The sequence below is a fragment of the Pelobates fuscus genome, chromosome 1 (genome assembly GCF_036172605.1).
Source record: "Pelobates fuscus isolate aPelFus1 chromosome 1, aPelFus1.pri, whole genome shotgun sequence".
Classification (NCBI taxonomy): Eukaryota; Metazoa; Chordata; class Amphibia; order Anura; family Pelobatidae; genus Pelobates; species Pelobates fuscus.
In genome coordinates, this window is record NC_086317.1 from 84,433,407 (window position 1) to 84,505,495 (window position 72,089).

Genomic DNA, 72,089 nt, shown 5'->3' on the forward strand with positions numbered 1-72,089 from the left:
AGAATTAACTTCCTGCTTGACCGCATGGCCTGTCCAGCACAATGGAGGAGGGGAATACTATATCCTGTATTCTTGCACATGCTCCGTACACTACTGATCGTATCTTGCCTCGTGCAACCAACTGATCGATACGTCAGCATATGCACGTACACATGCCACGTGGTAATCTCGGCCTACTAAATTTATTTTTACCGAGATTCCACCACATTCCCCCCTTTGATGCCTCTTGATATTTCACAATTACTTGAGGCATCACTTAACCTTGGTTTGCATACACCGCAAGTTACCTTGAACCAGACCAGACTTATCTTATGATGTGAATCTTCAACACTCATCTTCCTGCATTGGTTCTCCCTGATCTAGAGCCTTATATTTATAAATTGCCATTATCTGTGCAGCAGCCTTCCTCTCTGCTATATTTTCTATCAGGCTTTGCACAGACCTAACTACTAAGGGTATAAGACACGGCAGGAGTAGACACAACATTAAAATTAGTAGGACTCCCCCTACCACTGCCTTAAGCCCTCCAAACCACTCATACCAGCTACCAAACCAACTACTTGGATTATACCCTTTCCATACCTGAGTAGGCACATGCGCTAGTTTAACCATATGGCTAGTAAGCTCAGCTATTGCTTGCCCTTCGTCATCTATTTGAAGACAGCAATTGCTCAGGTTAAACTTCCCACATACACCTCCCTCTACTGCCAAAAGGTAATCCAAGGCTAATCTATTTTGGTATACTGCTGTCCTCATCCTGGTATTGTGCTTCGCTAGAAGATTGAGCGCTTGTGATGTCTCGTTAGTAATGATCTCAACCACTGCCTGTAATCTTATAATACGGTTGAGCATATAAATTGGGGTTCTATAACCAAAGGTACCATCCTCTGCCCACGTGGCTGGCCCATAGTAATCTATAATACGCTGGGGAGGCCATTCATTATCTTCCCAGGCGCCTATCTCTATGGGTCCCCTTTTCTTCCTATGATTCACATCATACACTTTAACACCTAAAGTCTCACCTGTTTCAATAGGTAACAAGAAGAAGGATGGTTTGAGCATGCCCAACACACATGCCCCTTCCCAGTCCTGTGGCAACTCCGAATAGGCTTTCTTACCACAGATCCAGTACAAATTTGCTGGGGCTCTCCAGTTAGATGTGATGGATAAATCAAACCACACATCCTTTAAATTGGCGTATCTAGCAAACGGGTTAGATGGTTCTGAGACATTTGAAGCCGACCACCAAGTTGTATTCTTTGTATCATCATCATAAGCTTTTTGCCCTAGACAAGTTAATTCTCCTACAGAAGTATTATACATCATTCCTTTCCTCGCTATGCAAACATAACCTATGATGGAGGTCTTTAATCTCCACTCAGATTTACCTCTAACACTCATATGATAATCGGCTTGTGTAGATATTAATTGGTCAACTGCCTCAGAACCGGACATTACCTCCTTTGCTTCCCAAGGCCATTGGTCTCCCATGTTAGTACCTCCACACACATAGCAGTTGGTAACATTAAGACTACCGGCAATACTTTCAGCTAAATCAATAAACAGGTTTTTAGCATTATGGGAGATCTTATTATCTATGCTCATCTCTTCATAAAAGGAATGGTATACTTGATGAGTCTGGGAGGATACCGTATCAGTCTCTATCCCTATAAACAATACTGTCCCAGGATCTAAACCCGTCCCATATATTTGAAACCCAAATAAATTACCATATTTATCTAAGAACTTGTCGGGGTTATTTATAAGTATATGGACTGGATTGCATTCCATAGACTTACAATATGGACTAGTAGGCAACTTAGTCACAATCATGTCCTTGTCTACTGTCTGTCCCCAAGTTGCCCACCCCACACAAGACCAATATGGGCAAAAGTTATAATCTCTATTTGGGCATCTAGGGCTCACATACTTATTTTTACTACTGGGACAAATATATTTATCGTTAGACCCATACGTCCTCTCCCATCTAAGATCCCCACATACATTCCACGGCTTTCTACCACTTGATATCGCCCTCCAGCGGCACGCATCAAATAGCAGAACACCCAAAGAATGTACGGATTCTAATACTGTCTTATTAATTAGGGTCCCCTGAGGATCTCCATTCCTGAGAGTCAACCAAATTGTACGAGGTTGATACTCTGGACTGAAGCACTTAGGTTCTCCTACTCCTAAATGGCACACACTATATTCTATATTTAGGTATCTACATCTTGATACATCTCCTTTACACTCGTATTGCGAATGCCAAATTAGGGTTTGGGAAATATGGTTACCTGTTCTTGTAGTCTTAATGCATACCTCACAGCTAGGAGTGTCGGTACCTCTACCTTCCTGAATATAAAAATACACATATAAAAACATTATTAAGAATACATCTTTCGTCGTCATCCTCAGTCTTCGTCCGTGCGAAGGCACCTCAGCTTCCAGGATGTAAGGGCTGCAGGGAATGGAGTTCTGCTCGTCTTCACAGGGGTCCCTTCGGGACTTTTCCTGGCTTATACACTCGTTGGTGAGCGGACAGGCTTTATTATGGCCTTCTCACTCACTTACCAAATCTCTGAAACAATAAAATTTGTAATCCACAAGGTTCCTCGTCACTCCGACTGAGTCGTGCGCTTTAACCGGATCTTGCAGGGATTCTCTGGATCTGCTGTAGCTTGCCAAGAATCGACTGCTGCTGGTTTAACCCTGGAGTGATGTATCCACGGATTCACTTCGGCTACTTTTATTGCTGTAGGGGTAGACAAAAGAACAACATAAGGACCTCTCCACTTGTGTCCTAACGGTACATTATTCCACTCTTTAATCCACACTTGGTCTCCTGGGTGGTAACTATGAACTGGGGGATAAATATTCACAGGTAATCTATCTTGTACCCATTTCTGTACCTCCTCCATAGTCTTACCCAACTCTACAACCTGCTGCCGGGTAATTCCTTCTCCCAACTGACTCAAATCCCCCCTTAAGTTACCAAGTACGGGAGGTGGTCGCCCATACATGATTTCAAAAGGAGAGAGGCCCATCCTTCTGGTAGGTGTACTGCGGATTCGCAATAGAGCTATGGGCAAGAGAACGTTCCACTTAAGTTGGGTTTCCTGACACATTTTAGCCAACTGATTCTTAATAGTTCTATTCATTCTCTCTACCTTACCAGAACTCTGGGGTCTATATGCCGTATGAAGCCTCCACTTTATACCAAGCATATGAGTCAGTTGTTGTAGGCACTGATGAACAAAAGCTGGACCATTGTCCGATCCTATAGAGCAGGGTAGTCCATATCGGGGTATTATTTCTCGTAGCAGGAATCTCACAACTTCCCCTGCTTTCTCCGTACGAGTAGGACATGCTTCTACCCAGCCTGAATAGGTACACACAACTACCAGCAGGTAGCGATGTCCACCAGATTTAGGCATTACTGTATAGTCAATTTGTAAATCGGACATGGGGAGTCCCCCCATAAACTGGACTCCTGGTGGCTTTACTGGTCCTTGCCTTGCATTATTTTTAGCACACGTTACACATCTTCGTACAATGACCTGAATAAAGTTGGACAATCTTGGTATGTATAAATGTTTTCTGAGAGATTCTTCTGTGCTGTCTCTCCCAGAATGTGTCCCGTTGTGATAGTTTTGGACAATTTCTACCGCTAGTGATGCTGGAATGACTATTCTTCCATCTTCTAACTGATACCATTTGTTCTCCAAATACTTTCCAGGTTCAGTCTTTAACCACTCCTCTTCTTGAGCTGTATAAACTGGAGTCCATTGAGACAGTGGAGTTGGTATAAGAGCAGCTATATGCCCCACATACTCCTGTCTTCCCGATTCAGCGGCACGCTTAGCTGCACTATCTGCCATCCGATTTCCTTTGGTTACATCACCATCTCCTCTCAGATGCGCTCGACAATGTATAATACCGACTTCTTTCGGCTCCCACACTGCTTCCAATAGTTGTAGGATTTCAGCTGCGTACTTGATTTCCTTGCCTTCTGAATTCAATAGTCCTCTTTCTTTATACAAGGCTCCGTGGGCATGAGTGGTTAAAAACGCATACTTGGAGTCCGTGTAGATGTTCACTCTTAAACCTTCAGCCAATTGTAACGCTCGTGTCAGTGCTATCAATTCTGCCTTTTGTGCTGATGTTCCTTTTGCCAGTGGCCAGTGGCTTCTATCACCTTGTCTATCGTTGTTACTGCATATCCTGCATAACGAATCCCTTCTTTCACATAACTACTGCCGTTGGTGTAATATTGAACATCGGGGTTCTGGATGGGAAAATCACGAAGATCTGGTCTACTTGAAAATACTTCATCCATTACTTCCAAACAATCATGTTGACTTTCAGTAGGTTGTGGCAAAAGGGTAGCTGGATTTAAGGTGTTTACAGTCTCTAAATGCACTCTTGGGTTTTCACACAACATTGCTTGATACTTGGTCATACGGCTGTTACTAAACCAATGATTTCCTTTGTAATCCAACAACGTCTGTACTGCATGTGGGACTCGTACATAAAGTTCTTGACCCAGAGTGAGTTTATCGGCTTCAGCTACTAGCAGGGCGGCTGCAGCTACGGCTCTTAGACAAGGTGGAAGTCCGCTGGCCACTGCATCCAGTTGCTTAGACATGTAGGCAACAGGTCTTTGCCATGATCCCAAGTACTGTGTCAATACTCCCACAGCCATTCTTCTTTGCTCATGTACATACAGGTAGAATGGTCGTGTGTGATCAGGTAGACCTAATGCTGGGGCACTCATCAAAGCCTTCTTCACATCTTCAAATGCAGTTTGCTGTTCTTGAGTCCATAAGAAGGGGTCGTGCTCTGTAGCTTTGATAGCTGCATACAGAGGTTTTGCCAGTATCGCGTAGCTGGGAATCCATATCCTACAGAAGCCTGCTGCCCCCAAGAATTCTCGCACTTGTCTTCTATTCTTGGGTATCGGTATTTGGCACACAGCTTCTTTTCTCTCTGGCCCCATAATTCTTTGACCTTCAGAGATATGGAATCCCAGATATTTGACAGTTGTCAAACACAACTGAGCCTTCTTTCTAGACACCTTGTATCCTGCCTTCCAGAGAATGTGTAGTAGATCGTGCGTTGCTTGCTGACATATTTCCTTTGTAACTGCTGCTATCAACAAGTCATCTACATATTGTAACAATACACACTCTCCTGGGATGGACTCGAAATCCAATAAATCTTGACTTAGAGCTGAACCAAATAGGGTAGGTGAATTTTTAAACCCTTGGGGCAGTCTTGTCCAGGTCATATGGCGTTTTGAGCCCGTTACAGCGTTTTCCCATTGGAAAGCGAAGATACATTGGCTTTCTGCGGCAATTCGGAGGCAAAAGAAGGCATCTTTGAGGTCTAAGACTGTAAAGTAAGTAGCCCCACCCGGAATTAAAGCAAGCAGGTTATATGGATTGGGTACAACTGGATGTATGCTAACAACCGCATCATTGACTGCTCTCAAGTCCTGCACAGGTCGATACTCATCTGTACCGGGCTTTTGAACAGGCAGCAATGGGGTGTTCCAGGGGGAAGTACAGAATTTTAGGATACCATACCGTATGAACTTATCCAGATAAGATTGGATGTTCTTCTTAGCCTTCTGCGGGATGTGATATTGTCTTAGGCTCACTGGATAAACCCCAAGTTTTAGTTAGATTTTAATAGGTGGAATATTGCGGGCCAGTCCTGGTGGGTTGTTCTCTGCCCAAACTCCTGGTATGTTGAATAAGGACTCATCACTCCTAGGGTTTTGGCTAGTCAACGCTGTATAAAGTCGCCACTCTTCTTCCTTTGGTACGGATAATGTCATAATACCTGAAGGTCCATTAAACTTTAAGGATGTTGTTCCATTTGGTAGGAACGTAATCTGCGCTTGTAACTTAGATAGCATATCACGTCCCAGCAATTGGACTGGACATTCAGGCATATAAAGGAATTGATGTTTTACTACGTGGCCTCCCAATGTACAGAGTCGACTTTTAAGAACCGGTTTTGCAGCACTTCTTCCAGTTGCTCCTATTACAGTAATAGTTCTTCCAGATGGAGGAGCAACTAGGTCAGTCACCACCGAATGTTCAGCACCAGTGTCGATCATGAACGCACTCCTTTTTCCCCCTATTGATACATCGACCATAGGCTCCGCTCGACCAAGGGGGATGGAGCCCGGTCGGTATCAATAGTCCTCCATGACCGTGTCAGCCAATCCTACAAAGTCCCTACCTTCTCTATCGCGGGACCTTTGCGCTGCTGGATAGTACCTAGCTTCCCTAACACTTCCTCTGTTCCCATTACTCCCTCTATTACCATTGCTCCCTCCGGGGCCTCCTCTACCTCTCGCTCTGCCTCTAAAGTTTCCGTAACCTGCCCTGGGTAGGTCTCTCTCGTACTGCTCTCTTTGCGGACACTCGTTTCTCCAATGCCCTTCTTCCTTGCAATACGCGCACTGATTCCTACTCAAAGGCTCCCTATTCCATCTACTATCGCCTCTATCTGGGCCCCGTCTATCTACGCCTGCGATCGCTACCGCTAGCATATCAGCCTTTTTACGCATCTTGCGCTCTTCGTCTTTCTTTGTCTCTGTTTCCCTGTTCATGTATACTTTATTTGCTACCTCCATTAGTTGGGTGATAGACATTCCTGCAAACCCTTCTAACTTTTGTAGCTTGCGCTTAATATCTCCGTAAGCTTGGCTGACAAAGGCGGAGTTTACTATTCGGGAATTATCAGCGTCTTCCGGATTAAAGGGGGTATACAAGCGGTATGCCTCCAATAATCGGTCATAAAAGACACTGGGCGCTTCATCACTTTTCTGAATCACCTCAACTGTCTTCGACATATTAATAGCTTTCTTTCCTCCGGCTTTCATGCCAGCAATTATAGCGTCTCTATAGGCTTTGAGTTGAACCATATCTGCGCCATTAACATTCCAATCGGGATCGGTATTAGGGTAATGTGTTGCGGCCCATGCTGCCGGATTGGCTTGATTTAAAGCACGGGCTCTATCCTCTAGCGCTTTAATGGCCGCTTGGTTAATCCTTGTCCTTTCCTCATTATTAAACAATGTCATTAATAACTGCTGGCAATCAGCCCATGTCGGATTATGTGTCTGAACTATCGAGGTGAACAGATCGGTCATAGCTTGTGGTTTCTCAGTGTACGAGGAATTGGGTCTTCCAATTCAAGAGATCGGTAGTCGTGAACGGGACATATACGAAGACTGGGTCAGCATGTGCCATTTGACCTGCGGCATCGAGATAGGCTGACCCAGGATTCAGACGAAGAGGCATCTGATAATGTCTAAGTTGTTGGGTGCCGGTCAGTTGTCGGGTTAGTATAGGGCTACGTGGAGGGGCGTCAGTTATGGGTTCCAGTCGGGGGGAAATAAGGCATGAGGATGTGGGAGCTTGATTTTGGGAAAAGCTAGTAAATAGAATACTCCCAGCCGAGCTAGAAGAAGCTTGACCGGAAGTTTGAAGTGGCGCCAAATCAGGATATTCAGATCTAACGGGGGTGGGTTCTGTTTCCGGAAGGGGAGGTTTAATACGAGGGGGGGTGGATTCTGTACTGGAGGAGGAAGCGGAAGTGGATGAGGGCAATTAGGGGAGGGGTATAGAACTTCCTGCACTCGCGTCACCTCTTCCTGTAGGGAAGTAAGGGGGCGGCAAAGGGATCTCGGACTCAGGGGGCGTGTCCAAAATGGGCCTAACCACAGTCCTAGTGGACAAACAAGTCCTGGCCACCATGAGGCGACATTGCTCCTAGTGGCATATCTGAATCCATTTTGGCGAGTCGTTTACGGCCTGTCTCCAACAATCAATATATGGAAACTGTCCGTAAAGTTCAGGCCTACCTGACACAGCCACGTGTACATGCTGTATCAGGGTTGGATCCAAACTACCACGTGGCGGCCATGCCGCAACCAAAATAGGCCACTCCCTAGTGCACAAAGTGACCAAACGTACAGGAGACATTTTAACCCCAAAATCACATGTTTTAAATCCCTTTTTAAAATGCTTTACCATACAACCTAAGGGATCCAAAATCGTTGACTCCGACGCGCCCATACTTATCAATGGAACGTCGTTGACAACGAATACTATGCACGCGTTCTATTCAACAGTCACACCCGTTTCCTTCGGCAACAGCACCACGTGGTACGGTTACCAAGTGAAACGTACACAATAACACAATAAACACTCAGGGAATTCCCGTACACACACAGCTGTTACACCAGTCACTAAATAATCAATATTATGCCCTTTGGCGAAACTATACAGTCACCCACGCTATAATTCTCTATATATGAATTACCCGTCTATAACACACCCCAGTAACATTGTCTTTTACAAACAGCGGTTACAGTACGGTTAGCATAGGTCAAAGCACAATTTAAGGTCACAATACAATTATTAGTGGTTATGGTGTTAAACATGCAATAGACGACAATGATTAGTACTTATATACAGTGTCAGTAAATATACAGGGTTATGGTACCGTGCACTATGATACAGCAACACACTATTAACACTCTCGCTAGACGGCTGAGCTCGCGCTATCTAACAAGATATACACTTTACTAACAATCTTTAACACATATACAATCCCAACTAAACTATTGGCCAGTACCTTGAATGGACTACCTAAAACTATGTACACCCGTTTTGGTTAGCCACACTGCCCAAGCACCACATATAGCGAACTAGAGGGCGGAATTTACAACAGAACCCTCTTAGTCTATTTACTCTATCAAAAATCTAGTGGGTTCCAAATTTACACGCCTTCCCACTTAGCCAAGATAGGTTGAGATCTAGCGAACCGAATTTACACAGGCGCCGCTTAGTCTCCCGGTCCCTCCGACCTAGCGAACGTAATATACACCCTAGAACGCTAGTCTAGACAAGACACCGGTGTCCGGCTAGGGCTATTTACACAGGACCCCGCCTGACTCCAAACCAAATCAAACGGTCTTACTAAAGAGCGTTCGATTGAGCGGTGCGCCTTCGCTCCTTCCCTCTGACAGAGGGGGCAGATTCCATACACAGATTTAAACCCCTTTTGGGCCTACCGCACAATCGGTATACCCCTAGTGGGTCTGCCGTCTAAAACAGCAGTTGTCTTACCTCCTCGTTCCTGAACCTGAGTTCACACTCATCGACGGGGACACCCCAGCACTTCTTACGTAGAGGCCGATGATCTCCTGGACAACAGACCAGTGGCGCCGAGACGAAGGGAGGTCCACGCAGAAGATCAGGGGTGCAGCCGTAGAGAACGTGGGCAAATATAGACCGTCTCACGCCTCTGCCTCTCAGCTACCGTTGAACGATGAGCTTCCCGGCCAATGCACCAAATGATACCGGAGAAACTGACGGAAGCCAAGCACAGAGAGATGGACACAGGTTTCTTCAGGAAGGAAGAGATTCTTTATTGGATCACCGATCGGGACTCAGAGGGACTAATGTCACCAAAATACAGCAAGTTCTGAGCCCCGGACAATAGTGCAGGCTCCTTATATAGGCACATAACTCCTCCCATATTAAGCTCCACCCGCACATTCTCTTGACCAATCAATACAAATAAGAATTAACTTCCTGCTTGACCGCATGGCCTGTCCAGCACAATGGAGGAGGGGAATACTATATCCTGTATTCTTGCACATGCTCCGTACACTACTGATCGTATCTTGCCTCGTGCAACCAACTGATCGATACGTCAGCATATGCACGTACACATGCCACGTGGTAATCTCGGCCTACTAAATTTATTTTTACCGAGATTCCACCACAGAACAGTCCCTATTCTGCTCTGTGTCAGTGTGTATCAGGGTCCCTGAGGACAGGTGTCAATCCATATCTGCCAAGTGACCCTATGTAGGGGGAACAGTCCCTATTCTGCTCTGTGTCAGTGTGTATCAGGTTCCCTGAGGACAGGTGTCAATCCATATCTGCCAAGTGACCCTTAGTAGGGGGAACAGTCCCTATTCTGCTCTGTGTCAGTGTGTATCAGGGTCCCTGAGGACAGGTGTCAATCCATATCTGCCAAGTGACCCTATGTAGGGGGAACAATCCCTATTCTGCTCTGTGTCGGTGTGTATCAGGGTCTCTGAGGACAGGTGTCAATCCATATGTCAAGGTGTTAATCCATATGTCAAGGTGTCAATGTGGTGGAACCAACCTCACCACTGAGAACTGGAGAAGCCTGGTTGCTAGCCTCCTGCCCAGTGATTATGGTCCCTGGGAGGTATTGCCCTTTAAGGGATTGCATCGGGGCTTATGGACTGCTACCATAATGTACTGACCCGTTAAGAACTACTTTTGGGCATGTGAATTGTATAATACTGTCCCTAGCCCTTTAAATACTTTGGGGAAAGATTGGTACTTTTGTATATGGCACTTCGGACACAGTCGAAGTTGTCGAAGCTGTCGAAGCTGTCGAAGCTGTCGAAGCTGTCTAAGTTGTCGAAGTTGTCGAAGTTGTCGAAGTTGTCGAAGTTGTCGAAGTCGTCGAAGTGGCCGGCATCGGACAAAGGACCACGTGGCGGCGGCCATTTTAACTTCGAACACCGCCGACCCTTAACATCAACTCCACTTCGACACTTCGAAGTCAAAGTACCGGCCACACTTCGAATGGGACTTAGCCGTTTTTATGCCAGTAATTGACTGACCGCACAGCCCAAATCCATGGAACTGTTTTGGGCAGGAAAATGTGCTTGCGGTCGGTCATAAAGGGACCTCCAGCTAACTATTGATCTACTGGAGGGATTTGGATGATTTTTGAGAGTGTTACTAATTGAAGTCTGCTGATTAAGAAAATGTATGTTTTATGTTTGTGACACGAATATTATAGAAGTTATAGATATTGAGTAAAAGTTATGTTTTAAACTGTATAATAAGTGGATTATCTCTCAGGCTAAGGGGAGGGGATGTGTGGGTTGTACCATAAAACTGATGGTTTTATGGTCACACCCCTGGGCCACACCCCTGGGTGTGGCCTGTATGTGTACCGTTGTAATAAAAGCCAGGCTGGATGTGCCAGTCCAGAGTTCCTGTTTAACCCTCAAAGTGAAGTGTCGTCTCATTATTGGGGGAGGATTTATTGCATGCTGTTCTAGTTGACTGCTAGGAGTGCAAACCTATTCGTATGGTTCCTATTCAACTGTCTACAGCATTCAGAGGCTTGAGAGGATTCATATGCTTCTCAGATTCAGTGATTGTGGTGTCTGCCAGAGTGCTTGCAGTCCTCAGGAAGCGCTAGGAGCATCCATTAACGGAGGTACCCAGTCGGGGTGCCAGGCGATCCGTTACAGTCAATATGTCATATGTCAGGTGTCAATCCATATCCATTGTGATTTAGGAATGTTAGGTGATTTATGCCCTTTATGGATTAAAACCAGACTCTGCATCAACTGTGTAATTTTCCATGGGAGTTTTGCCATGGATCCCCCTCCGGCATGTCACAGTCCAGGTGTTGGTCCCCTTGAAACAACTTTTCCATCACTATTGTGGAGAGAAAGAGTCCCTGTGGGTTTTAAAATTCGCCTGCCCATTGAAGTCTATGGCAGTTCGCCCGGTTCGCCGATTCGTGAACGTTTGCGGAAGTTCGCGTTCGCCGTTCGCGAACCGAAAATTTTATGTTCGCGACATCACTGGCAGGGAGGTGTGACTAAGGCTGTATAAATAAAGATATTTAACTCCTAAATAGCAGAGAATTGAGCAGTGGGACTACAGAGCATGATCTATACACCAAATCGTTCTTTAAAGCCAAAGTAAGGGCGGGGCCAGGCCGCCGAGCGAGATGGTCACATGTCGGACCAGCTCCTGAAATTTCTAACCGAAAAGACAAGCAATACGTTTATTTTGGCTTGAAATGCCGACAAAAATCGGTGAAACACATCGGGTGGAGAGTACCGGACTCAGGGTGAGGCTGGCCCGACCGGTTTCAGTCCCCTGGGGGATGAATCCTCACTGGCACCAACGAGGCCTACTCCGGCGGTGAGTGGGGCAGACGGCCGCTGCCCCGCTATCCTGCCCATCGGTGCTCAGACAGGAGCCAGACCCGTGGAGCCGTGGTGCCGCTCCCCCCCCATATGGACCGGGGGGGTGATCCCGGTCCCCACCCCCGCATGCCCTGACCACCCCAAGAGCAACAGCAGGGCCGCCTGGAGACAGCACCAAAGAGCAGAGTACAAGATAGCGGAGACCAAGGATGCTGGCGAAAACACAGGTGGCGAGGCTCAGAAGTGGCCCACGCCGCTCCCCCTGCACAGAAAGAACTTGCGGGCAGCACCGGTGCGGATGAACCTGAAGGCCGTATCTTGCTGGGCTGCTGAGAGGGCCCGATAAATGAATCCAAGATGGCGGAGACCGCGAGGCAAAGCGCTGACTCACAGCACCTACAACAGGCCGCAGATCCCCGCTGGTGAGACACACGAGGGAACCAGCAGCGAGCAAACACCACAGGCCCCAAACAGACAAACCAGCCTCAAACACCTAAACCAGCTCCGTGTACCCAGCAGTCGGAACGAGCTGCAGCTTAGGCGGACGACGAACGCACACACTGCAATAACAATCCGCTGTAAAACGAAAAACCAGGGGGTTGCACATCATTTCTGGCCTAACATCATACACAGTACCCAAGACAAGGCGACAAGCCGGCTAAGTGATCAAAACTCCTTTTATGAAAAATGGGCGCTTCAACGCGATCGCTTGCCTCTCATCCATGAGTAGTAGCTGTACAGACACAAGCAAACTTGTCGGAGATGGACTGCTTTCCGGGCCGGTAGCTTGGTTTTCTTGGTTTTCTTGTTTGGTCCCTCTTGAGTAGCTAGAGCCATAGCACAATCACTTTAAAATGCCTGTATTTTCTCTGAAAATGGATTAGCGATGCCCCTTAACAAGCCATACATGTTAGGGCTGATGAGTTCTTGGTTTTCATTAATACCCATTTCATTAATACCCACTTCATTCACATGCCATAGATTCACATAAGCGTGTAAATTCATAAGCGGTTCATACCTACTTAATTAAACATGAACAGCTCAGCTACATTGTCTTACCAACATGCACCAAACCTGCTATGCTTAAAATTTAAATGTGCTGAACATTCTGACATGTCTTGATATAAATGATGACAGAGTAAACTTGTGGAGCCACAACCATCTATCTATTGTGTACAATATTGTGGTTTTGATACTGGTTGTACCCTTTTTACTGCAATCAAAGTACTGTATATATTTATTTGCTGATTGTGAATAAAGAAAGATTAACAAAAAAAATATTGATAGTGAGGAGGGTGCAGTATGTGGTTGCCAGATAAAGCCCTGGCAATTGTCAAACTGTTCCTAAATCGGAGGTGGCTACCAGAGATTCTAGGCTACTGTGCTGTAATGGGTAGTTTGCTTAGCTGGAATTAAAAAGACGTTGAGCCTATTAGACATTTTTACATTCCAGTGGATAACTGTTTCTGTGGGAGTTGTATCATTCTATCTGCCAGCTCACCTTCTTCTATCTGCTCACAATACAGCTACATGTGGAGAAAACCTATGCATAGAGTTGACTATGATTTTATAAGTACAAGCTATGTGTAACACAGGGCTCCCCAATAGGCAGATCCCCAGATGTGGTTGAACTACACCTCCCATGATGCTTTGTCATTCTAACAGCATTCTAAAGGAATGCAAAGTATCATGGGAGTTGTAGATCAACCACATCTGGGGATCTACCTATTCGGCAGCCCTGGTGTAACGGAAGCTTCCCAACCTTCGAATGTCTGCCCAATAGCACTGCGCCACCATAACACATGGTGCCAACTGAACAGAGACAATATGACTTGTGGAGGAGATTGGAGGCCAGCCTCCGAGATGGAGACCATGGGCCATATACTGGCCATATACTATGGACCATATATGACTCTAACAGACTATGTGGACAAATACTAAGTGAGCATAGGGTCATGTTCTAAAATCTTTCTGTGTTTTATGTAGTAGTGGAGGAGTTATTTTGTTTGTAAGTTTCATTTAATCAGTGCAGCCTGCCAGATTGAATGAGTTAGTGCTGGTGAGACACTCTGGCACCAGGGGTGAGTTTAATTTAATTAAACTTTCTATTGTTATCAGTTGTTATGTTTTATCCTCCCCTTGTGTTTCTCTGTATAAACAGATGTCCAGTAACATAACATATACATTGTTCTTCCCTGCAGGCGTTTTCTGGTGTTTAGAGAGAGATTCAAAAAAGCTATTCACACCTGGAGGTTGCTGTACAGAGCCCTTGCAGACAAGGAGGAGGGACAAAACATATTTCTGTCCCAGGTTCCATGGAACTTAGGTATGCCTCTGCAAAAGAGTGTTAGGGACACTGCAGAGAGACAACAAGAAAAAAACAACTACCGTTTGGGTGTGTGAGAGAGTGGGTAGCCAATTTACATTTTTTACAATGGGTGCCCGATAGGGATGCCTTTGGTCATCTTTGACAGTTTTTGTCAATTTCTGTTAAAATCAGCACTTTTATAAAACATCACAAACATGTCTCTCAGTCTCTCAAGCATACAGCTGGGGAAGCTTTCTTCCTCTTCCCTTAGCTAGTCTAGAGTGCTTCTGACTTCCCCACTTCTCAACAAGCCGGGGAGGGCTTGCAAAGGCAGCAGACAACATGACTACTAAATCATTAAAAAAAATATTCACTGGAGTGTTCCTTTCAGTTAATTATTTTATAATCAGCCATTACATACATTTTTTGTTCCACTGTTTCCCTCCCAAGTTCCCGTTCTCTATTGTCTTTGCACATTTTAGAGCAAGAGATGAGCAATGAATTAACATAAATATTTATTTTATTTTAATATTATTATTATTATTATTATTATTTGTTTTTCTAAAACATTGTTGTGATTGGATTGGGATTGATAACAATTAAATTTTGTTTAATTTTAGTTTAAACCTTAGCAACAGCTTCCTTGTGAAAAAAATAGGTTCTTAAGTAACCCATGATTGCTAACCTTTACCATTGCAGCTGTTAGAAATTACCTTTCCTCTAATGTGCAGACAACCCAAATGAAGGCTGAGCATTATAGAAAATTAACCATCACAGCAAGCTATTGATGGATGCAATTGACTAATATGGTTAAAACAGCATCACAATGTACAGTAGGGAGAACCTCAGATCAATAATGCTCAGTGCTGACAGAGAATCCTGCAGATAAGTTTCTCAGAAGGCTGTTGGTATACAGCGCTCAGGTGGTGATGGCTCTTGTAGAGATGTACATGTATGTGTTATCATTGTAGTGTGTGTTCATGTCTTCACACTAAACATATGGTCTATCCACGAAAGGTTTCGTTGCACCTGCTCCAAGATCAATTTACAAAATATTGAGTGAAAATTACGATCTTGAAGACAGGCTAGTTGAAAAGTAATCCATATAATGAAGGCAATGAGCTTATGGACTGTCTATTGCTAATTCTAAATGGCAGACCAGGGTTCCCCAATACCCTTGCTCATGAATATGTGCTGTTAACCCCTTATGAAAAAAATATGAAAAAATATGGACCCCCCTCCCCGTAGCACTAAATATATCTAGGCTTGGGATGGGTGACTTCCCTAATATTTCCTAAATAATATCATGGATATGGATTGAAAAATAGTCAAACTGTTTTAGAATAGTTTGACTTCTAACCTGGGGTCCACTAAGCGCCGCCCTCTGTCCCCACTATTTTCTATGGAGAGTTGGAAGCTCTCTATCTGAGCTAAACCCAGCAGTGCAGGGCTTAGGTCATTGGCTGAGAGTAATTAGCTCTTGCTCTTAGCCAACGAGCTAGCCCGCACTGCAGGTCTTTGCACGGGGGAGCTAAGGCAAGCAGGAGATCCATAGGATGTAGTAGAGACAGGGGACAGTGTCGATGGACACCAGACAATAAGTTAAAAATCTACATGGTTTGAATACTTGCAATGGGAGCACCATGATACTGGAGCCATAACCACTAAAGTGTTTTGTAGGGGTTATAGTACTTTAACAATACTTCAATTTTGTACAAGCATCCTTCAGATTAAACAAGATTTCTACTTAGCCAGCACCTCTATGGAATGGAGGGTGATATCATTGCTCTCATGCTACAATGTAATCAATATGCACCAGACTACCAATTAACCGCTGAATGGCATTGCCATTATGACATGTCCTTATACTACCTTATAGGAGAACAAACAATGTGTATTATCTAAACATTCTGATGTAATCAACTGTATTTGAAAGCTTAGCTCATTTTAGCCAGAAGTGACCCTACAAAAAAGAATCCCAATTTCAGAATTGTAGTAAAAAACTAGAACATCTTCAAGAATAGTGCATTAGCAGCAAGTCTACAATAAGAGCATTAGAGACAAGCTGCTTTAACATCCCACCCCCACAAGCCTTGTCTCTGCAGTCCTATGTAAAACCTAGAAGCCTTCATATACCATTACACATTACGCAAGGATTGTTCTCACTGCTAAATATAAAGAGACTTGCAGTGTTGCATTGTTTTCTATTTGAAAATAATGGCAGTATTTGCATCTCTCATGATATGCTTTACATTACATAGGCCGCTGTATATCTGCTATATATTAGGAGAATACGGATGTACAAAGCATGTATACATAATTAAATTTTTAAGCTTTGCAGCTGTGTATATCTGTATTTCAAAATTGTGTCTACTACCGTTATCTTTCTACTTTACTACAACAATTTTGAACTCATTCACTAAACAGAAAATTGCAATAACCTAACAGCTGATTTGGAAAAACTGCTTGCCAACTCACTACAGAGTGCTGAAAAGAACACAAAACAACTTTTTAGAATTGTCTACACAACTTAAACTGAACACTGGACTGTTCTCACCGGCTTAGAGTGCATGAGAGCTCTCTGAGCCAGTAAGGGGAAAGAGAGAGTGGTCGGAGGGATATTAAAAATAAATAAAAATAAATAACATTAAGGTGTGGAGGAATGAAATGAAAGAAGCGAGGGAGGGGAGATATACGAGAGAAGCACAGTACATCTGTTTCTAGCATGCCGTGTGCACTGACAACAAATGTAGGTTTTGCACAGATTAAAACTAGACAGCCTCGAACAGAATTCTGGGCACTTTAAGTCACATGTGCCGGGAGTGTAACTAGTCCCCTGCACAAAACTGACTATATCTCTATATGTGCACCATTTCAAGCAGAAATGCTGCACATACAGTTTCCTACCACCATGACCACTTATAAAAGCAGTTATGTTAACTGAATACCAGCTATTGACATAGTGGAACATTGCAATTTGATTATCATACATGCCTACCTCTTCTAATAGAATCTAGTCCTATATATCCTTTTTATAATCTTACAGGAAGCATTTCTCTTGTTTTGGCTGGAAAAGGACATGTACCTGTATTGGGACATTAGCAGACTCTAATAAATGTAAAGTTTTGTTTACTTCCTTAACTCTCTTAAAAGAAATGAGCAAGACTGACTCATCCCATTTAAACATTATTCTCTAATTTATTTTGTGATTAACATACTACACAACAACAACAAAGGGATAGCCAGCATTTAGTACTAAGTGATGGCAAGATCTATCACTTTAAATTACCACAAGTCATATAAATTTATATTTTCGACATTTTAAATGAAATATTTGCCAGAACTGAGAATAATGATCCTGTAAAGAAATTAAAACGGATATTTCACTATATTTTCATTTGTTTTGGATGTGAAACCATCAGGCTGCCCTAACATACAGCATGACAAAGACTAACAATGACAACCTTCTGCCCCACAACCATCTTCATACTTTGAGCATGGGGCCGCGCTGATTGGCTGCCGGCCCGGTGACGTCACGCAGCTTCGGGTTTCTGCGGTAGCTGAAGTTGCAAGAAGGAGTCAGGGATGATGTCGCCATGGAGACGAGGACCGGTTGCTGCCAAGGGGTGGGGTAAGGTTCTGGTGACGTCACCCTGCGGCTCACTGTTGTTCTAAACGAGATGCTTGGAACACAGACAGCAGCAGAGTTCTATAGGTAAAGTCTTGGAACAGAAAGAAGCATCAACCAGGAAGTCATAGATAAACATAGCAAAGGCAAAGAAAGCTGGAGGATGCTGACTGGGGCCCCATACATACAATAAAAGAGGAAGGAGGAGGTCATGTGGCTCAGCACTGTCTAGCTCTGGGATATTATTTGTTTTCTCCTTGTTGTACATCATTTGCAGACAAAAGAGATTTTTGTCTAATCAGCAAAGTCACTGCTGCCCTATGAGAAAGATATTTGAGCTGAGGTTTGTGGGGAGAGGTTGACCTACACAGTTACCTATATTATTAGTGCTATTCTGTGAGTGTTTATATTTTGATGATGCAGGGTTTGTGATTTTTGTTGTTAGTGCATTCAGTAGATTTATGTTCGCAGGCTGAGTAACTTACTTTGCACTCCATCTATCTGCAGTAATCACTGTAGGTCAAGTCTCTGTCTGTAGATTGCATTCTCATTGTGTCTGGAAGATTGGATGTCTTTGTTATGACAATCTGAGTCTGGGGTCACTTTGCCTTTAAACTCCCTCTGGGCTTTTCATTTAGACAGTAATCCATATAAATGCATTTATACAGAATAGCCTTTTGTCACAATTGTGTATAATTACTTTGGCATGTAGTTAGTTGGTAATGCTTTGTACGTAGGTACTGGGTATTTATTATTCCTGATAATCAGCCATAACTGTTTATACATTGCTTTGTAATTAGTTTCTATTTTGGAGAATTTCCATCTTCCTGTAGGTCCCATCGTTTAAGGCTTATTCTGCCTACCCAGATATGCTATAGGAGACCCATGGTCTTTACTCTTCTTCTCTCAGTCTACAAGCTTTGCAGGGTGATTACCATGTTTAGCAACGACCGTCTTCTAGTACCAGGGTATGTCAACAATATGTGCTGGTGGCAGACCTCAGGAGGTACAAGCAGAGGTCAAGATGTGTCACCAGGAGCTCCGGGGGATGTGCAGGTGGCTTTGGATAAAGTCCTTCCTGACATGCATGTTGCCATTTCCAACCTGAAGCAGGCCTTGTGTGCACAAAGCATGTGCAGGACCATCACAGAAATACTTCAGATGGTTGAAGAGGCATGGACTATGCCAACGGTGGGCCGAGACGTTGCCCAGGGGTTGTGTGAAACCATAAGGCTAGAAGGTGCATTGGACCTACTTCTCAACTTGCTTCAAACAGCTGACATAGAGGTGAAGTACAAGGCTTGCCAACTCCTGGAACAGATCCTGGTGACAGATAACAGGTAACCCCTGATATCATGGTGCATGCCACGTGACTGTATATGTAAACTTGTATCTGCCAATCCCATGTTATTGAAACTTGAAATAAATAATTTTTTAATTAACATATTTTGAAACAGAATTTATAATGGAGAAGTTATTGTGTATGTGTTTTTCTATATTTTCTCGGGTCATGATTTATGTTGTGTTAACTAATAACAGGTTTATCTGATATGTAAATGAACAACAGCCATTTATTTACTTTTCTGTTTTATAAGTGTGCATAGTATAAGAATACACTCTAATTAATATCTAAATAATATCCAGTACTAACAAGGTTGAGAAACCATTGATTGATATATCAGGAGGATGGGAAAGATTAAAAAAAAATGCCAACTCAGCCTCAGTCACGTGGGAAAACTCCCCTTCCCCCTCTCCAGCATCATATAGTACCTGACACAATAAACACAATATAGAATTACACGTACAAGGTTATTCACTAAACTGTGATCTGTTGGGAATTCAAAGTGGATTTTACATTTTAGAACAAAACAGATGAACTGAAGAGATAGCTAGATATTTTTATACATTTTTATAATAAATACAAGTGGTCCATCAGATGTTGTAATTGATATTGTGCTTGTTGGTTGTTATTGTTGACAGTGGTTTCAAATTTTAAACGGGACAGTAAAGCCAGTTAGCAGTGTTGGTAAGTTTTTGTGGTTCTCAGACTACCGGTAGTTATCAATAACCACGAAGGTCCAGATTATTACTGATATGCACATTTGGAACAGGAAGGGGCTGGAGGGAGCAAGAGACACAGAATGTGTTGGGGGTAGAGACACACAAAGGGGCTGGGGGGAGCAAGAGACACATAAGGTGTTGGGGGAAGTGACAAACAAAGGGGTTGAGGGGGAGCAAGAGACACAGAAGGTGTTGGGGGAAGAGACACACAAAGGGGCTGGGGGAGCAAGAGACATAGAATATGTTGGGGGAAGAGACCCACAAAGGGGCTGGGGGGAGCAAGAGACACAAAAGGTGTTGGGGGAAGTGACAAACAAAGACGCAAGAGACACAGAAGTTGTTGGGGTTAAAAAGACACACAAAGGGTTTGGGGGAGAAGTACATACACAAAGGGACTTGAGTGCAAAAGAGAGTTGTGTGGTAAGTTGTTTGTGGGGAAGGGGGGATTGTGGTAAATTAGATTACATTTATAGTGACTATCACCCATGTCAGTGATAAGGAACAGAAGCTTGTTTGCTATATAAAGTGTCACCAGAGGAGCAGAAGGGATATCATCATTGGTCATCAAGAGGCACCTTGTGTGTTTTAAAGAAGTAATGCTGGTCTCCTTAGTAATGAGTTTAAGCAATGGTTAAAGTAAACCAATATTCAAATATAATGTGTTAGTAGAAAACTGTAGTAAAGTAAAATCCAGTTCATTAACATTGAATCAGAATTTAATCACTTAGCATGTATCCAGCACAGGTAACAGGAACAGGCTGGCTGAATATACTGCAATCAGACCAGGAATTGATACAAATTCACATTGAAGGACTCCATAGTGACGGGATGAGGCCATTACTTCTGGTACAATTCCTCAGAAATGCCCAGGGTGGGATAGTTTGAAGTAAACATAAATTATGTCATGCTTGGCTCACTATACAGAGGCAAGCTGATGTTATATATACTTTGTATTTGGCAATGTTATCAATAGGAGCTCATTACAAGTAGAATATAAAACACCAAAAAGAAAACACTTTAAAGAACTGATTAAGTATTACCATGCCTTTGTGTGTTCTAACACTGCATTGTGAACTAATAACAGACTAAAATTGTGTACAAATGTAACCTGGGGCCTGCACTCACTGCTAATTGTGGCACAACATCCTGTATTGATTTAGTCTTGTGTCTTGGGATGCAAAATTTAAAAGTACAGCTTGTTCTTAATCGTTTGCTGCTAAATAGATAATTTCCATTGTGAAAATACATAAAGAAAATTAAAGATTTGTATTTTAAGAATATATTTTGCTAGAACAGTTAATTTTAGAAATCTGAAAGGTAGTTCAGCACTTAGGAACAGCTTGGGACTTTGTGTGCCAAGTATTATTAAGGATGGGATGGGTGTAAATGTAGTACAATTCATTTATCATTCAAAGAATTAAAGGAACACTTTAATCACCATAAACACTGCAGTGTGCTGTTGTGGTTATGGTGCAAGGAGTAGTCTGGTGCATTGTAAGCAATCACACCATTTTAGAATGGTTACACTTCTTACCTGGGACCTGCCGAGCATCACTCTCTTCTTCAGTTACTTCCATTGGAGAGCCAGACAGAGCTTCTGTTATCTCTCCTACCCTAGTTGATTCGAGGGGACTTTGATACACGCTAAAGCCTAGAGTGCCTAGTTTCCAGTTTCTTAATTGTGTGGAAATTTGCATCGGATGGAAAACCAAGAGCATCTTCTACAGATCTGTTAAACAAAAGGTTTAGATGAAGTATGGGCAAGCTAGACAGTATAACCTATTCTTATTTCCCCTAGCCGGTAGCTACCGTAATTTTTTTTCTTTAAAATGTGGATACTAGTCATCTTAGTATGGCACAGCCCTTGAATTTTAAAAAGTTTACCTGTAAAAAGGAAACAAGGTATTTTTCTATGTGTCAAGTCAGATGCAGTCCCATATTTTGCCCAGAATACAGGACTCTGTACTAAAAAAAACTGAAAAACATAGTTATTATGAAAAAGATTTAAAAGGACCCACGGGAAAAACTTAAAATGCAATAAGTTTAATATTAAGGCTCAGAAACATTCTCCTTGGTGCTTGTTAAAACAGATTGGCAAATTGAAACTGGATGAACTCACAACAGCACATATCTTGTTTGTTTTTGTTCCGTTTTCTTTTTTTTTTTTTAAACTTATATGTTTTGAACTATGAAGTAAAATGAAAGTAATTATTAATGGTTATTGTTTTATCATATTTTATGCTAGGAATTTCATATTTTGAATAATATACTGTTTTTAAATTGAAAGTCCATTTTTATGTTCTGTTGATTTTTTACAATAGATTAACCTTGTTCATGAACAATATATAAGAATTAATTTTTTTAGCCGACAGAAGAACAATACAAGTCCTGAATGTCAGGTTGTGGACACTTGGTATGAGAGAGCCGACTGGCTACCTTCTCTCCATCTGCTCCCATCAGGTTAAATATGGTAATATATGTAGCCAGACTTCATTATAAGAAACAAGCATAACTGTGGTGGTTGAAAAGCAATATATGCTCTCATTGATGTCAATGGGAGAACTGCTACTTAGTTACCAAAAAAAGGAACACTTTAGGGTCAGGAACACAAACATGCATTCCTGATCCTATAGTGTTTTAAACACTATTTAGCCCCACTAGCCCCCCTAAATATAGCAAAATCTTGGCTTTATTCCAGTCTGTTGCTGCTGGCTTTGCCCCGATCTGCCTGTTTGGCCGAAGTCATCAGAAGTGTTCACTTGAGCCAATCACAATGCTTGCCCATAGGAAAGCATTGGATTGTCTGAGCTTGTCAAGAAGGCAGATCGGCGGTAGAGCCAGCACAAGCCAAACACAGCTCCGGCCAATCAGCATCTCCTCATAGAGATGCATTAAATGAATGCATCTCTATGAGGAAAGTTTAGTGTCTGCATGCAGAGGTTAGATACATTGAATGGCAGTGCTGCACACCGTGCAGCACTGCCCCAGGAAGCACCTCAAACAGTCATCTGAGGAGTGGCCAGTGGAGGTATCCCTAGGCTGTGATGTAAACACTGCCTTTTCTCTGAAAAGACACTGTTTACTGCAAAAGAGCTTAAGTTTATCTCTTGTGATAGAATTCCGCCCATAGAGTGAAAAGAGAAAACAATAAAAAAAATCTGCACTGGAACATTAATCTATGCAAAATAAACAAGGCAAACAGCATTACCAGTCTAATCTGTAACCTTCTAGGATAAGACTGAGTAATCCACATTATGTACGTATTGGTGAAAGGTCAGGGAAAGTCGTGGAGTACATTATTATTAATCATGAAAAACAGGTGGTCTGGTATCCTGAGATCGCAGTGATCCCTATTCCCCTCTCCTGTGATCGACTTTCATTGAGAATTATGATGAATGATGTAATTCTCTGTCTACAGCCACTTATGCAGAGCAGAGCTGTTAAGTGTAAGTACATGAAGCTACCCCAGTGAACACAGCAGGGTCCAGAATGCAATTAGCCACCTAACAAGGACTCGCTGATAGGGGACCCCCTCGACACAGTAGCTGAGATTTTGGTTTAATGTGCTAGCTGCAACAGGCATACAAGAGATGGAGAGAGATTCTTCATTATAGCTGAACCTAGAAAAGCAATAAAGTCAATGTGTTCTGGTAAAGAAAATGTTATTCAGATGAACCTTTAAAGACAGGTGACTTCTACAGGTTTGTATGTGTCTGTCTTATAGTAGATGTGAAATATGTGTAGTTCATTTATGTAAACTGCATTTCTCTTGGAACACCATGGACTATGACCAATCAGACAGCTAAACAATGGATAATGTGGGACTGTTATATTCTGTCTGGGAACGCTGTTGTTATGTGTACCCTCTAGTGTTTACATAGCACAAGGAAAATGGCTAAATATAGTCAAAACATCCAGAAAAAATTGTAAAATCAATGCATAGCAACATGACCGTGCAGTTATAGACACAGCAATGATATAGAGGTAGCAAACACAGCAACGTGATCTATATTTTGTGAAAATCTGAACATCTAGTAAGTATTCAAATGAACTCCAACAAGTGTCAATCAAGTACGGAACTGCAAATCGTAAGTAAGTCATGGTATATTGTTCCACTAAAGGGCTAATCAGGTTACAGATGTAATTCATTTGCTCTTATAAGAAAATACTTATTCTGAATTAACCATTCTATGTAATGAAACTACATGCTACATTTCCTCCTCTCATCTTGAATCACTTTAATTTAATTAATTTGCAGGGATCGTATCGCACGTATTGGTCTGGGGGTCATTTTGAATATTACTAAAGACAGAGATGATCCAAAACTTGCACGCAGCCTGTCTGGTATCCTGGAACATATGTTTAAACACACAGAGGAGACCTGTAAGCAACTCATCTGTGAAGGAGGCCTGGATTCCATTCTCTTTTGGTGCCGTTGGACAGACCCTGTGGTTCTGCGTCACTGTGCTGTGGCCCTTGCGAATTGCGCCATGTACAGTGGCCCTTCCAACCAGCGGCTGATGATTGAGAAGAGAGCAGCTGAGTGGCTTTTCCCCCTGGTCTTCTCCAAGGAGGATGATCAGATACGGTTTCACGCATGCCTTGCCATCACCGTGTTAGCCACCAACAAAGAAATCGAGAAAGAAGTGGAGAGATCAGGAACTCTGGCATTAGTTGAACCTTTCATCTCTTCTCTGGACCCTCAGGAATTTGCTCGATCTCTTTTAGACAACGGTGACCACACACAGGGCAGAAACACTGGTGATCTACAGCGTCTAGTGCCATTATTGGACAGCTCCCGCCTAGAGGCCCAGTGCATTGCTGTTTTCTATTTATGCGTAGAGGCTGCTATCAAATCCCAGCAGAAGAATACAAAGGTATTCACAAATACATCATTATCAACTATGTATTGCCATACAGGGAGTTTGGAATGTAAGTCATTCTTTTAATGTCCCAATCCCCTGTGCACAAACTTTTTTTTCATAACTGGTGGCTAGCATTCATTGACACAGTGAACTTAGCTAACGCTTGGCTGTTTGTGTAAATTAAGTCTCCGTTTAACTTCTGTGAGAACTCACTTATCTTACTTATCTGTTATGTTCTAAATAATGAAAATCCCAGTAAAGATTAAACTTTTAAAAAGAAAAATCTCACTGGTGCTACTATGTCCTCGATTTCATATCTTTGGATAAGCTTTTCAAATTATTTAATTATTTTGAGTACAATTTTAAAATGATTTAGTATATTTATTATATATATATATATGTGATATATATTTTGATATTTAACATTTTGAAAAAAGTATTTCAAAAGTATATCCAAAAATATGAAATCTTTTGAAAAGCTTGCCAAAATATTAAACCGAGGATAAAAGCCAGAATGGCGACGTAAACATGGCACTTTGACCTCAATCTGTTAGAATTTTTTTTTTTTTTTTTTTAATAATTTTTCTACAAAAAAAATTCCCTTAGACTTTAATGGTGACTTCTGTAGATAAATTATTTGAAATGTTTTACTAGCAGATTGTGATCGTTTGAAAAGTTTAGCCAAAAATATTAAATTGAGACATTTATCTGTAGGTTTTAACTTGTGAAAAAACAAAAAACAAAAGCCATGTTCTGTGGGAGGAGTGGCAGGAACTTTAAGCATGCACTAAGTCCCATACAATTCTAAAGCCTCTGCTCGGATATTCAATAGAGAGATGTAAAGCCTTAAGTAGCTAGATATTACATAGATTATACCAATCCCTAAAAGTGAAGGGGCTTAATTCGTCCAATAAGTGGCGCCTCCTCCTTAGGGAATTAAAGAAGAAAAAAAAAGCAGATGTGGCCTTTCTTTATGAAACACACTTTCTACCACTGTCTGCTCCCTCTCTCAAGGGGTGATCCTGGTGGTAAGCGCCTTCAGTGTGGTACCGTGTCCAGCGGTTGACAGGAGCTCACTACTGGGAATCCCCTGATCCCAGGGGTTGGGGCACACAGAATAAGTTAGTTCACAATTTCATTCAGCACATGCGTCTCATAGATGTCTGGAGGGCCCAACACTCTAGCAATCTAGATTACAAATACTGTTTCACCCCACAATCCACATACTTCAGGATAGATTAGTTCTTTATTAATGGAATACGTATGGCAAAAGTATCTAAACACTACACTTAAATCCTTTGGAGACTTATCTGGATAGAAAGTAAACCTAGCAATATCGGTAGCCATGGCACTGAATTTCTCACTGGGGACACTGCATTGGTGGGGTTGACCTACCAACTCAAAATAGAACCTAACAACTTTACGTACCTGGGCATCCATATCACAGCTGACCCAACCCAAATATTTTCTCAAAACTATATCCCAAGCATACGCAAATTAATTATGGACAAACCAATATCATGGATCGGTGAATTGATGATTGATTAACCCAACCCCAAGCTCTTTATTCCATTTATAGATAAAATCTCACATACAATTTTAGATAATTAGAAATGACAGCTGCAAACACTACCTGCATTCAGAACACTCGTACACTCCCTTAACCCCTAACACTCAGTCCTCATTCTCTTTACTTCTGCCCACTCTGCTTTCTCAAAGTACTTACTCGTCTGAGCAATGCTCTATCTTCTCCTCTTCTCCTTTTCTCTCATCTCCCTCAGCATCAAAATATCTCCTTACACCCACTTCCCTCAACAACACAATCACATTCACATTAATCCCTCTCTGCTTCACTCCCCCTTCTCTCATCTCAAGCCCTGCACTAATTTCTCTATTCTTTCTCTCCTGCTCCCACCCAATCTCATCCTAGACCCCGTCCATAAAACCCATTCACACCTCCTGTCACTATCTCTCCTCCTACTTCTAGCAACTTGTGACGTCTCTCCTAACCCAGGGCCCTTCACCTCAGCTGCTCACACTAAAACAACTAGAAACTAAACCTCATCCAAATACCCTGCAGTTTATCCTCCTCTACCAACATTTACTGTGCACTCTGGAATGCCTGTTCCATCTCTTTATCTCTTAATTCCCTCACACTACTAGCACTCACTGAAACCTGGCTTTCCCCCTCTGATACCACTACTCTGGACTCTTTATGTTTTGGTGGACTATAATTCTTCCACATTCCCAGACTCAACTGTAAAGGCGGCAGTGAAGGCATCCTTCTCTCCCCTCAATGTACATAGTTACATAGTTACATAGTTACATAGCTGAAAAGAGACTTGCGTCCATCAAAGTTCAGCCTTCCTCACATATGCTTTTGCTGTTGATCCAAAAGAAGGCAAAAAACCCAGTCTGAAGCGCTTCCAATTTTGCAACAAACTAGGAAAAAATTCCTTCTTGACCCCAAAATAGCAGTCAGATGTCTCCTTGGATCAAGCAGCTATTAGCCCACTAATTAGAAATTGTATCCCTGTATGTTATGTTTTTGCAAGTATTTATCCAATTGCAATTTAAACATCTGTATAGACTCTGACAAAACCACCTCTTCCGGCAATGAATTCCATATCCTTATTGCTCTTACTGTAAAAAAACCTTTTCTTTGCCTTAGATTAAATCTCCTTTCTTCAAGCCTAAATGTGTGACCTCGTGTCCTATGTATAGCCCCGTTTATGAATAGATTTCCAGATAATGGTTTGTACTGGCCCCGAATATATTTGTATAATGTTATCATATCCCCTCTAAGGCGCCGTTTTTCCAAACTGAAGAGATTTAAATTTTTTAACCTTTCTTCATAACTAAAATGCTCCATTCCTTTTATCAATTTTGTAGCTTGTCTCTGCACTTTTTCTAGTGCCATGATATCCTTCTTTAGAACAGGTGCCGAAAATTGCACAGCATATTCAAGGTGTGGTCTTACCAGCGATTTATAAAGAGGCAAAATTATATTTTCATCTCGAGAATTTATGCCCCTATTTATACATGACAAAACCTTACTGGCCTTAGCAACGGCAGTTTGACATTGCATATTGCTACCTAATTTGTTGTCTATAACAATTCCAAATCCTTCTCGTGTGTGGTTATCCCTAGTTCACTACCATTTAGGGTGTAAATTGCTTGTGCATTCTTAACCCCGAAGTGCATAACTTTGCATTTTTCTACGTTAAATTTCATCTGCCATTTTAGTGCCCAGTCCCCCAATCTATCCATATTCCTCTGCAGCAAGGCAATATCCTGCTCATTTTATTACTTTACAAAGTTTTGTGTCATCTGCAAACACTGATACATGGCTTTCAATGCCCATTTCAAGATCATTTATAAATATGTTAAATAGAAGCGGCCCCAAAACAGAACCCTGAGGGACACCACTTACCACTTTTGTCCAGCTTGAGAATTTACCATTTATGACAACTCGCTGTACTCTATCCTTAAGCCAATGTTCTACCCAAGAACAAGAATATTCATCTAGACCAATTTCTTTTAGTTTGAAGACTAACCTATTGTGAGGAACCGTATCAAATGCCTTGGCAAAATCCAAGTAGATCACATCCACTGCAACACCCTGATCTATATTTTTACTTACTTCTTCGTAGAATGCAATTAGGTTAGTTTGACATGACCTATGTTTCATAAAACCATGCTGATTATTGCTAATAACACAGTTCTTCCCAATGAATTCCTGAATATTATCCCTTAATAGCCGTTCAAATAATTTACCAGTCACAGAAGTTAAGCTCACAGGTCTATAATTTCCAGGCAAGGATTTTGAACCCTTTTTAAATATAGGAACAACATCTGCCTTCCTCCAATCCTCCGGTACAATACCTGAAACAAAAGAATCTTGCAAAATTAAATACCTTTCAACCTATCCTCCCTGCCCCTGCCCTTTCCTTTACTTCCTTTGAAGTTCACACTGTCCACATATTTAAGCCCACTCCTTTAAGAAATTCCATCATCTGTTGCCCCCCAGGTCATCCTATTCATTGAACACTTTTCTTCCTGGCTACCCCACTTTCTCTCCCCTAGCACTCCTTCCCTCATACTTGGGGACTTTAACATCCCAATCAACAACCTCAACTGCCCTGATGCCTCCCTTCTGCTCTTTGTAACCTCCTCCTTCGGCCTTACACAGGAAACACTCTTGACCTCATCGTTACCAATCTATGTGCCACCTCTAATCTCTCCATTGTTCCATTTCCTTTATCTGACCACCATCTGCTGAACTTTGACATCTGCATATCCCGTACCCAAATCTCACCACTATCAACTCTCCAATCTCAGAGAAACCTCCACAGCTTTGATCTCCAGCATTTCTCCACCAAACTCCAAACTCTCCTTTTACCCATCTCAAATTTTACTTGCCCTAACTCTGCAACTTCACTCTACAACTCTCCTCTCTCCTCTCAACTTGACATGGCACCTCCTACATTTAAACACAGCAAGCGTTCCCAATTACAACCTTGGCACACCAAGCTGACCCAATATCTCCAAAAATGTTCTAGAACTGCTGAACGCTGTTGGAGAAAGTCTCACTCTGCACCTGACTTTATCCACTATAAATTTATGCTGTGCTCCTATACTCTGGTCTTTCCTCTGCAAAAGTAAATTACTTCAACACCCTCATAAGCACACTGTCCTGACAACCCATATGCCCATTTCACACTTTTAATGCTCTCCTTTGTCCTGTTGCTCCCCCTCCTCCTACAACCCTGTCTGCCTCAAACCTTGCAACTCACTTCACTGAGAAGATTTAATAATCAGGGAAGAGATCTCTAATCTCTCTCCCTCTCCTTCCAATAACTCTTCCAATACATCACCCAACCCCACTCACCCAACTGTTCTATGCTCATTCTCACCTATTACAACAAAAGAGGTTTCCACTCTGCTCCGGTCCTCCCGCCCGACCACCTGTTCCCTCGAGTCTATTCCTTCATATCTCATCTGCACTCTGTCTCCCTCTCTTGCTCTTTCTCTCACTAAAGTTTTTCATCTCTCCCTTTCCTCCGGCACATTTCCTTCATCCTTCAAGCATGCAACCATAATGCCAATTCTGAAAAAGCCAAACCTCGACCCCAACTCCCTATCTAACTACTGCCCTATATCACTACTGCCGTTTGCCTCCAGTTCCTTGAGTGAGTTGTGTATGCAAGATTGACATACTTCCTCGAATCCAACTCTCTGCTTGACCTGCTTCAGTCTGGATTCCGCGCTCGTCACTTTGTTGAGACAGTTGTGACCAAAGTATCCAACGATTTAATCGCTACTAAATCTCTATCCTAATTCTCCTTGATCTTTCTGCTGCCTTTGACACTGTTGATCATCAACAGCTTTTTCTCATTCTCCATAATCTCGGTCTACTCTCTCCTGGTGCTCCTTCTACCTCTCCCAGCGCTTTTTCAGTGTTTCTTTCTCTGGCTCTACCTCTTATCCCCAACCCCTCTCTTTTGGTGTCCCCCAAGTTTCAGTCATTGGTCCCCTACTGTTCTCCATCTATACTGCCTCCCTTGGTAAACTCATCAGCTCCTTTGGCTTCCATTATCATTTATATGCAGATGGCACGCAAATCTACCTGTCCTCTCCTAATCTCTCTATGCCCATCTTGACTCGTGGCTCTGACTGCTTCTCTGCGATTTCCAATTGGATGGCTGCTCACTTCCTTAAACTCAACCTATCCAAAAACAGAACTTCTGGTCTTTCCTCCCTCAAGTGTTGCTACTCCAGTGTCTGTCTCCCTCCAAGTCAACAGCGCCACATCACCTCTACCTCGCAGGCTTGCTGCCTAGGTGTTCTCTTTTACTCCGACCTCTCCTTCATCCCTCATGTCCAGTCGATCGCCAAACCCTGCCGCCAGGGCCAGATTAAGAGCCCAGTGGGCCTGGTGCTGAGAATTATGATGGGGCCTAATTACAGAATCTTATCGACCAAAAACACTAAAACAGTCATACCTCTCAAGCGTCATGTATCTGATGGAGTTGGTGTTGGAGGGAAACTCAAAGGATGCAGCTTTAAGAAAACACATACTCTATGCTAATCTCGTTATCTAATTTATGCTTAAATCCATACCCCCTAACAGCCTTGTCCAGTGAAGCAGTAGGTCAATGGGCGGGATAAAAGGGTTGGCCACTGACACAAATCACGTGACCAGAACTGCCAAAAGTGGCGTGCATGCCCAAAACCCGGGGACACTGAGACACTTTGGACACTGGGAGAAATTGGGGCACTGACAAACTTGGGGACACTGAGACATTTGGGGACACTGGGAGACATGGGGGCACTTGTGGATACAGACATGGGGACACTGGGAGACATCGAGACACTGGGAGACATGAGGACACAGACATTTGGGGACACTGGGAGAAAAGGGGTCACAGACACTAGGGACACAGTGACATGGGAACACAGACACTGGGAGACATGGGGACATAGACATTTGGGTAAACTAAGACACTAGGGGACACTGGGAGACATGGGGACACTGAGACACTAGTGACACTGGCTGGGAGGCATGGGGACACAGACACTTGGGGACACTGGGAGACATGGGGCACTTGTGGATGTAGACATGGGGACACTGGGAGACATGGGGATACTAGGGACACCAGGGACACTGGCTGGGAGACATGTGGACACTGGGAGACATAGGGACACTGGGAGGCATGGGAACACTGAGAGACATGGGGACACAGACACTGGGAGACATGGGGACACTGGGAGACATGGAGACACTGTGTCCCTTGTCTCTCCGTGTGCCAATGCGTCTCACTATGTCTCACAGCGTCCCCATGTGTCTCAGCGTCCCCATTTTTCCCAGTGTCCCCAAGTGTCTCAGGGTCCCCACGTGTCCCGTCGTGTCTGAGTGTCCCCATGTGTCCCCTAGTGTCTCAGTGTCTCCATGTCTCCCTGCTGCCTTTCCCCCCCATCCTATACATACCTGAGCTGTAGTCTGTCTCTGCAGGCTGGGAGCTGCTGTCTGGACTCTCTGTGCTGTGTAGCTGCCCCCCACGGATCAGTGAGTAGAGAGAGGCAGGGAGATGCTGTAACTTCCTATCCCTGACTCTCTCCATACACAGTGGCCCCTACTTGCCGGTGCTGGTATTGCAGAGCAATCTCCGTTTATACTGAGAAAAATATTTGCATTTGTATTGCCGGTATTATTGCAATACCGTCACAGCCAGGCAGCCTCAAATACCGGCTGTGCCTTAAAATACCAGTCAGATGGTAAACCTAAGAGAAGTGTGTAAAAAAAATAAAAAGGATTTTTTTTTCTTTTAAATGGGCCTATTCCATGGTCCTGGGCCTAGAGCTGCAGCTCCATCAGCCCCTATGTTAATCCGGCCCTGCCTGCTGCTTCCATCTCAAAAACATATTTAAAGGAACACTATAGTCACCTAAATTACTTTAGCTAAATAAAGCAGTTTTAGTGTATAGATCATTCTCCTGCAATTTCACTGCTCAATTCACTGTCATTTAGGAGTTAAATCACTTTGTTTCTGTTTATGCAGCCCTAGCCACACCTCCCAGGCTATGATTGACAGAGCCTGCATGAAAAAAAACTGGTTTCACTTTCAAACAGATGTAATTTACCTTAAATAATTGTATCTCAATCTCTAAATTGAACTTTAGTCACATACAGGAGGCTCTTGCAGGGTCTAGCAAGCTATTAACATAGCAGGGGATAAGTAAATCTTAATTAAACAGAACTTACAATAAAGAAAGCCTAAATAGGGCTCTCTTTACAGGAAGTGTTTATGGAAGGCTGTGCAAGTCACATGCAGGGAGGTGTGACTAGGGTTCATAAACAAAGGGATTTAACTCCTAAATGGCAGAGGATTGAGCAGTGAGGCTTTAGGGGAATGTTCTATACACCAAAACTGCTTCATTAAGCTAAAGTTGTTCAGGTGACTATAGTGTCCCTTTAACACCAGATGCGGCTAAGCTGCTGGTCCATGCTGTTGTTGTTTCTCGTCTTGACTACGGCAATCCCCTTCTCAGTGGTCTTACGTATTCCCAGATTGCACTGCTACAATCTATTATGAACGCGGCGGCAAGGCTCATTTTCCTGTCTGCCCGCACCTCCCACGCCTCCCCCATATGTCAGTCCCTACATTGTCTTTCAGTTAGATATAGGGCTCGATTTAAGATTCTGGTGCTTGCCTAAAAGTCCATACACAATGCTGCTCCAACCTACCTATCCTCCCTAATACAAAAGTATGTCCCGTCGAGGCCCCTGCGCTCTGCCGAAGACCTACGCCTATCCTCTGTCCGTACTCCCACATCTGATGCTGGTCTCCAAGACTTCTCCAGGGCTGCATCTTTTCTATGGAACTCCCTTCCCTTCTCTGTTAGACTTTCACCCAGTCTCCACTCCTTCAAAAAATCTTTGAAAACACACTTCTTCAGGAAAGCATATCATTTAAGCTGTTAGCGGATTTTCATTCCCCCCCATCCCCCCCATGGCTCCTCTCCTGCAACTGTCAAAAATAACCTACTAAGTTCCCACTGAATACTTTTCAAGCAACCTATTTCATTACCCCTACTTATAGCCTTGTGTCACTATACCCCACTCTCTCTAGCATGTAAGCTCATTGAGCAGGGCCCTCAACCCCTCTGTTCCTGTACATCCAGTTGTCTGGTTAATTACATTAATTAATTACATGTCTGTTAGTCCACCCATTATACAAGCACTACAGAATTTTGCTGGCGCTATATAAATAATTAAATAATAATAATAATGAATTAATTTTTTAGCCAGGATTCTCTTTTAGTTCCAACTGCTCCTGATAAGAGTTACCCGCAGGCAGCCATAGATAAGTTCATTTGGCATCATAAAAGACACAGATTGGCCCAAACCCAACTATACTGTCCAAAAATGGCAGGTGGTCTAGGCCTTCCTCACCTATACTTTTACTACCTAGCGGCGCAGTTAGCAAAGGTAATCCACTGGCACTCCCCAGCAACTGTAGATGCTAGGTAAGACCTAGAATGCCTTCTCATGGGTGCATTGTGGGTTACTAACTTGCAGACTGCTCTTTTGAGAACATCATGCCCATCTATCCATAATTCCTTGAAAATAAGCAGTTGATGAGCGGTACTCTCTGTGATCCTTTCCTTCTCCAATGACCATATTTCTAAGCAACAGAGTGTTTCTTCCTTGGATGAGGCACAGACAGTACAGGGCTGTAGAGATTTTTACAATTGTATAGAGATCAAGAAATAGTCACCTTCTCAGAACTACAGCAGTCAGCTCACCTGCCGCATGGGGCTTACTTCCAATATATGCAAAAAAGAGACTTTGCAACATAACCAGAAGTGAAAACAGTGCCCAATTCCCCTGAAATTTTTAAAAAAAGCTTTGTTGAGAAGAAACCACCCAAACAGGAATAATCATTCTATTATACCAAAATATAAGCTCATCATCAAGGAATGATATGTGGAGTAATTGGAGACTTACCTGGAGGTGCTGTAGGGGAAAAACTGGGAAGATATATGGGAGGCGTGTGCCTGATCCTCCATATCTATAACCCTCAAGGAGCAATCTTTAAAACGCTGTTCCAATGGTATACTGCACGCATTAAATTATTTTGAATGGGCAGTTCTGCCACAGCTTTCTGGTTGGAGATTTGCTTGCTGGTATCCATCATATTCCATTGGCACTTTGACCTTAACCCCTGAGATTTCCTGACCCAGCCAATTGAGGGTATGACTAAAAGGGAACAGAGGCTCTTTAATATGATCAGTCTAGCCTTACCTGAAGCAGTGGCCCAAGAGTGGCAACAGTTCGAAACAGGTGCAGCTTGATGAAGACTGTTGCAGCGGTCAAAATATTGCTTTTTTACACTTTGGGCACCTGAATAAAGGGACACTATTTTTGAAATGAAGTGGTAGTATTTTTTTGTAAATAAAAAAAACAAAGATACCAGATAGGTTTCTCCTAGGTGGGGGTTAACCCCCTAGTGAATTGACTTCACCAAAAATCTACTAAAAATATAGAACTAGCAGGAGAAAGTAGAGGAATAGGGTAAATTATCCTTAAGGATAGAAAAAGAGGGAAAAAGAGGGAAACCCACTGCTTAAGGATAATTTACCCTATTCCTCTACTTTCTCTTGATTGTTCTTTTATTTTAGTATTTTTTTTCAACTTTCCTGAATGTATACCTGTTTGGGCAGAACTGGATTCCTTCCACCCTTGTGTGGTCGGTAGGTGCAATTCTTATTTCTTATGTTGTAGTTATAATGAAAAGCAAAGGCACATACCTAATGGACAAATTGATAGCACAGGTCCTAAACACTTTGTCCATAAACATGGGAGCCATGGGAGGTGCACAAGAGATACTAGAGAGAGGGAAAAGAGTAGTTTGGATGGCGATAAACCTGGCATCCCACCATCCGCAGCACTTTTCTATTTCTTTTACTTAGTTTTTATTTATTTATTTTGATGACAACCCAGAACCCGTTTGGCCATAAAGCTATGTATAAGTAGCAAGTCTTTACTGAAAGGTAAGCAGAAATGCATATGTTGATTTGCATATTGTTACATAGCATCGGAGTGTGTTAGAAATACCATTCTTCAAATTTTAGTATTATTATTTATTTTTTTTTTTTGAAGAGGGGATCTAATCTGCATTTTAATGTACATTTGATGCACATCTGTATTATGGAGACTTTATCCTTTGTACATTATAAAAATGTTTATCCTTTTTTAATTGTATCCTCCACATAGAATGATAGAAGTCTTGTTTAATTTAAAACAATTTCAACTCACTTCCCTATAATACAGTTATTGCAAAATAGGAATTGTTGCCATTTTTTTTTTTTTTTGTGTGTAGGTACTTACTGAAATTGGAGCAACGCATAGTCTGAAGAGGATAGTGTTTTACTCTGTAGATGGCACAGTTTCTTCTTTGGCTAAAAAGGCTCTTCGTATGATGGGAGAGGAGGTCCCATCCCGAATTGTGCGCTCTGTTCCCAATTGGAAACCCTTGGAAGTTCAACACTGGCTGAAGCAAATCGGTTTTATCAAATACTCCCAGAGCTTTTTGGTATGTTGTTTGCAAGTGTTTGTTTTTAAACTTTACTACTAAGTTATTTCATTTGAAAAATGATAATGAGAGGAACATTTATTTAAAACAATGGATGTGTAATTAGCACATAAACACAAGATAAAACTAAAAAAGTGCGTGTTTACTTCCATTTAGGGATACCTAAAAAAACAACATTTATTTGGTCAGCATTTAAAAAAAAATACTGAGTTGATAAAAGATTTAAAGATTATATGGTATCCTTTATCTTGCATTTTTCAGAAGGGACTGACATTTTATCATGAAAGCAGAAATACACCGATCAGCCACATCATTAAAACCACCTGCCTGTATAGGTTCCCACTGTGCTGCCAAAACAGCTCTGATGCGTTGAGGCATGAACTCCACAAGACCTCTGAATGTAATGAAAGTTGTCAGGTGGATCCTCAATGGATCAGATTTTCTGTTCCAGCACACCCCACAGATGCTCAATGAGATTGAGATCTGGGGATTTTGGAGGCACAGGTAACACCTTGAACTCTTTGTCATGTTCCTCAAACCATTCCTCAACAATTTTTACAGTGTGGCAGGGTGCCATATCCTGCTGAAAGAGGCCACTGCCATCATGGAACACCATTGCCATGAAAGGGTGTGTGTGGTCTGCAACAATCTTTCGGTAGGGGGTACGTGTCAAAATAACATCTGCATGAATGCCAGGAGCCAATATTTCCCAACAGAACATTCCGCATAACACTGCTTCAGTTGGCCAGCCTTCTTCCCAAAGTGCATCCTACAGCTTTCCCATCCCTAGGTAAATGTTATTCGTCAGACAAGGCAACCTTTTTCTATTGCTCCCGTTCCCATTGAAGGTGCTTTCAGCGGTAAACATGGGTCTTCATGGGCAATCTGACCGGTCTGCGGCTACGTAGTCCCATATGTGATGCACTGTGTGTTCTGACACCTTTCTATCATGGTCAGCATTAGGTGTATTAGCAATTTGAGCTACAGCAGCTCTTGTGTGGGATCAGACCAGACAGACTAGCCTTTGCTCCCATATGCATTAGTGAGTCTTGGGTGCCCATGCCCATGACCCTGACACCGGTTTAACGTTTGTTCTTCCTTGCACCACTTTTGGTAGGTATTAACTACTGCATACTGGGAACACCCCACAAGACTTGCCATTTTGTAGATACTCTGACCCGTCGTTTAGCCATCACTATTTGGCCCTTGTCAAAGTCAATCAGATCTTTTCACTTGCCCATTTTTTTCACTTGCCCATACAATTCAAGAACTGACTGTTCACTTGCTGTCTAATATATCACAACCCATGACAGGTGCCATTATAATGATATAATCAATGTTATTCACTTCACATCAATGTAGATTTATTTTGTCATGTAGGCCTCAATTTAATATTGTTGTATAACCATTTCAAACATTTTATTATTTTTGGAAAAAAAACTTTAAAATAATATAAAAATATAACATATTTTAATATTTTGATTGTTATATATATAAATATATTTAATATATAGTTTATCCACAAAATATAAAATTGAAGCCGTAATTAGCAGGCTGGACAAAAAGAGACACATAAAAATGTTTGAGCACCCTGTTTATGGGCTATTCTAAGCAGGGCCGTCTATAATATGAATAGGACCCTGGGCAAAGAATTTTGTTGGGCCCCCTCGGCCCTGCGACCCTCTCAATCCACCAACCCCCCAATTACGCCCAACCCCCAATCACTGACATATTGACACATACACACACAGACAGACATATTAAAACATTCACAGATACATACTGACACACACATACACTGACACACAAATATATACTGGCCGACATATTGACACACATTCAGACATACTGACACACACACAGACGCACATGCATACACACACAGACACATACACTGACAGATATACTGCAACACATACAGACACATACACTGACAGACGTATTGACACACACACACACAGACATGCTGACACACACAGGCATACTGACATACACACAGACACACTGACATACACACAGACACACTGACACACACATAGACATACTGACACACAGACACATACACTGACAGATGTACTGACAAACACACAGACACATACACTGACAGAAATACTGACACACATACACTGACAGAAGTATTGACACACACACAGACATGCTGACACACACAGGCATACTGATATACACACAGACACACTGAAACACAGACAGACGTACTGACACACAGACACACAGACAGACATACTGACACACACATAAATAGTGACACACACACTGACAGAAGTATTGACACACAAAGAAATACTGACACACACAGACATGCTGACACACACACACTGACAGAAGTATTGACACACACACAGACACACTGAAACACAGACAGACATACTGACACACACACACTGACACACACAGACAGAAATACTGACACACACAGACAGAAATACTGACACACACACACACAGACAGAAATACTGACACAGACATACACACACAAACATACTAACATACATTTAGCCACCCTCCAACCACCCTTACCTTTTCTGGAGGGTGGTTTCCCTGGAGTCCAGTGGCAGGCTGAGGTAGTTGGGAGTTCCACTCTGAAACTCCCCTCCTCCCTGCCTTTCTCCTCCTGTGCGGCTCTAATCTCCGGTGGGAGGAAGTGACGCGCGGCACTCACTTCCTCCCATCCGGCTGCCGAACAGGAAGGGGCCCGGTCGCGCTGTTTAAGCGTAACTGCGCCCGACTGGGCCCCTGCTGGCACATGCCCCCCGGGTGGCCCTTTGTGCATGGGCCACCCGGGGGCCCTCTTTAGCATGCGGGATGGTGCGGCTCTGTGCAGCCGCACTGCCGGGTCCAAGGGTGGCTGCGCAAATCGCGGGGCCCACGGAGCAGCTGCTCTGGGGCCCCCCAGGAGCAACTGGGCCCGGGGCAGCTGCCCCGTTTGCCCCGCGCTAAAGACGGCCCTGATTCTAAGGTACCTAATGGCTCTGAGAATGAAGCTTCCTAAAAATGCTGCCATATTGTAAATATGTCTATATGTTGGCATAACACTAACGTGCAGTAAGTTACAACCTCTTACACAGGTCATTGCAGCCTGCATGATTACTTTTAATGACTGCTGAATAGTGTGTGGTGAGGGACTTACATCCCCTTTGTTAGGATGCAAAGGTACAAAGTGGACCCCTGTTAGATAATTAGATTCCCTCCAGAGTGAAAACTAACTCGTTTCTGGCACGAATGGTGCCGGAGAAAAACTCACAGGATGCATTCAGTACAAATAGCCTGCGCTAAATCTTTACTTTCATGTCACAACCAAGTTTATCTGTCCATCATACGAGACCCACCGCTCTCAACTCCTCTATCTCATTTATCACTCACTTGTCCACTCCTCTACTTCCCTTCTTACTAGCAGGCAGAAGCTCCTGGTATGTAGCCTTGGGCAGAAAAAGTGGTGGATGTAGTGAGTTTGGCAGAAAGGATACAAGCCTTCTGATAGACAGGTTTACATTAACTATTATATAGTCAGTATCAATCAAACATCATTGTGGTTATAATTGCAGGAGCACCAGATTGATGGAGATCTCCTTCTAAGGCTGTCAGAGTTAGATTTGAGGGATGACTTGGGAATGATCTCCAGTATCACTCGCAAGAGGTAAGTGTCATGTCTCGTATAGGCATTCATTGTACATGAAATTATAATTTTCCAAACTGAAGCCACTCCATTGATATATTGATTTTAAAATTACCGATATTTCTCAACATGTACACACACACACATGATATACAATCGAGATGAGCTTATGAAGTGAATACATTTCATTAAATTGACCTAACACAGGAACACTGAAAGCTCTTTATTGAATAGGGCATTGACCCAACCAAACAGAAATCGCACATGACTCACCCTTGTTTTAGGGCAGTAACCTTGGGAACGGAACATAGATCATTAATTCTTTACATGCCCAAGAACTAGATGTGTGGCTTTTTCTCCAAATGTAATATTAATTCAGTGATTCGTACTTCAATTGCAATAAAATATATAATTCTAACAGTAGCCAGTAGCCTGAACATTTTTGCAATTGAGCAGAATGCACAACGCAAGCACCTACCCTGACTTATGACGTATACAAGCAATGTCAACTAAAGATTCCTTGTTACTCATTTAGACCAATTAAAGGGCAAATAAGCAATGTAACTACAATATAACATAGTGAAATCATACATGTATCAAACACACACAGATCTGCACAACGTTCAAAAATGATCTGTATTTAAAAACACACACACAGTGCAATGTCATTATGAAACCTAATGGGTTAGTAACACAACTGTCACCTGGCAGAATCATCAGTGCAGTTGGCTGTCCCTAACCTTCAATCTATCGATATCGGCCTATAGAGCTCGACAATATGAAAGTAACATGTGAATCAAGAATTTAGCCTGGTCTCAGCTTGATCATTTTCTGATGTTGGTTTCATTGCTGGCAGTAAAATGGTTTTTGAATTTTGGATTGTGATTTCTTTAAAAACTAACCCTTCAATGCAGTAAATGCTGAAATCGGTACATACTATTATATAGGATTTGAAGAGCTCTCTCATATTGAATACCTTATCTGTTCTTATTGTACCCACTCTATTGAAAACATGTTACCAGTTCCTTTGTTCTTTTCCCAGCATATATGTCTATTCTTCCACAACATCATTGGTACAGTTTCTAATGCTCCATAACATTGTAATCTGCTTTAATGAGCCTCCCAATTCACTTGTCAGGCAGTCCATTATTGTGTTGCTATAAAGATAACTGGATTTGTTGGTGGTCACACTGATCAATAAGGGCTACCTTAAGATACAATGATTTCAGTTATTCCAGAGGAACAAATGCCTCAGCTTGTGGTTGTTTTAGGCAAACCCAATCATAGTTACACAAACTTTGTTTTATATCACCACACAATAATAATAGCAGTAAAGGCAATTTATTATGCATCAGCTTCTCTGGATTTTTTAATCTGGAGGGGGGGGGGGAGGGGGAGGGAAGGGGAGGGAGAAAGCTGCTAGGGAACAAAGCTAGTCTGCACCCTCTCTCTACTGCCTTGGTTGTATGACTGGGAGAACATCAATACCTGGAACTGCATAATTTGATTTGATTCTATTTAGAACTGTGGAATTAAGAGATTACATCAGGTGGTGTCTTATGGTAGTCAGTAAGCAAGATATCAGGTGTTAAACCGCGCCAAGCAGAACTGAAAAAAATCACACGGGTATACTCAATCTTAACAATAACCCAATAATGTGTAATAAATGATGTATATACGTACTCTCTCTGGAGTGAAGTGATTTTGTATTTCGGTACCAAGAAAACCTCAAAATAAAACAGAACTCTCTGCTGAACAACTATTCTGGTTCCTGCACGTGCTCGGGTGGGGATTATACCACCAGAGCAAGTTTATTGCTCTCCAAAGTGTAAGTAGGATAATTTGCTTTTGTGCACCTTATATATTTTAACATATTGCACAATTAGACCCTCTCTGCTTTGTTTTATATGCCAGTCATACTGGACACATAAAATTGTGGATCTACATTTATCCCAAGACGGAGATTGTATCGTCAAAGCGCTACACAGCAGAGCTCTCAGTAGCTCATAAAAGTGTGAGTGAGACACCTATATGCTTAACTATCTGTAAAACCATTTAAGACATATTACACTATTTTTTGTTGTTTTTCTGTTTTATTTTGAGGTTTTCCTGGTACAGAAATACAAAATCACTTTATTCCAGAGAGAGTATGTATATACATAATTTATTACACATTATTGGGTTATTGTTAAGATTGAGTATACCCGTGTGATTTTTTTTCAGTTCTTTTTGGCGCGGTTTATCACCTGTTGTTTTGTCACATTTCTGTATCTTACGCAAGGTTTGGGAATCCTTATAAGTTTACTGCTGCCTGTTCACATTATAGCGAATGCCTACACCTGCTTTTTTTCTGTAAGCAAGATATGCATTGGGCTTAAAACATTGGAACAGGTGCTTTTGGAACATAGAATACCCACTCCCTCACTGGCTGAAATCTTATCCTACATCATTATATATTTTACTGTAATCCATTGTAATCACATATACTGCAAATGCAATGTGGGACAAAATGGGCCCATGAGGTTCTCCAAACCAGATATACAAACATGGAGTCGAGTACACCTGAGATTAGTCTCAGTGAACTTCCAGATAAGAAAGGTTTCATCCAGTCAAGAATAGTGCCTTCCAGTCCACAGACATGTGTCAGACAGTCAGTTAATATCCAACAGTCTGCCAGTCTATGTCAGCTCTTCATAGAAGTCAAATCATTTTGTCAATGGGAGAGATGGAGGTAGCTCATTATGCAACTTCAACTTCTCTCACCTATAAATTCCACTATATTTTCATACATATTCATACCAATGTAATTGATGGGCTATTTTGGGTATCTGCTAGTATACCTATAATAGAGGACAAAATATTGCTACAAAACTATTATAAAACTTGCAGTGGTTGATATGCACTCACATATTCCAGAAAGATAAAGCGTGTTATGGGTGCCTCCCCTCGATGGAAATGGGGGGTTTCTTTCCTTTTGATTTTCCCTCCTCAAGTGATAGCCAATAGGGGATCCAGGTCAGCCAAAGATTCCAAAGAAACAGCAACCATACGGAATACTCCAAAGGCAATTTATTCACTTACAAAGATTTTAAGAGGGTGTACAAAATTAAAATAAAATAATAAAAGCAATATAAATAAAAGAAGCTGGTCCTACGCGTTTCGTCCTTGTGCAAACAGGATTTCCTCAGGGACCTCTTTCAATGCTCATCCAGTAACAGATACATAAAATGAAAACAGCACCCTAACAAGCTAACAATAAAAACATCTTACATAGGGCTAGTCCCTTTCAGTCATTGGTGGAATAGTGTTTGTCCTCTCATCTTCCAGCTCTGATTCGTCCACCTTTTCCTTCTCTCAGGTGTGTCCACTTCGCCGTAAAAAGCAATACCGAGTCCGTTGAAAAGTTCTACCACTTCCGCGTACGTCATACGTTACGCGTGCATCACGTGGTGAAATTCTTCGTCATGTGATCATTTGCGTTCCACGCTCGAGAAAAAAGACATGGCCGTGCGTTCCACCATGTAATAATGGACTCGGATGTCAGTTAAAGCCTGATAGTTATACATAAAAAGCTGGAAAGAGAAGACTATTAGAAACCAAATTTTCATCTTAATAAAAAAATATATATATAATAGTAATGAAATGTCCTCTAACGTATTTAATCAATTAACTTACTAAAACACCATAACAATGAATGAAAAAAACTCCCCATCTGAGTTGATCATTCATAGTATTCATTTAAATTTTGCAAAAACCAATGCTAATATTTAATTTATCAATAAATTTATATAGTGACAATGATATCTCATAGAATATTGGCATAACCAGTGGAGCCAATATAGTGATTTTAGATAATTAATTATCTCTTAATTCATTAACAAATTTATATAGTGACAATAATATTTTATAAAATATTGGCATGACCAGTAGAGCCAATGTGGTGACTTTAAATAATAAATTCTCTTAATAGCAAAACCACAAAAAGTGTAAAGTGACATAGATTATTTATATATTCAAATTACATATCCATATTGCTTAGAATAATACAAAAAGATTATATTCAAATAATGTTCAAATTGAGTTAGAGTGATACAAAATATTATACGTCCTAACTCCAGGACCGATATTTAGTTTTTCATTATTAATTATCACCTTATCAACATTATTGATATGTTCTAAAAATCTAACTTTCAGACATCTCTTTGTGCGGCCCACATATTGACTCCCACATGGGAACTGAAGTAGATACACCACATGATTAGAGCGGCAACCAATCTCTGATTTTATAGAATACTGTTTCCCTGTCGTGAAACTGCTATATGATGTAACCCTGTAAGGCAAATCATTTTGTCAATGGGAGAGATGGAGGTAGCTCATTATGCAACTTCAACTTCTCTCACCTATAAATTCCACTATATTTTCATACATATTCATACCAATACAATAATAATAATAATGTAAACTTCAAAACATATAGACAACATGCTAGCAATGGATTGGTTAATTGTATAAAATAATTTGCCTCCGCAGGTGAGAATTAAAATTCAGTAGTCGTGATAGCCAGGTTTGTCTGTTGCCATTTGTTTTGTGCAATATGTGTCCTTTTTTTTTTCTTTCTCCAGATTTTTGCGGGAACTAGTCGAGTTGAAGACATTTGCCAATTATTCCACTTGTGACCGTAGTAATCTTGCTGACTGGTTAGGCAGTGTTGAACCAAGATTCAGACAGTACACTTACAATCTGGTTACTTGTGGCATTGACCGTAACTTCCTGCACCATGTAACCGAACAGCAGCTAGAGAAGGACTGTCATATTAAGATAGGGTTCCATCGAGTACGCATCTTATCAGCTGCAAGAGGTAAGACAGTTAACGGACCACTGCCTTTTCTTAAATATGTGCTCTTTTACCTACACTATAACAATAAGACATATGCATTTAGTTTCAGTATCAAGGACATTTACTTTGTTTGGGGTAAAGTGGTGTTTACAGGTTGAATATTGTTGAAATCTTGATTTTTGAAATGATGTGTCCATATAAGCTTATGTGCCTGCTAATAAAATCACCAACAGAATATTAAATTTTTATATTCATGTAGCAATTTGTTGGTAGAATGTTAGGCTGTTGACTAGATGAGAGCCCATTACGCCCTTGAATAAAAAACTAACAAAAAAAAGTTTTGGAACTGATACATTAATTGGCTAACATATTTACAATCTATTGGCTATATATAAATAGGTTTATGCTTCACGTAATAAATAAGTCTGATGAGGGGATCTTAGTGTCCCGAAAGTTTGAAACCCTTAAATAAAGGTATCACTTCTACACCCAAGCTGGTGGTTTTATTCAAAGGTACAATATGTCTTCATTTAGACCAGGGGTAGTCAACCCTTTTCAAACTACCGCCCACTAATGCATCTTTCTTGATGGGAAAATTTCCTTACAGCCCACCAGTTTTCGCACAAGTGCGGTATATATTTTAGAAAGGAGGGTGTTTTAAAAAAATGTACGTACATTTATCTTTTTATTTCTACTTTATGTAGGTTTATAATGTTTTAAACTTTATAAAGTTTAATGAGAAAACAAAGTAAATTGAAATTACCTTTACTAGTGATTAATGAGATCCATGAGGCTGATGCTGTGAGACTAAATATTTGATATCTGGTTCGATTTTCGTAAGGAACAATTTCGGTGATAATCAGACGACTTCTCTGTTTGCTCATAATATGATTTCTCATCTGTGCATCAGCTCCCCTCCTCTCCTTCCTCAATCTATTTTTTTTTACCTTCCTTAGCCCACTTACTATTATTGGCCAACAACAATTCTCTCCTTTTCTTTTTTATATTTTTTATTTTCCTTCTTTCTCCTATTCTACAAGCACTCTGCTCCTTCTTTCTCCTTTTTACAAGTACTCTGCTCCTTCCTTCTTCTATTCTACAAGTACTCTGCTCCTTCTTTCTCCTATTCTACAAATACTCTGCTCCGTCTGTCTCCTTTTTACAAGTACTCTGCTCATTCTTTCTCTTATTCTACAAGTACTCTGCTCCTTCTTTCTCCTTTTTTTTACAAGTACTCTGCTCCTTCCTTCTTCTATTCTACAAGTACTCTGCTCCGTCTTTCTCCTTTTTACAAGTACTCTGCTCCTTCTTTCTCCTTTTTACAAGTACTCTGCTCATTCTTTCTCCTTTTTACAAGTACTCTGCTCATTCTTTCTCCTATTCTACAAATACTCTGCTCATTCTTTCTCCTTTTTACAAGTACTCTGCTCATTCTTTCTCCTATTCTATAAGTACTCTGCTCCTTCTTTCTCCTTTTTTTTTTACAAGTACTCTCCTCCTTTATTTTATCCCCTTTTTTCAATTTTTTGTGTGCTTTTCTTTTACCTTCCTTATGGCAATGTACAAAAGTAAGGCTGAGCTAGTTAGCCCACTTATTATTATTAGACAACAACAATTCTCTCCTTGTCCTGCCTATAACTTTCCTTTCTCCTATTTGACAACTGCTCTGCTCAGCTTCTGCCTGTCCCTGCTATCAGCTCCCACCCCTCCCATTCCTCTTTCCACGTGTTACACGTTTGCACGCGCATGCACGTGTTCGCTTGTACGCATTTTTCCGCACGTTCGTACTTTCATGTGTGCACTCGCGCCCGCCCACTCTCTCAAAAGGAGGATTTAGCCGCTGAAATCCCTACCGCCCACCTGGAATCCTGAAACGCCCACTAGTGGGTGGTAGGGACCAGGTTGACGACCCATGATTTAGATAGTGGTGCCCTGATGGCTGAAAGCTATCACCTGACACTCTCATCATATCTGCCCACTGCTGCTCAGGATAATGCTTCTTCATAAACCTAAGCAGCACAGGGGGATGGGTTGCTGGTGACTCAAGTTTAGCATATTAAAAACATTTTACTTCTGAATGGAAGCATGGCAGCAGGGGACTTTAGACACCATAACTACTTTGATGAGATTAGGCAGTTAAAACTTATTCTTGGTGGAACTTGTTGATCCTGTGTTGCAAATCTGTGTGAGCTTTGAAACTCTGCAGAATTGTTCAACACCATTCAGCAAGTTCTCCCATGATGAGCACAATACACATCATGTAGCACCAATGTATTCCCTACCTCTGCATGTGAACTCAACTAAAACTATGTGAAATTGTGTAAAAATGGCCGTAAAATGGTGAATGCTAAAATCTCCAGTGAATAATGACAGAAAGGGCATTCTTTCCCTTTGTTCATTATTATATTTATAATACAAAAGCTGTGTCTGGTTTATAATTTTACCGTAGCATATAGGTCATGTTTGAAGTGCTATACAATACAGCAATAAATATATATCTCCATTCATTTCAGTAACTAGTCATCCTTCGTGAAGGTAGCATGGTAAATGCAGGTGATAAATCAGGGTACTTCAGAACTCCTATGAGCATAATAATGTAGATTGGAAATAATTTCTAGATACACAAGGTTGCCTACGCCCGTTTAGAAAATAGAGGGGTTGTCACTATATAATTGCCTTACCTGACAGTATAAACATGGTATATACCTGTCTTACAGAGATGTTGCACTCTCCTCTGCCATGCAGTGTAGGCAAATCCAGTGCTGATGGTCCAGATGTGTTTATCAGCTATCGCCGGAACACAGGATCACAGCTGGCCAGGTGTGTAACTGCGACTTTTTCTATGGCCAGATGTACAATACAACTAAAAATGGTTATTGCTTGTGTTCAATCAATGTACTTAGTATTAGCATGCATTACACAGAATGCACTCATTTCAGAAAATGAATCTGATTCTCTATGTTTTGGCAGCCTCCTTAAAGTCCACCTATACCTACATGGCTTCAGTGCATTCATTGACGTGGAGAAGTTAGAGGCAGGGAGATTTGAGGAAAAATTAATTCAAAGCGTGATCAGCGCTAGGAACTTCATCTTAGTCCTGTCTGCCGGATCGTTGGACAAATGCATGGGGGACAACGACTGCAAGGATTGGGTGCATAAGGTAACAATACAGAATCCCCATTAACCCTCCTTTACTTATGTTGGATAAAATTTACATCTTGGGAAATGTCACAAATATATAAATCATCTTAATAGTCTTAAAAGTATAACACTGAAAGTGATAAAAGCCAGTAGCCAAAATAACTAGTCCCATTGCACTCAGATTAAGGCTAGCTGTAACCCATGCTTCTTGTGTGAAAGCATATGTAGATAGACACCACATTCTCTCTAACACAAGTAGTAATTTCTTTCTGTCACCTGTTATTTATTGGTCACAATTAATGGGCTGAGAGCATCAGCTGACCCCTCTCAGCCGATTCCTGTCATTCTGTGCAATTAAAGTTGCACAGAATTGACATTAGCCAGCCCAGAATTCTCTCTGCTATCTTTACTGTGCCACTTTTTTTGTTTTGTATAAGCCTGTAATCCTGTTCTGGAGAACCACCCACTGTTTCCACCAAAGTGTAACCCAGCCTTACCTATACTCTATAACTCATATCACAGATTAAAATGGTCCTTTTCTGCCTTGTAGGAAATTGTCACAGCACTAAATTGCAGTAAAAACATTGTGCCCGTCACTGATCACTTTGAATGGCCAGATCCAATGAGCCTTCCAGAAGACATGAGATCGGTGTTGAAATTCAATGGCATCAAGTACGTTGTTTGTTTGAATGCTACATATATTTTGTATATCTTACAGATAGACATTGTTGGATGTGGGTGGAGTACCACTGAAAACCCATAATGCACGTTCTTTGATACCCTTACATCCACATTATTCTACCTTTATTTTCCTATACTCTATTTTGTATTTTTTTTTTTTTTTACTTCCACACAGGTGATAGATATATCTGTCTGTCTGTTTGTTTATCTATATCTAGAATGTATTACACTATTTAGTAGTAGATGTATTAACTCTGTCTGGTGGTCTGTAAATTAATGGGGCATTATTACTGGAATTAAAACTCAAGACAGTCACACTCTGAAGAACATTCCACCAGTACAAACATACAATTATTGCATGTTTTGAGACAGTTTGGCTACATGCATGATGCAGAAAATTATACTTATAACCAGTCGCTACAATACACAAGTTAGAGATTAAAGATCGAATATTCCTCTTGCGTAACAGGTGGTCTCATGAGTACCAAGATGCCACTATTGAGAAGATCATCCGCTTCTTGCAAGGCCGTTCATCTCGAGATTCATCTGTTGGCTCTGAGAACAGCTTGGATGGTACCCCACCTCTTGGGCAAACATAAAGAAGATTCCTTGATATAACCTTCTAACAGTAAACTGTGCAGGACCTGTACCTGTATCTCCTAATCTTTGGATAGAACACCTCAGCTCCTTTGCTGGCATCATTTTTTCTCTTTGCTATAGATTTTCTTCTCATCCTATAAAACATTCTCAGGAGATCAAAGAGGAGCTTCAATACTGGGACAACGGTGTCACTAACTGACAAACTCTCCGCACTTTCTCGTAAAGTACAGGTAGAATGTTCTACTATTTTAAAGCCTCTTGCTTATTATACACAAGCCATCTGCAAGCCCACAAACTGGTCAATATCAATCTACAGTATGCATTTCTTATTTCATCTCTTTCATCAAGCTTTTAAAGTAGCAGAACAGCTTCTTGGCAATTCTTTTATGGCAGGGATTATTTGAAAGATTAGCAGCAATATCATTGCAGCCCAGAGAAGACCTCAAGCATTTATACTTTGCTGTACTTCCTCCGGCAGTATCATGGTGCAGGACTAGTCCATTAGAGGTAACTACTAAGGTAGGACGGAATGCTTGGTAATTCAGAGAACAGTAGGTGATCCATAAAGCCTTTAACTTGGTTAATACACTTTTGCAATAAAACATGTGCTGCTGCTCACAGATTCAACACTCATTTAGCATGATGTCATTAGTCTGTGGCAGTGGAAGAGCTATTTACAAGGAGTAAAATGTAATTGACTTTGAGTAAAAATTTTATTGTCAGCAAAACAGTCTGGAAACCATAAGACGTTGTTATAATAGATCCTAGAGACTTTAATTTGCAGTTAAAAGCAAATGCGGCCTGACAGCCTTTTGTGTGGCTGGAAACAGCGACAATAAGCAAATATGGGTATTTCCCTATCATCACAATGTTTCCTAAAAGAATACAGTCAGTAAGCAAAGACGTGAACTGCTAATAGATGGATAATGTGTTGTCCAGGTAGAAGGCAGCAATTAAATTAGGAAGATTTTTTTTCTATCAGGTTATATCCTCTTGCTGTTTCTAGACTTTGGCTCCCTTAATCCTCAATCAGAATATAATCTCATGTTACAGATTTTACTAATTTGGATCGGAGGTACCTAATATGATACAAAATATCTAATTTGCTGCTGTTAAAACAGAAGTTGTAAATAGATCCCATACACTAGGGTTGGCTAACTGTTGTAGCTCTAGCCTCTAGACTTGTGCACTGTGGGCAAATAAGGTTCGGCTAAATAATATTTTTCTAGAAATGAAATTTTATTTAATTCGGGACCTCCAACACAGTTTGGGTCATCAGAATATCGTCCATGAAAAAAAGGGCGCAAAAAGGGGCCAATCAGTGTACTGCAAAATATACACATGTAGAATATTACATATTTTTATGTTCTTATATATCCTTATACGGCCAGAGGTTTAGTTAAAAGTTGAGGCATCATTATAGTCATAGCTACAGTATATAGAACGGACTGTTCTGTGAATTTCCGATTAATGTGCTTTCTCTCCATCGAAGATCTCTCTCTCCCTCTGTAACATCGTTACACTGTACCATCTGTCAAAGTGTTTTTTCAGGTATGTTGTTTGCACTGTGAGTAGGATAATTATATATTTTTTTTATAAATAACGTCACATTGCTTATTAATATTTTTTAGGGATATTGAAGAGTATTACTCTGAGCCACTTGGAGGGTTACTTCAAATATCATAACCCCTACAGCCTGCTGTAATGGTTGTGATGCCAAAATTATCCTGGCCTGGTTTAGCAACAGCATCGGAGCCTGAGTCCCCACCAGTCTCCAATGGTAGTCCAGTGCCACAGTGGTCGAAGTTAATGGGCTGAGAGTGTCAGCTGACCCCTCTCAGCCTATTCTTATCATTCTGTGCAATTAACGTTGCACAGAATTGACATTAGCCAGCCCAGAATTCAAGTTTCAGGCTGACTGATGATACCTCTATGAAGTGGTGTTACACCTCCGGCAGAGAGATGTTAATCCCCGTATGTGCCGTGTTTCAAAGTGAAACGCTGCACATACAGACTCATGTCCACTTCAAATCACTGGAGTGGTTATGGATCTTGGAGTAACTCTTTAAAGAAGAAAGTCTGTACATAAAACACATATTCCAATCACCCTTAATATAAATTTACTACAATACATAACATAAATATTGTCCATAGGTGCTGGACCATGGCTCCAGGCGGCACTCTGACAGAGGCAGCATTTTGAGGCCCCTGGCAGTAGTTAACAGCATTTAGGGAAGGTCCTTGCCTTCCCCAATCATCCCCTCAGCATGGGCGGGCTTGGAGGCTGACAAAAATTGTAACGAAAAAAAAATCAGGGTCATCGGGAGGGGATGCCTGCGCTGGGGATGGCCAGGGACACGTTTCTCACTGCAGTTTATGAGTACTGGCAATGCAAAGGCTGGCATGTTCTCTGGCAGTGCTCGCTTCTCTGTCTCTCTGTATACATGCCTGCAGCATTCCTGCCTGCCTCTCTTCTTCACTTATCTATAGCTATATATATCTATCTATATAAAAAGTGAGTACTTATATATATATATTTTTTTTCGTACACTGATAGGTGCATTTTCCCATCATTTAGTTCACAGATCAAGTTAGAAAAAGTGACCAATGCAGGCAAGAAGAGGGGGAGCGGTAAAAAAAACCCCAAACTATTTATTAAAGGGACACTCCAGGCACCCAGACCACTTCTGCCCATTTGAGTGGTCTGGGTGCCAACTTCCACTACTCTTAACCCTGCAAGTGCAATTACTTCAGTTTTTTATAAACTGCAATAATTACATTGCAGGGTTAACTCCACCTCTACTAGACAGCCACTAGAGGGAACTTCCTGATTTATAGCAAAGATTTTCTTTGCTAGAGCGTCGCTGCACGTCCTCACGCTGTGTGAGGACCTCCAGCGTCGCTCATTTCCCCATAGGAAAGCATTGAAAATCATGCGCATTAGGTCTCGGCCACCGGCCAACGGAGTCAGAAGGAGGAGCGGCGCGGAAGAGGAGACAGCGACGAGAGACATCGTCGCTGCCTCAGGTAAGTGACTGAAGGGGTTTTTACCCCTTCAGCAACTGGGGTTTGGGGGGTGGGAGGGAGAGGGAACCTGCAGTGCCAGGAAAACGGATTGTTTTCCTGGCACTGGAGTTTCCCTTTAACTATAAAAAACATAAATATAGATTTTTTGTATTGGTCCTCCTTTTCCTCCTCTACTGATCTCTTCTCACATGATCTGTGAATAAAATCCACATTTAGCGCCCTTTCCCATAGCCATTAATCGAACAGAACTCCAAATACCAAAAAACATGTTCGGCAGTCACACTAGTTGTTTGCTCGGCTATACGTAGGTATATCACTTCGGAGATATGGCATTTGGCCGAACAGCGAATCAGCCTAAATTCAGGCTAATTGCACAAGCTTAAAGTTTTCTATGATGCTGACAGCCAGAGGACTCAGTTTCAGAGGCAAGCCAGCACTAGCACATACAAACCACATTAGTTCCTGCATCGTCTGTGACCTTCCCAGCCTGAGGACAGCTGGTTCACAGTGTTAAAGACAATAATGTAATCAGGGAAAGATAACAGACTTGAGGCTTGGTATCTTATCCAATACAATCTACAATAACATGCTAGAGTCATTGTCACAGAAAATGCTTGAATGACTAAGACATTGCCAGTAAATGTGTGAATGCAATTGCTGATAGTAGTAAATATATAAAAACACACAAATGTACCATGCAAGCTTACAGCAGTGCCCAAAACACAGATTTATCCTTCTAGTACTTTTTTTTATCCTGCTGGTACTTTAACCTGTACATGCAATATTAGAATACTGCTGTTGAAAATGTAAATAGTGTGCATTACTACTGAGCTGTTAATATAGCATGACATGAATTAGAGTGCGGCTATGTTACAATGCCATTGTTAATGGAGAACATTGTTACAAATCAGATTACAGTTGTATCTACTAAACTACGTCTTAATATAATAATCCTTTCATTTTTTTTTTAAATGAAGTATATGTAAAAAAAAAAAAAAAAATAGGAACCTACCTTTCGTGTATGACAGGACCCTTAGCCATATACATACACCCTTTGGTGAAACAGTGTTTGAAAACCAACAGTTCTATATATAATTCACTGTCATATTAAATCTTATTCTAATTTATGAAACAGAGCAGATCCCCAGATGTACTGCCAGTTATGTGTTGGTAGATAAAGAATTTCACAGAATCCAAAGTTTATTGGTGATTCTGAAATGTTTGTGTGATATGGGAATCATAATGGAAATAAGCTTATCATCTAAAAGAAGTAAGCAAAGTAGGGAGTTATAAAAATGATATTTTGGTGGTGTTGGTCGAAGTCAGAAAGAGCTTCAGCAGTAAAAACAGCAACATATTGGGGGTAGTTAATGATAGCCTTATAGCAGGTAGAACACAAAAGCTAAGCAAGAAATCAGCCACACTATGACTCTTCCCAGTGGGAGGACACAGTATAACATTTCTTCATGTGAAGGAAGCTTGTATAAGAGGCAGGCTTTGGGTTTATGCGAATCAGCAAGGTTCTAGGTACAAGAAAGTGTGAGCTCTCTATAGGCAGTCAGCATCCAATTGGTCATTTTTGTATCACTGTTATGTTGCCATCTAGTGTTAAAATTGTGTAAGACGTTTTAGATACATAGAACTAGATTAATTTCCATGACATTAAAGAATCACTATAGTGTCATAAAAACAAAGCAGTTTTCCTGATAGTATAGTGCCTTAAGGGTGCCCCCGTCCTCAGGATCCCCCTCCCGTGGCGCTGAAGGGGTTAAAACCCCTTCAGCAGCTTACCTTTATCCTCCGCCAGCGCCAGCTCCCGAGTGGAGCAGAATGCGCATGCGCGGCAAGTGCCGCACGCACATTCAAACTGTCTATAGGAAAGCATTTCTCAATGCTTTCCTATGGACGTTCTGCATGCTGGATGCGAATTTCGCATCCAACGTCACAGATGCGCCTCTAGCGGCTGTCAGGAAGACAGCCACTAGAGGTTGGATTAACCCTGCTATGTAAACATAGGAGTTTCTCTGAAACTGCTTTGTTTACATGTGAAGGGTTAAAACCTGGGGGACCTGGCACCCAGACCACTTCATTGAGCTGAAGTGGTCTGGGTAACTATAGTGTCCCTTTAATAAGGTGTGTGAGAGTTATGATGATGGTATTATAGAAAGAATGAATGCACGTACTTTCAAAGTTTCATGAAGTTCCTGTTTGTTAGTGACACCAGTATATACATCATTGTATATAACATATCATAGCATTGCACATTATGTGCTCATCATCACTGTATCTTGGCTGCAGTATTGGGGAGAAAAACCATGCAAAAGAAACCAGTAAAATATTCTTGACAAATATAACATAGGTGTTTAGCAAGAGGCTTGCAGAGGATAATGATCCAAGGCTTATATATATATATTGTATACGTCTTGTACAACATCAACAGAGAGTGTGTAGGAACACACACTGTTCATCGTGTTCAACCTGTGAATGCCAGAAAAACATGCAATATGTTCTCCACCCCTCTGCCAGTCCATGATTTACTGGACTTAGAAAACATTGCTCAAAAATACATTATAGGGTATCCAGACACATAGTGGTTATAGTTATCGACGTAATAAATCTGCATGTGTGCAGCTTCCTGTAATGTAATAACTGAGCTGCCTTTTCCATGTACTTTCCTTGCTAAGCAAACCCTTCAGGTAACCAGAGTCTGCCTTCTGATGTTTCCATTAGTTGTTTTTTTTGTTTTTTGTTTTATAAATTGGTAGAACTCCCTTTCCTCATAAGGTTTTTTGTATTTTATTAGACTTAAACCAATGTTGGAATTTTGCATTTGATTTTTATTGTGCAAACCTGTGATTTGCAACGATACTTGTATTTATCAAAAAAAATAAAAAAAAAATAAATGGGTATAAACAATGGCTCACTCGTGTCTTATGTACATCTTTAGGATACTATGCAATATAATCAAAATAAAATAAAAATACAAATTTGATTGATTTGAAGATTGAAAAAACAGTCCACTGCAGTCCAAACAACAGATTATATAACAAATGGAATATTATATTATTCTACTGCCTGTGGCACTTGGTCTCTGTTGAAAGCATCATTGTGTGAATACTGTGCTTATACACTGATCACAGTCCTGCACGTTTCAAGGTGGGGCCTCCATGGATCAGATTTGTTGTTCCTGCACATCCCACAGATACGCAATCGGATTGAAATCTGGGAAATTTGAAGGCCATGGCAAAACCTTGAACTCTTTGTCATGCTCCTCAAACCATTCCTAAACAATGTTTGCAGTGTGTCAGGGTGCATTATACACTGCCATCAGGAAACACCATTGCCATGAAGGGGTTCACGTGGTCTGTAACAATCTCTAGGTAAGTGGTAGGTGTCAATATTCACATGAATGCCAGGACCCAAGGTTTCCCTGCAGAACATTGCCCAGAGCATAGAGACCACTCTGAGTGGTTTGCGGCGACACAGCCTCGTAAGCAGCAAACTGTGATGCAATGTATGTACTGACTCCTTTCAATCATGACCAGCATTACATTTTTTCAGCACTTTGAGCTAAAGTAGCTCTTCTGTGCAATCGGATCAGACGGGTTAGCCTTCGCTCACCACGTTCATCAATGAGCCTTGAGTGCCTATGATCCTGACGCTGATTCACCATTTGTCCTTCTCTGCACCACTTTTGGTAGGTACTAACCACTGCATACTGGGGACACACCACAATATAATGAAAGAAGATGCTCTGACCCAGTCGTCTAGCCAGCACTATTTGGTCTTTGTCAAAGTCACTCAGATCTTTTTGCTTGCCTATTTCTCCTGCTACCAAAAGATGCATTTTAAGAACTGATTGTTTGCTTGCTGCCTAATATACACCACCCCTTGACAGGGTTCATTGTAAGGATATAATCATTGTAATTCACATTACCTGTCAGTGATTTTAATGTTGTGGCTGATCAGTGTATGTGCTGAAGAACTTAACCCCTTAAGACCGCAGCCAAATGTACAAGTTGTGATCCAAAAAAACGTAAACAAAACCTGGCAAACCTGGCATATATGTCTGTCCAACCATAATTCACCTCTTTCATATTAAATGCACCCCCCATTATTATATATCATTTTATTCAGGGGAAACGGGGCTTTCGTTTAACATCAAATATTTAGGTATGGAACATAATTTAATATGAAAAAAATATTTAAAAAATGGGAGAAAATAAGAATTTTTCAAATTTTTTTAGTTCTACGTGACATTCTAACTGTGAATGTCATAATACTGTTTGCTTTTACTGCAATACAATACACATATTTGTATTCAGCGATGTCTCGCGTGTAAAACAGTACCCCCTATGTACAGGTTTTATGGTGTTTTGGGCAGTTACAGGGTCAAATATAGCGTGTTACATATTTCAGTTTTTTTACATTGAAATTCGCCAGATTGGTTACGTTGCCTTTGAGACCATATGGTAGCCCAGAAATAAGAATTACCCCCATGATGGCATACCATTTGCAAAAGTAGACAACCTAAGGTATTGCAAATTGAGTATGTCCAGTCTTTTTTAGTAGCCACTTGGTCACAAACACTGGCCAAAGTTAGTGTTAATATTTGAAAATGCAAAAAACTAATTTGAACGCAAATTTTGGCCAGTGTTTGTGACTAAGTGGCTACTAAAAAAACTGAACATACCCTATTTGCAATACCCTGGGTTGTCTACTATTGCAAATGGTATGCCATCATGGGGATAATTTTCATTCCTGGGCTACCATACGGTCTCAAAGGCAACCTGGCGAATTTTAATGTGAAAAAACTGAAACGCAAACCTTATATTTGACGCTGTAACTTTTGAAAACACCATAAAACCTGTACATGAGGGGTACTGTTATACTCAGGAGACTTCGCTGAACACAAATATTAGTGTTTCAAAACAGTAAAACGTATCACAACAATTATATCGTCAGTGTAAGTGCCATTTGTGTGTGAAAAATGCAAAAAATGTCACTGTCACTGACGATATCGTCGTTGTAATATATTTTACTGTTTTGAAACACTAATATTTGTGTTCAGCGAAGTCTTCCGAGTAAAACAGTACCCCCCATGTACAGGTTTCATGGTGTCTTGGAAAGTTACAGAGTTAAATATAGTGCTAGACAATGTAATTCCCTGAACATTTGGCCTGGGTTGGCAGGCAGGTCCTGCAAATTGTAATTAATAAAATGACCTAATTATGTAAAATTATTACATAAATATATGCGTAGAATTATTATATATATATGTGTGTATATATATATATGTGTGTATATATATGTATATAATTTTTTTTAATTATTTTTATTTATATATAGGTATATACATAGTGATATATACGTATATACTTATGTATATAGATATATATATTATTTCGTTCTACATGTATTTTGATATCAATATATATATATTAATTTTAAAATACAGTTAGAACGAAATTACGCATGTTTATATATTTTTTATCTATTTTTTTTAATTATTTTTTTATTTATTTTTTTAACGTATTTATATATTTATTTATTTTTTATTATATATAAATATATATATATAATGAAAATTATATATATATTTAATCAATATCATTGTACGTGTATTTTGATATTAATATATATATATAATTATGTATATATTAATATTAAAATACACGTAGACAGTGTATGCATATTTATGTGTATGTGTGTATATGTGTGTATATATATATACTTAGATCATATATATAATAAATATATATATGATCTAAGTATATATAATTTATTTTTACACTGTTTTAACATTTTTTTTTTTTTTTTCAGACAGCAGGGGGAGTACCTGTCATTACAGGCACTCCCCCTGCTGGCAATGCCTTGGACGGCTATGCCGTCCATGTGATCGCGGGGTCCTCGCAAGGACCTCGCGATCACATGGCCCTGGGCGGCTGAAGAGGACGCAGGGGGACTCCCTGGGCTCCCAGGTAAGTCCCCCATACCGCGATCGCCGGCGTGGGATCGCCGGCGACTGGGTAAGTACATAAGATCGCAGGACGTACTATGCCGTCCTGCGGCTTTTAGAGCCACCAAAATAAGGACGGCATAGTACGTCCTGCGGTCTTAAGGGGTTAAAAAAAAAAACACTCTGGGCTTCATAACAACTTACTTGGAATGTTATTAAGCTGCCAGGAGGTCCTTGGTGCCGGCTACCTTTAAGTGTTAAACTGTTCACGAATGGTTTAACTCCAAAGTCTTGACTCATTTAGTTCTTCCCCTGCACAGGGCTGGATTGGGAATTCAAAGCAATGTGTGTGTGTGTATATATATATATACACAGTTCAATCTTGCGTTGCACTCCTGTTTTAATATAATCACTGTTTTAATACCGGTTGCTAGACTGTGGTCACAAGTCCAAACAAACAAATCAAAAAGGTAGTCTGCACTCACAGACACAGATTTCTTTTAAAACTGAGCATTTATTTCTACATATAAAAAATAACACTTACATAAAGTGTTAGAAGTGCATAGATGGCCAACGTTTCAGTCCCAGTTTGGGACTTTCCTCAGTACAACAAAAGTCCCAAACTAGGACAGCAATCTCACATGTCCCATCTGGAATCTGTTGAAGCCACTCCCCCAACGTGGGAGTCACAGCCCCAAGTGCTCCTATCACAACTGGGACTACTACTGCCTTCACTTTCCACATCCTTTCTAGATCTTCTTTCAGTCCTTGGTATTTCTCCACCTTCTCATGTTCCTTCTTCCTGATGTTATATCACTTGGTATTGCCACATCCACCACAACTGCAGTCTTTCGTTTCTTGTCTATCACCATGATGTCGGGTTGATTGGCCAGCACTTGCTTGTCTGTCTGGATCTTGAAGTCCCACAGGATCTTAGCCCTGTCATTCTCAACTACCCTTTGTGCTATCTCCCATCTGGACCTAGGCAGGTCCATTACATATTCTGTACAGATGTTTCTGTACACAATCCCAGCAACTTGGTTGTGTCTCTCTGTGTATGCTGTTCCTGCTAACATCTTGCATCTGGCTACTAGGTCCTGGACTGTCTCAGAGGCCTCTTTGCACAGTCTGCACCTTGTGTCTTGCCTGGTGTGGTAGACTCCAGCTTCTATTGATCTGGTGCTGATTGCCTGTTCCAGTGCTGCTAGGATTAGTGCCTCAGTGCTAGCCATGGCCTAATATGAAAATCCAACTTGATATTAAGGGTCGACTAATCTCACATGCCCTATATTGCTGAGTACTTCATGGGGTTCTAATTGCTAATGGGACAGAAAATATCCCCAAATAAGGCTATCGGACCACCAAAAGGAATAAACCAAAACACTATATGCAAGAAAATATACCTACTAGCTTCTTAAGTGAAACTATACATATACATATATACACAGAGAGTAGATTGAAGCCAAACTAATTTGGGAACCAGTGCTAAGTAATTATCCTATTGAATATTAGGGATAGTAGCCTAACCTAAAAGTGTGGGCACCAGTCACCCCACTCAGGATATCAGGCCAGAAACAATGTCACATATCACATCATAGGAGAATGACGGTGTTTATTATATATACTAGACACCAGACCCCTATGTACAAAACTGATTAGCCTCAACAGATCATGAGTAAACCTATGCATCTATACTGTGAGTTAGTGGCACTCAAGGTAGAGTAAAAGCCCATATTGAATCATAATCCTACTGAGTGCCGGGGATAGTAACCTAACCCAAAAGGATGGGCACCAATCACCCACTCTGGATTATGTCAATAATCAAACATCAAACCAACTGATAATAGTTAAACCTCAGTGGTCAGCCATCATCTCACTGGGCCTAAGGGATGGTTGCTTAACCCAAAGGGTGAGCACCAATCGCCCCACTCCAGTATTAGTCAGGCTACGGGGGACAGTCAACATTCTCCATAATAATACCATACTATAGAAAGGCAGACAGAGTATACGTCTCATTCAACCCATCTGGGAGAACGGTTTGTAAAGTTCTAATCCAATATAGTTCCCATTGGAAAAGCATTCTTTTGCGATCACCACCTCTCCTGGGGGGGGAGGAACATGATCAATGGCCATCAATTTCAGGGATGGTAATGTATGTTCCAAAAAATGTTTCGCTACCAGAAGATCTGTTTTGTTATCCCTATATGCAGTTCTTATACTGGATATATGATTCCTGATCTGTTCCCTCCATGGTAGGTCAGTCTTCTCAATATAGGTCAATCCAAAGGGATATAACAGTTTATAAACCACAAAAATCACTCGTGTATGTTAGTAGATGTTGTATATGATAGCTTTGCCCAGTGTGTGGATGTGTGAATGTGTGAATATTTTCCCTGGAATCATGTGTCTGCAAGTAACACCAGGGGAGGACTGGCAGCCTTAGGCCTGGGGGGCAAAACCAGTCAAGTGGCCCATTGCGCCACCAAATCAGTTCACCATCCATGCCCACCTTTTTCTGGTTTTATAACGGATATTGATGTTATGCTAATCAGTAGCTCTTTGCCATACCCGCTCCTTCACGGCTCTGACTTTCAATGTTGTCAGAGCACAGGCTGAGAATCTCTGAGCCTGTGCTCTGACTCACTAACTGAGCACCGGAACCACGAGGGAGAGGATATGATCTGACTGCACCTACTGCTGGTGCGCACCAGTGGACCACCAGCGAATCGTTTAAATTAAATATGCTGGTGTACCCAACTTGTGAGCTGTGTTGTCTGCCGGGCGCCTCTGTTGTCAGGGCACCCTGCGTGACCGCACAGCTTGCCCACCCCAACGGCTGGCCCTGCTGACACACACTGATGTTACTACTTAGACATCCCTCAATATTAATACAGACATCAGAGTAAACACCAATAAACTGTGGAAACAGAGCTGATCCCCCCAAATTTATAAAGGTTTGCTTAGAGGATTTATTGTAAGATTAAATCATGCCTCCTCCTCTCTCTCTCCCATGTGCTGCTCTGTAGGCTGGGAGGAAGTGAAGAGTAATCACAGTCTCCCAGCACAACGCCACCTGTGGCTGCATGGGGAACAGCTGTTTAATGTAATGCTTGCAGGACGGCCAGCTGCCGCAGAACCTCTTTGTTTCCGTCTCTGCAAAGGGCTCCAGGCACTGCTTGTTGTGAGTGTGAGCCACTGTAAATTAGGGGCAGAGGGCAGAGGGCACTTGCACTGCGGTCAAGACGGGTCTGGGCAGAAGGAGAGTGCAGTGCAATCAGTGAATTCCCCTCCTGTGGGTCACCAGTAGACTGGTGCACCTGCCCAGGATCAGAGCCGGTGCAAGGATTTTTGCCGCCCTAGACAAAATATAAATTTGCCGCCCCCCCCATGTGACATCACAATGCCCCACCCATATGATCTGCCATATGAACTAACGCCAGTGCTGCACAGTGTGTGTTTACATTAAAAAGCCTGCAGGGACCAGCTATAGACACCACAACCACTTCATTAAGCTATAGTGTCCCTTTAATGTGAGGTAAATTATAGATTAGTGTCACTAATAATATACTAGATTGCCTACTTACAATTAGATGAGGATGATGATGGGCTGCAGTTTGGCTCCACTGGTCTGGTGTAGAACAGGACCTCTGGAGGCTGTTTGCAACTGTGGTCACAAAATTCAACGTTCTGGGAGAATTGGAAGCAGCTCCATTTTTTGGGGGCCTCTTACACAGCTCAAGGTCTGGGCCCCAGGGCCTGACGGTGAGTATGCCCATAAGGCCCACTCATAAGTCCACTTATATGTTCCACCCACCCATGAACTCGCTCACAGGGAGTGGAGTGTGTAGGGGATGTGTTATGTGTTATCTAATATGTGTGCTTATGGTATGTAGTTTATAGGGATACCAGTTTGTGCAGGTGATGCAGTGTGTTTGTGTGTAGTGGAAGCAGTGTGTATTTGTGTATAAGGGATGTATTATGTGTTTCTGGCTGTGTGTGAGGGATGCATTGTGTGAATCTGTGTTTGTATGCATAAGGGATGCAAGGTGTGTGTCTGTATGTGTGTGCATTGAGTGTAAGAGATTTTCTGTGTGTATGTAAGAAAACAGTGTGTGTGTTTGCATGTGTGTGTAAGGGTTTGCATTGTATGTTTCTGTGTATGTGTGCAAATGATGCATTGTCTTTGTGTGTAAGGGTTGCATTGTGTGTGTGTGTGTAATGGATGCATTGCGTGTTTCTCTGTGTGTAAGGGAAGCATGTTCTGTTTCTGTGTATGTATAGGGATGCATTGTGTGTTTCTGTGTATGTATAGGGATGCATTGTGTGTTTCTGTGTATGTATAGGGATGCATTGTGTGTGTGTGTGTGTGTGTGTGTGTGCGCGTAGTGTTAAAGAGCTCCCTGTCTTGCCCCCTGTCCTATAGAGCTGTCCCTTCTGTCCCTTAGAGGTCTCTCCTCTCCCCCACCCTCCCCTAGCGGTCTCTTCTCACACTCACCCACCCTCCCTGTGCTCTTCTCATCCCCCCTCCACCCTCCCTGTGTTCTTCTCACTCCTCCCTCTGTGTGTTCTCACCCCCCCCCCTGTGTTCTTCTTACCCCCTCCTCCCTGTGTTCTTCTTACTCCCCCCCCTTGTTCTTCTTACCCCCTTCTTCTTATTACTCCCCCCTTCTTCTTATTACTCCCCCCTTCTTCTTACCCCCCTTCTTCTTCTTAACCCTCCTACTTCTTCTTACCCCCTCTTCTTCTTCTTACCCCCTCCTTCTTCTTCTTACCCCCCTCTTCTTCTTACCCCCTTCTTCTAATTACTCCCCACTCTTGTTCTTACTCCCCCTTCTTCTTCTTACCCCCCTCTTTTTCTTATCTCCCCTCCTTCTTACTTCCCCCTTCTTCTTACTCCCCCCTCTTATTATCCCCCCTCCCCTCTTCTTACTCCCTCTCTTCCATCTTCTTACTCCCTCTCTTCCCTCTTCTTACTCCCCCCTCCCCTCTTACTCCCCCCTCTTCTTACTCCCCCCTTCTTCTTACTCTCCCTCCCTCCCCCTTTCTTACTCTCCCCCCCTCTTCTTACTCTCCCCCCTCCCCTCTTCTTACTCTCCCCCTCCCCTCTTTTTACTCTCCCCCCCTCCCCTCTTCTTACTCTCCCCCCCTCCCCTCTTCTTACTCTCCCCCCTCCCCTCTTCTTACTCCCCCCCCCTACTCTCTCCCTCCCCTACTTCTTACCCCCTCCCCTGTAGGTGGCCGAGCTGCACTCCAGTCCGCGGTCCCGGCCGGAGTGAAAGGAAGGTGCTCAGTGTGCACCTTCCTGTCAGTCCGGCCGGGTACAGGAAACAGAAACTCCTGTTCCGCGCGGAACAGGAGTTTCTGTTTCCTGTACCCGGCCGGACTGACAGGAAGTGCACACTCAGTGTGCACCTTCCCATCACTCCGGCCTGGACCGCGGACCGGAGTGCAGCTCGGCCACCTACAGGGGAGGGGAGGGAAAAGCAGCTGCAGCCGCCTGAGCGCTCTTTACAGAGCGCTCGACGGCTGCAGCATTTAAAGGGCCGGCCCGCCGCGGCTGGTCCTAAAAGAATTTCGGGCGGCCTGGGGGGCAATTGCCTCCCTGCCCCCCGGCCCAGCCCGCCCCTGAGTAACACATCCCAGGCAACGACAACAGCCCAAGTTCTGTGGTGTTTGTTCCTTAGAATAAGAATGTACCGTGTCCGTGTTTACTAATAGATCCCTCAAGTTTCTATTCCTCTTGTAGCATAACATAGGGGACTCATTAAAATTCCAAAGGTAGCATTACATCATTTCTCAGGACCTGAAATTGATGGCCATTGATCAAATTCCTCCCCCCAGGAGAGGTGGTGATTGCAAAAGAATGCAGACACAGACAGTCTCACTGACAAGCACACTGATAAACATATGCTCACTACAGACAATCTCACTGACACACGCTCAGTACAGCCAAGCTCCCTGACACACACACACACACTACAGACAAGTCCTCTGACACACACACTCACATACTCACTACAAACAAGCTCAGTGACACACACACTCACAAGCTCACTGACACAAAAGACCCAGGACATTAGCATTGAGGAAGGGCTTGTTGCCCGAAACGTTTGTTTATATTGTGTCCTCTAATAAACTGCAGTAGCACCTGGGTGTGCACTACCTACTTGATGCGCAGAACTCCATTTTTTGTCTGACACAAAAGATCATTGAAACACACATGCTCTCTACACACAAGATCACTGACACACACACGCTCACTGACACACACACTCACTACAGACACAGTATATAAATCCTACCTGGCACTGGAGGCTGTGGGAGATGAAGTTTTCTCTGGGAGGCCATTTTCAGGTCTGTTCCTACAGCAAGGTCCGCTGCTTGAGTGCAGGAGGCGGAGCTTACGCACAGAGGTGGGTCTTCAAAATAGGGCAGAGCTTACATGCTGGGGTGGAGCTTACATGCTGGGCCGGGGCATACGTGCATTTCCCGCATTTTAAAAGGGTGGAAAAAGCGCCGCGTCCCCGACAAACGGTGACCTATCTCGGGGGCCATGCTACTGCAGCTGTTGGAAGTTCTTCCGGAAGTGTGTAGCTCTACGTACTGTGACCTTTATGGGCAAAGCAACACAGTCCTCTAGGGTAACAGGCATAGAACAACAGTCTCTGGTGCAAAAATGGTGTGGTTTATTTATAGCGTGCACAAAATCCATACAGCAATCAGTTTGTTCATAAACTGCAGCACAACAGAAAGGAAAATCTACAAAATAAATCCTAGCTCAAATTTGAGCACTAACTAAACATAAAGAAATGTCCCTTACTCACCAGGGTAATAAACTACACAAATCAAAAATAAGCATTGGTTTCACCAACCTTTAGCACATTGTTTAGATGCTGCTCTGCACAGACCTGCTCTCTCTCTGCAGGTCAGATTGTATCTGACTCTTTCTGCTCTGAGACCTGCTAATTAAAGCCTCAGCAGTTGCTAATTGGGCAGGTGAATGAGTATAGACTATGGAGGATTCTGGGTCCTAGATACCTTCCTTCTATTACCCTCCCATAGACTTTGTCACATATCCCCCCCGCCAGCTTAGACCCATCGGTCGTAGCGACCTTTGACAATGAACAATGGACTCTGGATAAACCATCTGCATTCCCCTGGTCTTTACCAGCTCTATGCTCCATAGAGAAGTTATATGGCTGAAGACTAAGGAACCACCTAGTTACTCTGGCATTTGTTTCCTTGTTATGTCTCATCCACGTCAATGGCGCATGATCTGTGACAAGTTTGAACCTTCTCCCCAACAGATAAAACTTAAGTGTTTCCAGTGCCCATTTTATGGCTAAGCATTCTTTCTCAACCACTGAGTATCTCTGTTCATGGGGATTCAGCTTCTTGCTCAGGTACATAATGGGATGTTCTTCTCCCCTGTGTACCTGAGAAAGAACCGCTCCTAGGCCCACATCAGACGCATCTGTCTGTACCACAAATTCTTTTGTAAAGTCAGGGGCAACCAAAATTGGGTCAGCACACAAAACCTCCTTCAGGGTACTAAATGCCTTCTCTACCTCGGGAGTCCACTTAATCATAACTGGGCCTTTTGCCTTAGTTAGTTCTGTCAACAGGTTTGCGATCATAGCAAAGTTAGGTATGAATCTACGGTAGTAGCCCACTAAGCCCAGAAATGCCCGAACTTGTTTCTTTGTCACAGGACGTGGCCAATCCACAATAGCATCTACCTTACTTTTATGTGGTTTCAGGAGACCCCTCCCAATAGTGTAGCCCAAATACTTAGCCTCCTCCAAACCTATCGTACATTTGGATGGATTGGCAGTTAGACCTGCATCTCGTATAGACTTTAATACTGCCTGAACTCGGGGAAGGTGTGTTTCCCAATCTGTACTGTGTATAACCACATCGTCAAGGTAGGCAGCCGCGTATTCACTATGGGGCCTAAGGATTCTATCCATCATTCTTTGGAAGGTGGCAGGTGCACCATGCAACCCAAAAGGTAAGACTCTATAGTGAAATAAACCATCTGGTGTGGAAAAAGCTGTTTTTTCTTTGGCCCGCTCCGTTAAGGGAACTTGCCAGTAACCTTTAGTCAGATCTAATGTAGTCAGATATCTGGACCGTCCTAATCTCTCTATTAGGTCATCAACCCTAGGCATGGGATAAGCGTCAAATTTAGATATCTCATTTAATTTTCTGAAATCATTACAGAATCTGATTTCTCCATTTGACTTGGGTACCAACACTATAGGATTACTCCATTCACTTTGTGATTCCTCGATAACCCCTAGCTCAAGCATCTTTCGGACCTCTGCTTTGATTGCTTCTTTTCTGGCCTCTGGGATTCGGTAGGGTTTTAAGTTAACCCTTTTTCCAGGTTCCGTAATTATGTCATGTTTAATAACATGAGTCTTTCCGGTTACTGGAGCAAACACATCCCGATTTCTGAGAACAAACTCTCGGACCTCATTTCTCTGATGAGGTGCTAGAGTGTCAGCAATGTTAACCTCTGGTACTTTGTCTACTTTGGTCAGAGGAACTTTATCTGTCATGGCCATCAAGGCCTCTCTGTCTGTCCAGGGTTTAAGTAAATTTATGTGGTATATTTGTTTGGGCTTTCTTCTACCAGGTTGTCTCACCTTATAATTAACCTCATTGACTCGTTCAATGATCTCGTATGGGCCATTCCAGTTTGCCAGGAATTTACTTTCTACTGTGGGGATTAGTACCATAACCCTGTCTCCAGGTTGAAAGACCCTAAGTCTAGCATTCCTGTTATAACTAGCTTTCTGGGCTTCCTGAGCTCTCTCCATATTTTCCCTGACAATTGGCATTATGGCCTCAATGCGATCCTGCATTTGTGCCACATGTTCAATAACACTCCTATGAGGCATGTGTTCGTGTTCCCATGTTTCCTTTGCAACATCAAGGAGACCTCTAGGATGTCTGCCATATAATAATTCAAAAGGTGAGAACCCTGTGGAAGCTTGGGGGACTTCTCTGATAGCAAACATTAGATATGGGAGCAAATGATCCCAATTCTTACCATCTTTATCAATTACCTTACGGAGCATTGCTTTTAATGTCTTATTAAATCTTTCCACTAACCCATCAGTTTGTGGGTGATACACTGAAGTTTTCAATTGTCTAATCTTCAATAAGTTACATAGCTCTTTCATCACTCGTGACATGAAAGGAGTACCTTGGTCTGTAAGTACTTCTCTAGGTAGTCCAACCCGGCTGAACATAAACATTAACTCTCTGGAAATGGTTTTAGCTGAGGTATTTCTTAAAGGTATAGCTTAGGGATACCGGGTAGCTTAATCTAGTACTACCAATATATATTGGTGCCCCCTAGCGGATTTAAGTAAAGGACCAACCAGGTCCATAGCAATTCTTTCAAATGGGACTTCTATAATGGGAAGAGGAATGAGGGGATTACGGAAAGTTTGGAATGGAACCTTTCTTTGGCATTCTGGGCATGACTTGCAAAATCGCTCTATAGCAGAGTAAATTCCTGGCCAGTAAAATCTTCTTAGTACTCTCTCCCTGGTTTTTTCAATCCCAAGATGCCCCCACAATACATGGCTGTGAGCTAGTTTTAAGACTAGGTTTCTGTGGGATTGAGGTACCAGTAATTGCTCAACCTCTTCAACCCCCCTCCTCTCTACTCGGTAAAGTAAATTATTTTTTTCTGCAAAATAGGGAAGGGACAATTGGGTTTCCGGGTTAACAGGAGTACCTTCCACTACCTGAACATTGTTACGGGCAGCTACCAATGTTTGATCCTCCCATTGGGCAGCCCTAAAATTTCCTGAGCTAATACCTAGATGATGGAACTCCACCTCTTCCCTTAGATTGTCTACTTGGGAGGAATCACTTTCATTGTGTTCCCCTTCCTCACCCAAACATACAACAGTGGGTTCATTTTCACTATATTGCTCCAAATCAATCGTAGAAAAAGGGAAACCATTCTCTAACCCCACTGTTTCTGCCTCTACCTCTGTACGTTTATCCTGTTTTATTACAGTATCTTCCCAAATTTTCAGAAAGAGGGGAAAATCACGCCCCAATACAGCATCATAAGGCAATGATGGTACCACCCCAACTCTATGTTTTATCACCCCTACCGCGGTAGCAAATTCCACCTTGGCCATGGGATACGTGTGGGTGTCACCATGTATGCATATTATATCCAACACGTGAATTTTATCAACTTGCTCACTCTGAAGTAAAGATCTCTTTACCAATGAAACCTCACTCCCAGAATCTAAGAGTGCTTGCACACTCCTCCCCTCCATATTTACAGATTTGACATGATTAATACCACCAGTACTTGTTAAAGCAGACATTTGTGTGTATACCAACATTGCACCATGTTTCTCCCCCCTCCCCAAATTACATTCCATAGGTTCATCAGTCTGTGGACAGTTACATGCAATATTTCCAATTTCCTGACATCTATAACACTTTATCTCTTTCTCAGTCTGGCCTTGTGGCCGGGTTGGGAACCTGGGTACCCAATTTTCCAGGTAGTCAGTCTGTCTATGGGTCTGTACAGAATCTTTTTTCCCATCGGTTTCTTTAAACCCACCAGACTTCTTTGAAGGTATCCTGTTACCTTGCAATTTGGCGTTGAGGTAAGGTTCTTTACTCTGAGTTTCATTAGCAAACCGGTATCTCTCTGTCAAGTTCATCATTTCTTCAGGGTCCTTTGGATCCGCTTGACTGACCCATTTCCGTAGTGCTATCGGCAGACTCCTGAGGAAGCGATCCATAACCACCTTTTCAATGATTACTGCAGCAGAGTTGATTTCTGGCTGTAGCCACTTCTGGGCAAGTCTCAAGAGGTCATACATTTGTGACCTAGTAGGATTCTCGGTATCATAAACCCAAGCATTATATCTTCGGGCTCGCACTGCAGGCGTAACTCCAAGCCGTGTTAGTATTTCCGCTTTCAATCGGTCATAGTCTTGTGCTTGGCTGAGAGGCAAATCATCATACGCTTTCTGTGATTCTCCACTGAGGCAAGGGGCTAATAATCCTGCCCACTGACCTGGAGGCCATCCTTCTTGGGTAGCAATCCTTTCAAAGGTTGTCAGGTAAGCCTCCATGTCATCAACCTCACTCACTTTATGTAAAAAGTCAGCAACTCTAATCCGGCGCCCCCTATCCATAGTAGGGGTAGTTACACTTGACAGCATGGTTTGTTGCAAAGCACTTGTTAGTTTGTCTCTGTCTTCCCGCTGAGTTTCCATAATGCAGTTTATTTGTGTGGCCAATAAGCGGTTTGTCTCCTGTTGGACCGCAACAGCCTGTCGCTGTGTCTCCATGAGGCTACTGATCTGCGCCGCTGTTACACGGTTTGTGTCTTGCTGGGTAGTAGTGGCCTGTACCAAGGCTTTTACTAACTCTTCCATCTTGCTTGTTGTTTTTTTTTTTTTTTCAGCCACTTGCTAAATACCACACACACCACACCTGCAGGCCTCTGTTTCAAACAACCTGTCTCAATTTGCAGAGTCGCAGTACCTTAGGCCTCTATACCCACAGACCGTATAAATGTGCTTTAAATGCCCGCATTCTCCACCATCTTGTGACCTTTATGGGCAAAGCAACACAGTCCTCTAGGGTAACAGGCATAGAACAACAGTCTCTGGTGCAAAAATTGTGTGGTTTATTTATAGCGTGCACAAAATCCATACAGCAATCAGTTTGTTCAAAAACTGCAGCACAACAGAAAGGAAAATCTACAAAATAAATCCTAGCTCAAATTTGAGCACTAACTAAACATAAAGAAATGTCCCTTACTCACCAGGGTAATAAACTACACAAATCAAAAATAAGCATTGGTTTCACCAACCTTTAGCACATTGTTTAGATACTGCTCTGCACAGACCTGCTCTCTCTCTGCAGGTCAGATTGTATCTGACTCTTTCTGCTCTGAGACCTGCTAATTAAAGCCTCAGCAGTTGCTAATTGGGCAGGTGAATGAGTATAGACTAAGGAGCATTCTGGGTCCTAGATACCTTCCTTCTATTACCCTCCCATAGACTCTGTCACAGTACGAGGTACTTTTATTTCGGGTGGCATTCTCATTGTTTCTTTGGGGCGTTGTGGATCGGAGAGCTAGTGGCCCCCAGGGCAAGTTCTGTGGCAGCGCTGAGGCTTTCCGACGTCTCAGTGACACCGGAGTGCGTGACGCTGTTGATTCGGCGGTCCAAGATGGACCAAGAGGGTACGGGAGCGAGGGTACGTATCGGGCTTACTGGAGGTGTATTTTGTCCGGGGTACTTGTTGCGGGCATATCTAGGCGCCAGGGGTGGTGCTGAAGGCTCGCTGCTGGTCCATCTGAATGGGTCTTAACTGAGCCGTTTTCAATTTGTGAGCCTCTTGCGGAGCTGCATTTGCAGGTTGGGGGGGACCCCAGGTTGTATTCCACGCATTCATTTAAAATTGGAGCGGCGACGCAGAAGAGCGAACTGGGTTTCCCGAAGGAGGCACTTATGCGCCTGGGGCGCTGGGAGTCGGGGCGGTTCCAGCTTTACGTGCGTCCTTATTTGCTGTGATGTATGCCTCTGTACAAGTGCAAGTTTAACTGTTATTCTTTGTTTTGTAGGCCACGTTCTTCGTTATGTGTGGATCCTGGGGCATTCATATGTTTACTGGGCGGCTAGGAGGGCGGAAGAAAGATCACATGGCCGTAATTTGGGGTTCCTGTTCCAGGAAGTTAGGGTACGTTGGCGGGGATTGAGGGGGTTACATTGGGATCAAGTGTACAGGGAGTGCGAGCAGCTGAGTCGCTGCGTCGCTGGCCCAGTGACGTTGATATTGCATGTGGGCGGCAGGGGCGTATTAGCCGCGAGGCAAACAAGGCATTTGCCTTGGGCGGCATTTTTCAGGGGGCGGCAAAAAAAGGCCGCCCCCAAATGCCCAAGGCAAATGTCTTGTTAGCCTTGCGGCTAACAAGGCATGCTGGGCGGCCGGCGGGCTGCTGGGCAGTGCGGGTGGGTGGGCGGGCGGCGAGGGAGCACTTCCTCTGAGCTGTCTGCTCAGCTCCCTCGCGCGCCGCAGAGTGAGGCTGGGAGCCGGAATATGACGTCATATTCCGGCTCCGCCTCCCAGCATCACTCTGCGGCGCGCGAGGGAGCTGAGCAGACAGCTCAGAGGAAGTGCTCCCTCGCCACCCGCCCACCCACCCACCCGCACTGCCCAGCAGCCACTGGACCACCAGGGAGACAGATACCCCCCCAGCATTCCCAAAGGTAAGGAGGCTGGGGGGGTTAAATTTAAAAAAAAAAAAATGTATTAAATATGTGAGTGAGTGAGTGTGTTTGTATGTCTGTGTATGTCTGTTAGTGTGTCTGTGTGTATGTCTGTAAGTGTGTGTTTGTTAGTGTGTGTGTATGTCTGTTAGTGTGTGTGTATGTCTGTTAGTGTGTGTGTGTGTGTGTGTGTATGTCTGTTAGTGTGTGTTTGTTAGTGTGTGTATGTCTGTAAGTGTGTGTGTGTCTGTTAGTGTGTCTGTGTGTGTCTGTTAGTGTGTGGGTCTGTGTGTGTCAGTGTGTCAGTGTGTGTGTTAGTGTGTGTGTGTCTGTAAGTGTGTGTGTGTGTGTATGTTAGTGTGTTTGTCTGTTAGACTGTGTGTGTGTGTGTATCTGCTAGTGAGTGTGTGTGTTAGTGTGTGTGTGTGTTTCTGTTACCTAGTGTATGCGTATTTGTCAGTGAATGTGTGTGTGTGTATTTAGAAAGCGGGACGGGGGAAGGGTTGGGTGGGGGTGGCGCGGGCGGGGGGGGGAGGGTTGGGTGGGGGTGGCGTGGGCGGGAGGGGGGCGCCTGAGTTTTGTCCTGCCTAGGGCAGCACAAAACCAGGATACACCACTGGTGGGCGGTAATGATGTTGGCCGACGGAGGTCGGTGAATTTCATTCACGCCATGCGTCATGATCTAGCGCGCTGTTTCGCGCTTTTTCGTGACTTGACGCTGATCTGGTCAGAGATAGTGCCCCGCCCAGTGTGGAAGGTGGGAGGTTATGGGAAGGCATTTGAACGCTGTAGGCGTAAGAGTAATGTGGCTATTTCGTGCTTTGTGCGTAGTTTGGGCGGAATAGTGGTACGGCACTTTGAGTTGGAAGGGAATAATTCAGACGTAATGCGTCAGGATGGGGTCCACTTGACCCCAATTGGGCTGGACATATTTAATGTGGGGCTGCAAT

At 42.4% G+C, this 72,089-nt stretch overlaps 1 protein-coding gene across 1 annotated transcript; it reads left to right on the plus strand.

Annotated features, from left to right (window-relative positions):
* Positions 1-17,968: 17,968 nt before the first annotated feature.
* SARM1 (sterile alpha and TIR motif containing 1) lies at positions 17,969-48,955 on the plus strand. The gene is made up of 9 exons (XM_063449945.1): positions 17,969-19,301; positions 24,281-24,899; positions 35,774-35,986; positions 39,550-39,641; positions 44,243-44,478; positions 47,175-47,277; positions 47,428-47,617; positions 48,149-48,270; positions 48,749-48,955. The coding sequence occupies exons 1-9, from the start codon at positions 18,847-18,849 to the stop codon at positions 48,876-48,878; spliced, it is 2,160 nt and encodes a 719-aa protein (XP_063306015.1). The 5' UTR covers positions 17,969-18,846; the 3' UTR covers positions 48,879-48,955.
* The last annotated feature ends 23,134 nt before the right edge of the window (positions 48,956-72,089 follow it).

What these genes read in the sequence shown, in the direction of transcription:
- SARM1 (XM_063449945.1), top strand. Translation starts at nt 18,847, where the DNA reads ATGGTCTTTACTCTTCTTCTCTCAGTCTACAAGCTTTGCAGGGTGATT. An exon ending in CCCAGCAGAAGAATACAAAG is followed by an intron (nt 24,900 to 35,773) that starts GTATTCACAAAT and finishes TTTTGTGTGTAG; the next exon opens with GTACTTACTGAAATTGGAGC. An exon ending in AATACTCCCAGAGCTTTTTG is followed by an intron (nt 35,987 to 39,549) that starts GTATGTTGTTTG and finishes TTATAATTGCAG; the next exon opens with GAGCACCAGATTGATGGAGA.